At 39.7% G+C, this 61,559-nt stretch overlaps 1 protein-coding gene and 1 long non-coding RNA gene across 6 annotated transcripts; one reads left to right on the top strand and one right to left on the bottom strand.

Moving 5' to 3' along the window:
• The first annotated feature begins 1,327 nt into the window (after positions 1–1,327).
• Positions 1,328–18,621, top strand: LOC108520645 (uncharacterized). The gene is made up of 4 exons (XR_001882957.1): positions 1,328–1,406; positions 2,942–3,437; positions 6,985–7,100; positions 18,391–18,621. It is a non-coding gene; the product is annotated as an uncharacterized LOC108520645 (long non-coding RNA).
• Positions 6,164–46,336, bottom strand: FCRL4 (Fc receptor like 4). 5 transcript variants are annotated; one of them, XM_017860068.1, is made up of 17 exons: positions 46,165–46,336; positions 36,429–36,669; positions 34,608–34,707; positions 33,847–33,998; positions 30,461–30,641; positions 29,135–29,292; positions 27,561–27,581; positions 20,582–20,836; positions 19,229–19,483; positions 18,640–18,924; positions 17,552–17,839; positions 12,863–12,976; positions 11,695–11,722; positions 10,166–10,248; positions 9,870–9,938; positions 7,140–7,171; positions 6,164–7,051 (listed from the first exon to the last, which is right to left on the bottom strand). In XM_017860068.1, the coding sequence occupies exons 6-17, from the start codon at positions 29,163–29,165 to the stop codon at positions 6,941–6,943; spliced, it is 1,572 nt and encodes a 523-aa protein (XP_017715557.1). In that variant the 5' UTR covers positions 29,166–29,292; positions 30,461–30,641; positions 33,847–33,998; positions 34,608–34,707; positions 36,429–36,669; positions 46,165–46,336; the 3' UTR covers positions 6,164–6,940. The 5 variants fall into 5 exon arrangements, 4 of the variants coding, with proteins under 4 accessions (XP_017715557.1, XP_017715556.1, XP_017715558.1 ...); XM_017860067.1 differs by lacking the exon at positions 34,608–34,707; XM_017860069.1 differs by lacking the exons at positions 36,429–36,669; positions 46,165–46,336 and adding an exon at positions 34,818–34,886.
• Positions 46,337–61,559: the final 15,223 nt, after the last annotated feature.

Genomic DNA, 61,559 nt, shown 5'->3' with positions numbered 1-61,559 from the left:
AAAAAAAAAAAAAAAAAAAAAAAAAAAAAAAAAAAAAAAAAAAAAAGGATTTCACACGTAATCCTCACAATAAGTTTATAGGTTCAATTTTATTATATTTTACTGTTATTCCCATTATTTAGAGATTAAAACGGGTTGGTGAGTTTGAGTGATTTAACTAAGCCTACTAATTCTTACCTGAATTTCAACTCAGCTTTTCATGACTTCACATGTTACTGTCTTAATGTCTGTGTGCTATATCCTCCAGTAAAATTTCCCTGAACGTTTCCCTTTGCTGAGTATGGGAGTATGGCAGTTACTTTCCAGGATGATAAGCAGATCTGTATCCTCTGCTTCTTGGGCAATAGCTAGACTATTTTTCCTACCCCTTGAGATAAGCAAGGAGCTGTGATTGAATTCTGGCAGATGAAATGTGGAAAGGATGAATGCATGCCACTTTCAGGAATGACCTCTAGAGTCTTCTGGATGATCTGCCACATACTCCCTACTTTTGCAGAGAATTTGGAAGCCCTGAAGATGGTGGTACCATGAGATGTAAGGAGCCTAGGATCCTGAATGATCATGTGGAGCAGAGCCTTGCCCTTCATCCTGGGAGCAAGTGATGGGGTGTTTTGTTTTAGAGAGTTCCTAAGATTTCTAGGATCATCTGTTAAAACTGCTAGTATTATCTTCCCTAACACATTGACTTAGTGCCTATTAGTTCTAATGTTACGTTCGTATAATATGGAAATTATCTTTTTATGCATCTATCTCTTCCAGTACGTTACTGGGGAAATTTCACAAAGAGAGACTCTTTTCCCCCTAACCTGTATGTTGGTCAAAGGAGACACCTTTTCCTGATCAAAGTTTGTATTTGGTATACTAAGTCTTCAATAAATGTTTGTTGACCTAGAAACATATCTGTAGTAAATACCAATACTAATGATTAACATGTATTGGGTGCTTATACGAGAAAGACACATTATCAGGCACTTACACTCATTGCTTTATATAATCCTCATAATTCACAAATGTTACTTCAGCACTTACCATATATTGGTTTCTATAGGATGCAGTGGGCATGCATTAGTGAACAAAACAGATAAAAGTCTCTGTCTTCATAAAGCATAAACAATAGGTGAAACAATCAGATAAATAAATGAGAATATTTTAGAATATTTGATGGTGAAAAGTGGCATTGGAGAAACATGAGGTAGAGTAGGATGAAAGAAGTTGATAAAGGCTGGGGCATGTTGCTATTCTAAACATGTGGCAACAGAAGATTTCCTTAAAAAGATAGCATTTGAACAGGCACTGAAGGTTGTGAGGTCACAGACAGTGGTTGCCAGGGGAAGAGCATTACAGTCAGAGAGAATAGCAAGTGCAAAAGCTTGGAAGAAGAAATGTGCTCACGGCACCTGTACAAGGTAGGTGTTATCTTCATTTTGCACAGAAGGAAATAAAACCCAGAAAATGTAAGTGACTTGTCTAAGGGCTTATACTAATAAGTGGGACATTATGGACTTGAACTAAAATCTCTTGAATTAAAAAATCTGTATTCTGTTTTGATACACTCCCTCTGTCTGCAACTTTTACTAATTACACTAAAAGAATACACACACACACACACACCATTCTAAAAGAAACATGTTGGTAAATACTGAAGAGTAACTGTTTCAATAGCAATTTAAGCTCCTTCTAGAGTGACTTCTTGTGACTTCTTGTTCAATAGGAAATAGAAGGGTAAAGCCAGGGTCTTTGCATATAGCCTCTTTTCCACTAAACAGACCACCTGTAAGACTCAGAAGTGAGCTTGAGTCTAGTTAAATCATACCTGTGAGGCTATTCTGGAAGCTGAGTGATGCAAGTGGATATTTTGCTTTTTCTGAACTATGGCCTTTGGTCGTCTAATCTTGTAGTACCGAGTGGCAGTTAGGCAGCTTTTTGACTTCAAAACTTTTGCAGTAGCAGCAGAGGCCCCACGGATCTTGAGTCAGCTGTGGTGACAGTGGCTGCCCTCTTGTCAGGCCAGTTTGGCAGTTTGCTTCTGGAAGTTGTTCCTAGAGGCCCAGCCTAGAGCCTTACTCTCTAGTCTTTCCACTAATACCCTAAACAAATTCCTTTCTTCATCAATCAGTTAGCGTGGCCTCTATTGTCTGCCACTGAACCCTGACTGGTAGAGCAACTGGCAGGAAAATGTGGTGACTATGATTCTCTTCGATGATTCTAAGCAGGCTTCTAGTTTACTGTCATTTGTATACATATGGCCTGCTCACCTATTTTGTTCCTATGATCCAAAGTTCTTGTCAGTCATAGTATTGTCATTATCATTTTCTCATTATTGTAGCCATGCCTTCTTTTGTCTCTGCTACTCTGAGACTCCATCATAATCAAGGAGCCTACTTGTGAGACAATGTCTTCACCTTTGCCCTTGACCTATTTCTATTATACTTTTCAAAGGTGCTGGTACTTTTATCACTAATGTATTTTTCAGTGCTCTGTGGAAATACCCTTTTAAGAGATATAGGGCACACGTGAATGGAACATGTGTGATAAATCCACCACAACAATCCCATCTCTATACATCTTTGAATTTTTCCCCTTACATTATACCAAGGACCTGTTATTATCTCACTTTATTTTTCCAAGGCCATTGTTGCCTACAGATTTTGATCCACCAAGAGAGAACTAATTAGAATCACTCCCAGCTGCTGATCTAGTCCATTGCATTGAGAGTCTCTTCCAAGTGTATCTGTATCAATTCATTTAGTCTCAAACAGAATTATATTCCTCTATCCTTGGTTTGCTATTCTCAGCAAAATATACAGATTTCTGTTGTTAAAATTAATAGTTAAAGAAATTCTATTAAATCTAATTCTTCCTTTATGGGGATTTATTGTGTAATTAGGTGTCTGCAACATGTTGGGATAGTAAATTAAATTGTTGCTTCTATTCTTTTAAGGAAGAAGCCCAACATTTGATAGGTCTCTGGATCTTGGAAGCAACAGACGTCACATTTGGTTGCCTATTCTGACTCAATAACTGGATAACTCACAAACCTATCATCTTTGAGTGGGCCCCTGATCAAGCAAGGGGTATTTAGCTTGTCTAGGTTACAGTGCAAGCAGCATGGACCTTGGCTTTTAGGATCCAGCGTATCCAAAGAGCCCAAAACTGTTATGGCTGGTCAGGATGTTGTGTAAGGGCTACAGCGAGGCTCTACAGGAGAATCACAGTTGAGAACCATAAAATTTTGGAGCAAAACTATGTTCTCTTCAAGTAACTTTTCTTTTTCACTGAACACTTGAACGTGGCCCATCAGAGATCTGAGCTGTTCCCCATGAACTGGAAGCTGTCTGATCCACTAAGCAAAAATTCACAATATATTGAGGATTATTCCATCATTAAGTGGAAGTGATTTACAGGAGGTCTCACTCCAGAATGGTCTGAAAGCAATGGTAAGTTGAATAAACAGTGAATAGCTCATATTCTGCTGCTTTTTTACTTCTCTCTCTCAACCAGCAACTATAACCTGGTGGTGAGTTCCCTATGACCACCTGACAGAGGAGGAATAAACAGTCTATCCTAGTTTAAATACACCCTCATGTCAGCTGAGGGTGGCAACTGCAGCACCACAACCACATTTGGGAATCCCTGGAGGATTGTGACAAAGGTGGGTATTCCCAGTGGTCCACTTTACCTGGAAGATGAGATGTCCAGAGGTGAGGCTCTACTCTGATTCATGAGCAGTGGCTAGTGTTTGGAGCTGTACGATCAGGATTTGGAAAGAATAAAACTGCAAGATTAGGGAAGAATCATATTGTTGGACCTCTTCCAATGGATCCAGAGTACGAGAATATTTGTGCCTTATGAGAATACTCATCCAAGGCCTTACTGAGGAAGACCTCAGTAATCAGGAGGCTGTGGTCATGTGCTCTGGCTGAATGTCAGGCAGCCTCTTTCTCCAGTTACTCCAGCGATTGCTCAAAGGGCTCATTCATGAAGCAGCCTTGCTGGAAGGTGCAGAGTTTATGGAATGATTCAGTAACATAAGCTTGTACTCACCCAGGTCTCTCTGACCACTGCTAAGTGCCCAACTGACAGACATAGAGGCCAAATCTGAGCCTCTGATGGAGAGTCAGATCCTCAGGGGCCCGTGTGCTCTGTGGTTGTGGATTATTTGCAATGGATCCTTTCCATCATGGAGAAGGCAATGATTTTCCTCACTGAAATAGATGATTCATTCATTCAAAAATATCGATTAAACACCTACTATGGACCAGGCAGAGTTCTAGGTACTTGGGGTATACCAATGAACAAAGAGAACAAGGTTTGTTGCCCTTAAGAAATCTAGTTTTTAGAGAGATGATATGCAGTAAGTGTAGTAAATCAGCAACGTTTGTTTCAAAGTATGTTTGAAAGTGATAAGTGCTATGCAAAAAAAGCAAATCAGGATAAGGGAGATTGGAGGTGCTGAAGATGGGGGAGAAGTAGTTTCCAAATTTACATGTGACTCAAAGCCTTGAGTCACCAGGGCAGACCTCAAAGCCTTGGTGGATATCAGGGAGGAAGAGCATTCTAAGCAGAGAGCAGCCCATGCAAAGGCCTCCAACAAACATTTACCTGGTGTGTGCAAGAAGCGGTACAGAAGGCAGCACTTCCTCAGTGAAGTGCTAAGGGGAAGAATGGCAGGAGACTGGCAGCAATGGGGACAATCAGGTGTAGCCTTGTGGGTATTTAGGGCCTCTGGCTTTCACTGTAAGCGAGATGGGGAGGCACTGCAGGGTTTTGAGCACAGTGACCACAGTGCTGAGAATGGGCTGTGGGGATGAAAGGGAAAAAGAAGGGAGACACGAAGCTACCACTATAACAGAAGTGAGTGGCACCTCACACAAGAGTAGAATAACGGGGTGGTATAACGAGGCGGTCTTCTGGGTGTAGATATTTTAACTCTTTATTATGGAAAATTAAAACATGCAAAAGTAAAGAGTAGCATAAACCTCCTCTTCTTACCCATCACCCAGCTTCAGAAATGGTGCACATATGACTGATCCTGCTACATCTATACCTACCCACTTCCTACCCACCCTCACTTCATAGGGTTATTTGAAACCAAATCACATAATTTCATCTACTAATTTCATGTACATTGAATCTACATTAATAAGCTTTAATCTAACACTTCAGTATAAGCTATAAAAGTGAATATCCTTTTGCTTTTATAAAAACATCACTACAATAAACTATCATTTATATACAAAAGACACAACAATTTCTTAATAGTAGTGTACACATTTTTCTTAGTATCTCATGGGTAATTTTTTTTTCTTAATTTGAGTCAGGATCCAAACAAGACCCATGCATTCCTTTTGGTTGATATGTCTCAAGTCTCATTTAATTGATATGTCTTCTCTTTCACTTTTCTCTTTTTTGGGGTGATACATGTGACAAATTGATCCATTCATATAATTTGTAAAGATCAAATCAGTGTAATTGGGGTATCTATCACCTTAAATATTTGTCTTTCCTTTATGTTGGAAATATTCTAATTACTTTTCTTCATTTTACTTTTCTTCTCTCTCCCTTTCTTCCTCTCTCTCCTCTTCTTTTTATTTCATTTCTTTCTTTTCTTTTCTTTCTTTTTTTTTTTTTTTTTTTTTTTTTTTTTTGCCATTTATTTGTTAAAGAAGCCAGGTCATTTGCCCAATAGCACTTTTTCTCAGTTTGTGTTTTACTGGTTGCAATCCCATAATATTATTTAAACAAGTTCCTTTTTTCCATGCGTTTTCTATAAAACAAGTATTTAGTTAGAAAGACTTGACTGGATTCAGTTTTAACATTTGGGGCATGGATACTTTGTAGGTGGTATTGTACACTTCCATCAGGAGACCTATAAGATTTGGCTGCTGGTTTTTGTCAATTATTTAACCAGCAGGTATATCATGAAACATCCATACAAAATTGTGGCTTCCTATTTCTTTTATTCCTTCTTCATTTATTGCAAGAGTTATCCTCACATTAACGAAGTAGTAACTCAAAGACACAGTTCCTACAAGAAAAGCAACCTTATTTCCTTTGAGTAGGGAATGGTATTTAGAGAATCTGTAAGGAGTGCTTATTGCTTACGGGTTGGTAATTAATTTCTAGGCCTTTTCAGTGAACAGATGTAGGAAATATTTATCTATTTTTAAAGGCAGATTTTATTATGAGTTTATACTAATATTTTAAATTCAAATTTAGGTTTGGAGAATTGTTACTTAAGTTTTTAATTATATATTTGTGTCTCTTTTCTCTAATGTTGCAAATCTTTGTCCCTAATGACATTAACATAATTATCATTTGCTTTTGGAAGCACAGCCTAGAGCTTGCATCTCCAGCTCTTCTGATGTCCTCTTTTAAATTCCTCTGTCTGTAAACCATTTCAGGTGGGTTCTTTTATCTGCAACGGAATCCTGACAGTGTAAGCTGTGTGGGCAGAAGTGAAGTGTTTGTGCAGTACCCATGCAGCCACTCACAGTTAAACAAACTGATGCAAGTGAGTCTCCAGTGAGAGAATTGTTGTAGATGTATATAGCAGAGATCCAGGTCACCCAGTCTTTTCCATCTCTGTGCAAATCCCAATTCACCAACATTTGTGCTTCTGTTTTTCAAAAACAGTCATTCTTTCTCTTTATCCCCCTTCTCTAATGTAGACCCTAGGGAATGTATTAGGCCAGGCCTACAGCAAATAATCCAGGGTCTTGTCTTAACTGTGGATCCTGGTCATTTTAGTGAAGTCTTTCACGCCATTCCATCCCAACATCAGAGCAGATGAATGAGTATTCCTGGGAGTGAATGCATATGCATGAGGAGAATTGGAAAGCTGGAATGAGTTGATCATTCCAGGAGCCACAAGGACTGCACTGGGCCTGGGACTTTGGATAAGGTACAGATCACATGAGTAGGACATTCTCGTAACTTTTCATTCTCGTAACTTTTCATTCTCGTGACTTTCTTCATCCTTAGAGCTGATCTCTCCAGCTGAGTTATCTGGGTGTTGTGTCTTCACCTCAGAGTAGACAACTGAGACATCCTGGAATGGAAGAAAGAAGTGGAAACCAAGAGGGAGTATGAGGCTGCAGGTAATGGTGGAGATAAAACTGTGGGGAAATGAAACTCACCTTATCCTCTAGAAGTGTCCTGGAGGTATTAGCTGTGGAGAGAAAGATAATCACTGGACTATGGGCATAAGGATGCACTTAGAACACAGTCTGTTAGCTGATTCCCTAGAGTCTGGGAGCCACTGGGCCCTGTCCATTGATTGTCATGTTTTCTCCACCTCTTCCCCTAACATGTCTTACAATACATTTGACTTTCTGTTCTACCATTTCTTAACCCAGCCCTCTGCAAGTTCTTTTCAAGCTCCGTTGATCTGTAAAGTCCTCCATCAATACCACACTAAGAAACCTCACATCCTTCCTCTACCAGATATTGAGAGATTATTTTTTCTTTCTTAGTTTTAGTTCTTGCTTCTCTTAACTTACAATACTGTCATCTCACCACCCCTGATTGTTTGACAAGTTCCCATTACAGTGCTCTATATGTATGCCCTGTGAGAAAAACTCTCTCCTACATTAACAAGTTCTAGTTCTTGATTTTTATTGCCATGGTTTCCTAGAGTTGGAGCCAGAGTGAGAGGTAAGTTTAGCAGATATGATTTGGTGGACCATGCATATTAGGAGTTAAGAGTCTCAGAGTAAAAGGTAGAATTATCAGAGCAGCAGAGCAATTTTATGGAGAGAGAGAGCCTGAAAAAAAGATACACTCTGGGGCACTTGAGGTTTCTCTCTGTTTCTCACTGTATTGTTACCATATTCTTACCCCAAACCTTTAGGGATTGCAGATATTTTTCATAATATGAGGGAAGCTATGTACTCTCCCCAGAATAATGGTCGTATGCACAAAACTTTGCATATGATTTCAGGGGCTTCATGTAAACCTTGAGGAACAGCTAAAGAAACTGTTCTATAAATCATTAATACTTCAAGTGTCTGAAATGTAACTAGTCCATCAACAGAATACTTGGCTTAAATGGTGTTTTCATAAATATGTCAAGGAAAGAGTATGAAGAGAAGCAAAATGATCAAGAGAGCGCTATAAGATAAGATGTACTCAATCCACCCAAGAAAGGTAGTGGCCTTTCTAATGCTCCCACTCAAAGGGGATCCTGATTAATGGAGGTGGCTCAGGGAACAAAGCGAAAGCAAAGCAAGTGATCAGGTGATATCTGTTGGTCAAATATAATAATAGGCTGTGCATGCAGAAAATACAGCAAGACAGAAGACTTAGTCTTAGCTTTGTCCTTTACTGACTTTGTGACCTTGAGAAAGTCCTTCTCTGAGTCTTATGTGTAATACTTCATTTTCATAGAACACCTTCAGCATCAGGTTACAACTGAAATTCCTAGATTCTAACTTCCCAAGTGAGGTGCCATGGGGAGATTTATACAAGAAATAGAGAGAATTGTTTGTTTCCTTGACTATAAGAACCCAGGTTAATCAACCAAAGCAAGGAAGTGTGGGGAGGAAAAAAATAAAAAGATTTGTTGAAGAGATGTCTTTAGAAAGATTGATCAGTTTATGTCCAATGTGTCTCTGCTTTGGTTTTCTGAAGTGGGAGTAGCAGGTGGAGACCGCTATTTTATAGCCCCCAGCCTGGTGAAGGAGATCTTAGAAATTCCTCTTGAACTTCTGAAGTGATTTTGAAGTGATTTCCCTGATGCTGGGATATAGAGCTCCCACCTCAGAAAGCCAAAGTGGACCACAGGTTGCAGTTACCTACAGTGATATTTTTCTGCTAACAGATCTCAATTCATTAGTGGGTCTTAAAATGGGGTCTGAATAGGATTAAAGAAGTGAAGCAGAACTTCAAGAAACAATTCAGCTTATTCTGGCCAAAATGGACTAACAGGGACTGGATTTGTCTTCCCATTTTAAACAATGAGAAAAAAGGACAAAACAGTGCATTTCAGATATTGCACCAGTTTACCACTAAGCTGTGCGTGGACTTGGGAGTTCAGACAGAGCCTGACTTCTGACTTGAAGCCTTGCTGACTTGAAGTGACAGAGACCAACAGTTCTGTTTTACTAAAGCAGCTAGAATTTGTAGGACAGTACCAAAGAGACAGGAGGAAAACAGATCGAAAGCTCCAGAAGTCTGCAGAGGGCTCTCCTCAAGTCTTTGGCTGAATACTGATAGGCATATTTGTAAGATGAAAGTATCTTAGGCCAGGGTAAGAACCACCGGAGAAGAACAGGCAGAATAATCCCAGAAGCTGATGCAGATTTTGTAATTAATGGACCATCTGATGTAGAATGCATTGCTTTACTATCAGGCTAGATTAACCCTACTCTAAAGGTTGCTTGAGACTCACCCTAACAAAGCTTAAAAGCAAGCCTCAAAAGGATCCAACTCATTCCAAATAACTTACCTTTCTCCAATATAAAATTTAAAATCTGACAGTAATTAGAGGAATACAATACTGCAAAAATCACATTTTCTAGCACTCAATTAAAAATGCCATGCATATATATGTGTAGTAGACATTTTACAAACATTTATTCATTCAGACCTAAGGGAGACCTTAGTACATACACTATAATGATCACAATATCTATCAGAAGGCTGCTTAATTTCCATCCTGATCATCAGCAAAAGTATACTGTGTCTATTTCAGTACCTATTTTCCCTCCTTAGAATCTAAGCTCCCCATTGCAGGGATTTTTGTCTGCCTTGTTTACTGGTTGACTTCCCATACTTACAATAGTACCTAGCACATAGGAGGTACTCAGTAAATGTTTGTTGAATGAATGAATATAGTTTGCAGCCAGAATCTCTTCCCAGGGACATACCTTCCCCTTCTTCTGCCAGCCGAATAGTCTGGATCTCAGAGTACATCAAATCTCCCTCTTTGGGGTGTACTGGAAAGAAAAGACATTTTCAAGGCTGTTCTTGTTAGTATTAAAGTGCTACAGATACCTCTTCCTAAGCATCATTTCCACTCTTCTTGGACACACAATGGAACAATTATCTGGGAATATCTGGTTTTGGGACACTTTAGGGAGTTCAGAGGCATTTCCCATGGCTGAAAGCGCATTATCTTTCCATGGCTGAGGCCAGGAACAGCTTCCTAGAGGGGAATCCTCACCATCGACATACAGCGACTGAAGCTCCACCTGGGCAGGGTAGATGGAATGGGAGGAGTCTCCTGGGCCTGGAGTGGGAGGGAGCCTGTGAGACACAGAAACACATAATAATCCCTGTCACATTATAACATGCAGGAGAGTGAGATACTCAGGGAGAGCGGCAGAAGAGAAAGAGGATTTGGAGAAAGTCAGCAGCCAACAGGGAACAGGAAAGCCTGAATGGTTTAATCAGAGTTTCAATACATCTATGTAGAGTGAGATTGTTCTTTTGGTAGAAATTCTGGGGCTGTAGGATGGACAGGCTGCCTGGAAACAAGGTTAGGGAGTCTCTGACATCTCATAGTAACAATCATCGTCTCATAGTTAGAATGATTACTCTTGGTTGGTTAAAAAATACTGGCTTTCCAGCCTGGGCAACATAGTGAGACCTTGTCTCTACACAGAATAAAATAAAGTTGGCCAGGCATGGTGGCATGTGCCTTTAGTCCTAGATACTTGGGAGGCTGAGGTGGGAGGATTGCTTGAGCCTGGCAGGTTGAGATTGCAGTAAACTGAGATAATGCCATTGCACTCCAGCCTGGGTGACAGAGCCAGATCCTGTCTCAAATATATGCGTACTGGCTTCTTCATCATCAGGAAGTAGTGATTAAATATCTTTACTTTACTGTTGGCCTGGTTCAGTGGCTCACACCTGTAATCTCAGAACTTTGGGAGGCTGAGGTGGGTGGATCACTTGAGGCCAGGAGTTTGAGACCAGCCCAGCCAACATGGTGAAACCCAGTCTCTACCAAAAATACAAAACTTAGCTAGATGTGGTGGCTCACGCCTGCAATCCCAGCTACTTGGGAAGCTGAGGCACAAGACTCACTTGAACCTGGGGGGCGGAGGTTGTCATGAGCTAAGATCGTGCCACTGTACTCCAACCTGGGTGAAAATAAATAAATAAATAAAATGTCTTTACATTGTAATGTCTGTACAATTCAAGAAGGAATTAGACATAATCCATACTCCTATTCGTAACCTATGACTGAGACACTGACATAGAAAGAGGAAGATGACAGTATTTTCCAAATGGAAGTTAAGGACATAACATTTAATGAGTATATATGCATGTATGGTGCAAAAAGAAGATTATTAGAAACATAGAGTTCCCTGGAAACCTAGAACATTTGTAGAAAATCTAGACTCTAGTCATTGTATGCATAGTTATAGTAACACATTGTCTAACTTAATTATAGTACAAGAAATATTCTTTGCCAATCCAGAAAATTTATAACCTTTGGTATTATCCATTTAGAGGAGTAGGTTAAGGTCAAATAAGAAATCTATCATTTTGTATGTATTGCAAACTATTAGCTGACAAGCAAAATTCTAGGAAGCTTCATTTTTGACCAATTCAAGGAGTGTGAAAATGGAAGTATCTAGCTACAGGGCCAAAGAGAAATAACTTGACCTAATTTCGTAACCCCACAGTTTTGCATATTGTGTACTTGGGAAACTAAAAAGGAACTGGCAGAAGCTGAGGTCTCACCTGGTTTCGTCTCCCAAGAAACCAACTCCTGCAAAATAAAGCAAAGATGCATTTTTGTCAGCAGAGGGAGCCCTTTCTCAATGACTTCACATAACAGGAACTATCTAAGGGATGTCATCAAGAAAGTCAATTCAAACACCTGCCTGGTCCTGAGTTTTCATGAAAATGAGGTGAAAAAAAGATTGAACAAAGCATATAACTTGTTCAGACCAAGACTGCATACTCCTGAGTTAAATATGCAATTGTTTGAGAATTTATTAAGACTCAAGTCTGTGTTGAAATCCCTCAGGAAACATTACATATAACCAAAGTGTCACTTGGAGAGTAGTGAGCTGTGGGTGAACTTCGAGGAACATCTGTGGCCATGCCCAGAGGAGCACCGGGCTCTGACTCAGGCTCACTAAGGAGAATCGGTCAGAGGTCCAAAGCTCCCTACCTCCAGCTCAATGCAGGACACATAGAAGGTGCTGTCAGGAATCTGGAAAGTTGAATTGAATTAAGAGACAGAGTTGAAGGATGTGGATAATTGTTCTAGAGCTGAAAAAGGTTCTGCTCCTGTCTTCTACACCAGGTTTCTTGGCATCTAAAGCCAGCCTGAGGTGGGCTGAAGCAAGAAGCCTTTGGAAGTATGCAGCAAACAATGCCTGGGACAGACCATGTCCAAGAGGCAGGGGAGGCTGACCTGAGGAGAGAGGGGCTGCTGGAGCACTAGACGGCAGGCTCAAACTCAGACCCAGAAAAGCCCCTGGGGGGACAGAAGGATAAAATTAGCCAGCTCTTATTCTCAGTCATTTCTGCAGAGCACTTTAGTTCATTTTGAATCTCCATTTATGGTGGATTTAGGTTGAAGTATCCAACTGGCCAGTCTGTATGAACCAAAGAAACTGCCTAAGTAAACTGTTCAGATACAGTTTTTGGAACTTTACATTAAAAATTTCACTTTTCCTCCCCTTCCCTGAGACTTAACCAATCAGACTAGATATGAGCAGCTCTCATTCATGGCCTCTATTTGCAAAACTACCCCTTAAGGAAGGGACAGACGTGAGTGTGTGTGAACGCTGGGAGTGGAGACTTGGGAGTGGTGGCCGGGTGGCCACTGAGGCTGGCTGCACGCTGAGTTCAGGGGAAGGGACAGGGCAGGAACTGTGGCAAAGAAAAGAGCACAAACCTGACTTCCTCCGGCGCCAGCAGTGAAACAGCAGGGCCAAGGCCAGGAGAAGAGCACTGAGCAGCCCCCCAGTGGCTCCCGCAGCGACAAGGCCATCTCTGTTGCCTGGGGTCTCTAAGGGGAAAGGACCTGTGTGAATCTCAGTGGAGAGGTTTAGGGCTTGGGATTGCCTTTTCCTCAGCTTAGTTGGGTACTGAGCCCTAGAAGAGAGAAGAATCTAAAGGACTAGGACTCATAAAGACATCTTGGGCCAGGTTTTGGCCAGAAAAGCTCACATTGGGTGGGCCAGGGTCTGCCTGAGTGGAAGAGGAAACAGCTCCCTCTACCTTCAGTGAATCATTTTAGAAACTAACAATTTAGGGGAAATCCTAATGTTGTATTCTGGTAACCTGGCTTCCTGTGAATTGCCTCCAGACACCTGGAGAGATACTGTGGGACCATGGCTCGGCAGCACCTAACTTAGGAACAGCAAACTGCATGAGAGAGAATGAAAATTGCACCAGTGATTAGGGCGCCAATTGAACCAACAGTGACTCTGAGATTGCTCTGCATTGGGACACCATGATGAAATGGCATCAGCCTCCTTCCTCATAGAAGCCTGTGCCTGTGTGTTCTGAAGGGCAGGAGAGAAAAAAACGGATGGTAAAAGTACACACAATCAATACATTGTTAGGGGATTTTGATATTTCCATGGGGTCCATTCTCCTATCCTTTCATCCACAGAAAAGGAGGTTTCATTCAATTTACTCATTTATACAGCAAGTATTTACTGAGGCTACCCTGTGCCGGGCACTGACCTAACCCTTGAAGATACAACAGTGAACAAGGCATTAAAGTCCCTGCTCTTGAATTGATAACCCAGGGAGGGGAGACAAGCAATAAACAAATAAATAAATTTATACCATGCCCTGTGGTGATGAGCTAAAGAGCAAACAGCATGAGAGAGGGAGAGAGAGTGGAGAGTGGGGGGTGGTACTTTCCCATACGTATTCTTGGTCCCCAGGTAAACTAAATTCAGACCTCAGACGCAGGTACCACAGAATTGACAGAGAACATGCAGGTAGTAGAACAACAGCAACACTGACCATGATTTCCATTTGTTTTCATCTATGATTTTGGGCAGAGAGGAGCCATTGGCCAGGAGTGGCTGGTGACATTTCTGATATTATCCTTCCCTCCCTGACAATACCAACATACCTGCACTTTGACCTATGAGTGGTTCCACTGATAGACAGTATTCAGTGGACAGCCAGCCCAGCCTCCCAGCCACAACAGCTGAAAGAGTAGGGTGGACAGCAGGAGAGAAATCTAAGGACAGAGAGGCTTGTCCACTACATCCTGTGTTGAATCTTGCCCTGTCGCCTGCTGGGGCGTCTGCCTGTGCAAAATCAGAATCAGCCATGCCCAGGTCTAGGATTCTAGACTCAATGGGCAGAAAGCAAGTTACTCTACCTTCCTGGTAACTCTATTTCCTAAAAGAAATGGCTAGTTTGGGGAAAGCAATTGAAATTTGTCTCAGTTAGAAAGGCACAGATTCTAAATCCAGGTTGTTGGGTTAGAATCCCAGCTCCTCAACTTACTCACTGTGTGAGCAGGGAAAATTATTTAATCTCCCTTTGCCTCAGTTTTTAACTACTTACTGTTGTAAATGAGTTACATGTAAAGTGTTTTGAACAGTGCCTGACACTTAAGTGTTATGTCTAGGGAAGTACTAGTTCTTATTTTGTGGACCTGACACCATGACCTAGACTCTCAGGAACTTCAGGCTGGTCTCTGATTAGCTTAGAGAACACCTCCATAGGTTAAGCCTGCTCCCATACAGCCCTACCCCAGACAACCTCAGTCCATGCTATGGATTGATTTGTACTCTTCTCCCCCAGATTTATACGCTGAAGCTCTAACCTCAATGTGATGGTATTTGGAGATAGGGCCTTTGAAAGGTAATTGGCTTTAGATGAAATCATGAGGGTGGGGCCCCAAAGATAGGATTAGTGCCCTTCTAAGAAGAAACACCAGAAAGGTTGTCCTGCTTTCTCTCTCTGCCACGTGAAGATACAGCAAACAGGTAGCCTTCTGTAAGCCGGAAAGAGAGCCCTCATAACAATCCACATTATATTAGTGCACTAATCCCAGACTTCCAGCCTCCAGAACTATGAGGAAATAGATTTCTGTTGTTTAAGCCCCCCAGTCCCTGGTATTTGGTTATGGCAGTTCAAGTTGCCTGAGACAGCCCACCTTAGCCCAGTGCATGAGGCTACTGCAGAGTTTCTCTCTTTGTTATATATTCTCCTATTTTTAAGCACAGGGGATTTTGCACAAAGTCCATGATTAAAAAATATTTAGGAGGGAATCCCTGTTCCATCAAATATCACTGGATCCTTGACGTCCATTTAATCTTTGAGATCATCTGTTTCCTTAACAGATGTTGACACTTGCTTTCCAGAGCTGTCATGAGAATAAAGTGAAATGATACATGTGAAGTGGCCAGTTCACTGCCTGGATCAGGATCCTGAAGCTGATCCATTCTAATGATCCTAACCACCAAAAGGAAGAGGAATGATTTATACTTACCAACAAATTCACTGTTATCTCCTCAGAGATTATAATCTTTGAGCTTCCTGAGGCAAACTTTTCAGAATAAGAGCCTTCCTGCAGAAGAAACACCCTCTACCATCAGCGTTACTCTGGATTTCAGGGCATTCAGGAGTCTTTAGAGGGAGCCCTTGGCAGTTTGCAATTTTGCTAATCCCTTCTTTCTCTCCCGTAATCTGATTCTTGAAATGCCATTGAGCCCTGGAATTCAAGACCAGACTGGGCAACATAGTGAGAACCTTTCTCTATGAAAAACAAACTAAAAAATATAGCTGGCCACGGTGGCACATGCCTGTGGTCCCAGCTACTTAAGAGGCTGAGGTGGGCGGATCACTTGAACCCAGAAGGTCAAGGTTGCAGTGAGCCAAGATCACGCCACTGAACTCCACTCCGGAAAATGGAGAGAGACCCCGTCTTAAAAAAAAAAAAAAAAAATTGAAATGACATTAGCTCAGTCTCAGTCCTTCTCTGCTGGGAATTACACCCAGTGTTATTCCTAGACTGAGATGCAGACTGCTGTGGTACTTAGTTCTGGGGAAACACCTCAGTCTCTTAACCTGGTGGGGCCTGCTTGATCACAAGACTTGCCAGCATCTGGGCTATTAGCATAGCAATCCCCTTGCTGGAGCCTCTGACTAAACTGTTCAGGTTTATGGCTCTGACCAGCAGAGCTGATTTTGTATAAACAGTGCAGCTGTTTTGGGAGAGCAGTCTCCAAAATTTAGAAGTTGGAAATATTAAAAGGATCCAGAAAGAAAACTTCAAAAAGTATCTGGTGAATAGATAAAATACTAACAGGTTATGTCCCAGAAATTGAGCAGGAAAATGTTTCAAGAAGGAGGGAGGGATCAACTGTATCAAAAGCTGGAGGTAGGTCAAATCAAATGGGAACAGTTTTCCACTGGCCTTAGAAATATGGAGATCATTAGTAATTTTGGTAGATTGAGGCAAGCCTGGTGGTGATGGGTTTAAGAAAAAATAACGGAAGTAAGGAGAGTGAATTGAGGAGTTTTACTATATAGGAAAAAAGGAAATCTAGCTTTCCAGTAACTTAATAAAAGACTACCTTCTTTCTTTCTTTCTTTCTTTCTTTCTTTCTTTTCTTCTTTTCTTTCTTTCTTTCTTCTTTTCTTTCTTTTTTCTTCCTGTCCTCCTTCGGCTTCCTTCCTTCCTTTCCTCCTTCCTTCCTTTCCTTTCTCTCTCTCTCTCTCTTTCTTTCTTTTCTGTTCTTTCTTGTCTGTCTCCTCTCTCCCCTCTCCTCCCGATCACCTCCTCTCCCTCCTCTCTCCCTCCCTCCCTCCCTCCTCCCTCCCTCCCTCTTTCCTTTCTTCTTTCTATTCTTTCTTTCTTTCTTTTTTTCTTTCTTTCTTTCTTTCTTTCTTTTTCTTTCTTTTTTCTGCCAGGGATGCAACCAAACCTGAGATTGAGGAGGAACTGAAGCCCAGTAAAGACCATTTCCTTAGTGCCAAGGTAGCTGAGTGAGAACATAGCTTGGCCCAGTGTGGCTTCTTAGGGATGGAGGAAGAGACCTATATGAGCTAAACCTGTGAGATCCCAAAGTAAGGCTTCTCTCCTCAATGGACAAAAGGGGGCTCTGTATCTGCTCTCCATGCTTCTTGTGAGTTTCCTGACCCACATACGATTTGGCTGCCGAGAATCCCTCAGGATTCTATTGTAGTAATGAAGGAAAGGAATGCCTCGTGCTTTTGGTTCTGTGAGGCTGCTGGTCTGATGTGTGTGGATGATTTACTGAAAGGAGAGGTGTAGGGTGACAGATCTGTGCCCCACCCAGAAACACTGCTAATGAGGGAAGGCTCCTTTTGGAGATTAACACACAATGGGTCCAAACATAGACAAAAAAAAAAATCACCTCCAAAAAGCAAAATGGCTCCCAGCCAGCATTACCTCACTACAGGACCTTACTCTGACCTGATTGAGTTATTAATATTCTAATGGAAGAAATTGTTTATCACAGTGGAGCATGGCAAAATGGAAACAGAAAAAGCAGAATCACAGGGTAATGTTAATTACCTTACCCACCCTTAATTTGAGGAAGTTTGCTGATAATAAATAAGGTCAATAGAGATGAAAACTCACCTCTCACAGTGATATTCAGCAGCGCGCTCTGGACGGGGCCGTAGCTGTTGTCTGCTGTACAGTAGTATCCCCCTGCATGGCTCTCTCTGATGACAGGGAGCTCCAGCTCCGCTTTGGGGGAACGCTGAGTTTTCCTCCCCAGACTCTCATGCGTGTCCTCTCGGTGCCAGGAGAATGTGGTGTACCCTGTGCCTTCAGCCACGGAGCAGACAAGGACCAGCGTCTCGCCTTCAACCGCCTGGCCCCCTGTGGGCTGGGTCTCCAGGACCACCCCAGATACAGGGATCCCTATGTGAAAATGAGACCACAGGTCAGGGCCAGTTATGAAGGAGGGCAGGGCTGGGTAGCTGGGGTGTTGGGCAGGGTCACTTTTTATGTGACTTCAAGATATACTCTTCAGCAGGCACTAACATTGTGACCAACAGACTACGAATTTAGGGCTGAAAATATCACTAAATGTGATAAGCTTTCCATCCTGATATATGAGGTCCCAGGAAAGAAAAAAGGACTAACCCTGAAGAAGCATTTGGGTTTTGTCTGACATCCTGGCTAGAGGTCTGAGTTGTTTTGAGGGAGAGGTAATAGCAATAGTGGCCATCATGGCAGTAGGTTGGACCACATCTGTTTTTAAAAGTCATAATTTGGTACCTAAGTGATGTTTATTGGGCCTATGTATCTCTCCTTCTCTTCTGCTGTACACATCATAGGCACTCACATTGTTCATTGCTACTGATGGTTGCTTATCTTCTAAATAGTTTTCCTTAAGATCTAGCCGTTCTAGAATCTGCCAACTCCCTAGCAGGGCACCTTATTTTCTTGTTTTGCTTTGTTTTCCATAGCTCTCAAACGTAACTCCATGAGTCAGCTGTGATTCTGAAGTCATAGAATTTCAAAGGAAGACTGAGTTTTTAGGAAAATGGAGGAGAAAAGAAGTCATGTATTTCGCTTATTATAGTACTTCACTTCTTGGCCTAAGCCCAGTTCCTCTGTTGGGATAATAAAACCGGTCTCTGCCACATAGTCCCCATGCCTGCAGAGCCTGAGGGGCCCAGAGAGGCAGGGAAGACGCCTGGTTCTCCAACACTCACGCTGCACATGGATCTGTAGTGAGAGACTGCGCTTGTGGATGTTCCCCATCACTGTTTCAGCACCACACCAATAGGATCCTGAGTTTTCTCTCCAGATGGCTGGGAGCTGGAGTTCCCGGGACCGGCTCCAGTTTGACAGGATGACCCTGTCATCTCTGAAGAAGATGAAATGAAGTGGGGTGTCCGACCGCTCTGGAGGAAGCTGTGTTTCACAGCTCAGGTTTACAGAATTCCCCTCTGTAGGTTGAGAGTCTGTAGCTTTCAGCTCTGGATGTGGAAATAGTTCTAGAGAGAAGAGGTAAATCAAGTTCTGAGCATGAGAGTATTTAGCACTCTGGGAGAGACAGGTTTGGATGCTCAGTCCCAGGAAACTTCAGACACACAGCAAGACAAACTTGTCAAGCCCACTATCAAAATTTTCTACCACAGGTTTATTCAAGTACAATCACCCCACTTTCTCTGCCTCTTAGAGGACTTGTGCCTCTTATCTATCCAGAGTTTCAATAGTAACCCATAAATTCCTTCCTTACATTCTCAGTTTCCCACCCCTGACATTACTAAGCAAATCTATATGAACTAAAAGACTCACCTTGAATTTTAATTATTTTGAAATTTGATCTAAATACATCATTGTTGTCTCCATATCCAAAGCATTGATAATTGCCATTGTTATTTGAACTTGCATGTGGGATAAGAAGATCCCAGCTTTTATTAAAATTGGGAAGAATTTTTCCATTCCAAGTATATTTCACAGCAGTCAATTTCTCGTTCCTCCTTCTGTGGCATCTCAGAACCAACGTGTCACCTTCAAACACAGAATATGGGACCTGCAGGATTAAGGAGTCTGGAAAAGACACAGAGAGGAGATCGTCATTCAAAGCATTCCTGCTACTTCCTTCTTCTCTGTCTCTTGAATTACAAAGGCTTTATTGTTTTCTTCTTTCTTCCACAAGATGTAGTCTCTTGATCCAAGCTCACAAAACTCCTCCTAAATCAGTGTAACATGCTTCGGATACAATTCCTAAATTTCCTAAATAAATCCCAGAGGCAACTATTTTATCATTCAAGGTCAGATTCCAAAGATAAGGAGTCTAATATGGAGAATAAAAGCTGAGAGGAGGGGTGATCAAAATCCCTGACCTAATAGAGTACGTCCGAACTTAAAACCAACCTGCTCACCGAGTCTCAGAGCAGGAGCTATGAAAGAAGGGGCACTTGGAGAACTATGTGAGGAACTCTTCCTGGGCATTGGAGTGTGATTTGTAGCAGGATTCTTGTCAGAGACACAGTCTAGGTTCAAGGGACAGTGGATGTGGTCCTCTATGGAAATTCCATGCTGTTCATATTCTAATGATTCTAATTTGAGGTAAGCTATATCTCTTCTTTCTTAGATGACTGTATTGAATGCCTATGCCTGTAGACCATGCCCTTGCAAGTGACCAAAATCATTATCAATCAGGTAAAACTGGATGGGAGGAGCTGTGGGAGCTTGATGCCAATCAGAGGGAAAACTAGCAATGAGGAAGGGGCACCTAACAACAGGTGGGGATAAAAAGCATCAAGTCGGAGATTTCCCACCTCTGAGCTCCTCTGATGGCACTTCTGTCCTCAGCACAGTTATGTGTGTGTAACTTCTCCCTTATGAGGTTATAAAGCCCTGCAGGGCAGGATCTGAGACAGTTTCATTTTTGTACTCCCTAAAACTAATTCATTTTCTTGACCGTGTAAGTGTGTGGGGATGTCGATTAATATTAACCATTTAAACTCAAGTTTCAATCATAGTTTGAAAAACACTTGTAGACATTGGATGGAAAATGTGAAACTAAAGGAGCTGGGATCGAGGGTTAGAGAGGAGTGAAAGACCCCAGTTCGTGGAACTGCAGGGAGCTAAGATAAACGGAAACCCTTTATAAAGTTTCAACTAATTCACCTTCTTTCTCACCTGAAGAAAAGAGCAAGCGCACAGGGTTACTTCGCGGGGAGCCCTGGGCCTGGCATCTGTACCGTCCAGATTCCCGAACCTTGAGGGTGTTTCCTGGGGTTACGGTCAACTTTTCTCTCCAATAGTGCAGATGATACCATATTGTTTTCTCTGTTGCATAGAACTGAAATCCATTGCAAGTCAGAGTCACTCTCTCTCCTTTGAAGAATGTGGTCCATGGAGGATGGACGGAAATCACAGGTTTGTGTGCAGCTGCTGAGGAGGAAAGAGTAGTAGGCCTGAGGTGGAGGTGCCTGCAGTCCCAGCTGCAGTGGCTTGTGTAGTTTACACTGGAGGACACGGCTTGGGAGTTCCCTAAGAGGCCCCTGGATGACTTCTGTTTCCCCAGGTTGCAGGTGAGCTGTGCTCACCTCCTCCAGGGTGTAGTGGCTGCTCAGCGGTCTATAGCAGCAGATTGGCCTTTCAGAGGGAGGGCAGCCCTGGCAGGATCCACTCAGCAGTGATAGATAATGGGAGGCTCACAAACCCTCTCGCTTGTTTCAGTGAACCAAGTCCTCAGGTAGGTAGTTGGAAATTGCGTTTCTCCTGGACTCTCATCTGAGATCTTGGTGTTACAGGGACCTCTTTAAGATGAGTTCTAGTGTGTGAAGGGTACCAGAAAATGCCATCTCCAGGCTTGTCTCTTTGGCATATGGATTATTTTGAGCCAAAGGCCATTGAGAATCACCAGAAAAGTTCTAAAAGCAAGGCACAAGTTTTCCTTTATAAGCGAAAAGGGAAGTTTTCCCTTATAAAGGAAATTTCCTTTTGTAAATGTGTCTCCCTCTCCCACACTAGGAAGAGGAAGACTCTTAACAACTTTCATCGATAGAGAAGGCGTTGACTTAAATATGCATAAAAACCCTTGTTTACCATGTTTTTCCTAGTCAACCTGCCACAGCCTGCCTCTCCCACCCAGAAGCCCAAAACTCCTTTTCCTTTGTTTAGTCCAAGATGATATACAGGTTGAGTATACCTTATTCAAAACACTTTGGAACAGAAGGGTTTTGGAGTTTGAGTTTTTTTCAGATTTTGGAACATATGCATAAACCAAAAATCTGAAATATGAAATGCTCCAATGAGCATTTCTTTTGATCATCATGTCAGTGCTTAAAAACTTTCAGATTTTGGATTTCAGATATTTGGAAGAGGGATATTCAACCTGTGTAAATCTCAATCATCTGGCTGCCTCCTTCAGCCATTTTTTTCTTTGTAAATTCCCCTGTGTATGTACATAATTAAATTTTTTTTTCATTTGTTAGTCTGTCTTCTTTTTTTTTTTTTCCAAGGAGTCTCGCTCTGTCACCCAGGCTGGAGTACAGTGGCGCGATCTTGGCTCACTGCAACCTCTGCCTCCCAGGTTCAAGCGATTCTCCTGCCTCAGTCTCCTGAATAGCTGGGACTACAGGCGAGTGCCACCATACCCAGTTAATTTTTTGTATTTTTAGTAGAGACGGAGTTTCACTTTCTTAGCCAGGATGGTCTCAATCTCCTGACCTCGTGATCCACCTGCCTCAGCCTCCCAAAGTGCTGGAATTGCAGGCGTGAGCCACCGCGCCTGGCCTAGTCTATCTTTTATCAAGTTAATGTATGGGCCCCAGAAAATAAACCTGTAGGATCAAGAGACTTTTTCTTTGCCCTCTTAAGGTTTGCTGAAAAATCAACTGATGAAAGGCAGATTCATAGGAGAAATGGCCTACAAATTTATTAACATGTGCAGGGCAGAATTACAGAGTGATTCCCCAAATATACCAATAAGGCCCAGACACTTACACAGCCATTTTTGGAGGGGAGTGGGGAGACGGGGAATGTAGGTAACTCTTTTGAAGGGCAATAAATAATGACCATGGTGAATTAATGGATAAATGGTTCTATTTGGAAGATGAATGAGCCTGAAGGATAGATATTTTCTTGTGATGGGGTCTGTTCAGGTGTGGTTACACCCGTCAGTCTTCTTTTCTACAGTAGAGAGGAAGGAAGAACAGCTGTGCTTACTGGTGGGTCGATTGGTCTTTAGGTGGATAGGGAAAAGTTTCTTCTGCTGGTCTTTAAAGGCCTTTAATTCAAAATACTAGTTATACCAAGTGGCCACATTTTGGGGTGAAATATTTTGGTTTTCTTCAAACCTAAGAGAGATGGAAATTTTTTCCCTCCCCTACAGGTAGCATGAGCATGTGGTGGGATAGGGGTTATAGATGGAGTGAATATAGAAATCAGGAGGTCAATTAGACTATTATGGAAAGGGGTTTAATTTATGTTTTTACTGTCAAGAAATATGTATGGGAGAGGTGAGCAGGCTCTGTCTGTCCTAAGAAATATATCTAGACAGCTGCAGAGAGTAAGAGTGCAGGGAGCTAGGTGGTCCTAACTTCCCAGACCTCAAAGCACTCTCTTGTGACAGTAAAATAGTAACCCTACATGAAATTAGGCCCTAAAATCTTTGAAGCATTGGTGGATAGAAACTGAAGAATTTGAGGATAATACAAATTAAAAATAAGAGGCTTAATTCTCCCTGACAAAAGGAAGAGACTTTTCTTCCTCTTTCAGAATTTCTTTCTCTGTCCTTTGCAAATGCATGTAAATGTTTATATTGGTTAAATAACCAAAACAGCATGGTACTGGTACCAAAACAGATATATAGACCAATGGAATGGAACAGAGGCCTCAGAAATAACACCACACATCTACAACCATCTGATCTTTGACAAACCTGACAAAAATATGAAATGGGGAAAGGATTCCCTATTTAATAAGTGGTGCTAGGAAAACTGGCTAGCCATATGTAGAAAGTCGAAACTGGATCCCTTCCTTACACCTTATACAAAAATTAATTCAAGATGGATTAAAGACTTAAATGTTAGACCTAAAAACCATAAAAACCCTAGAAGAAAACCTAGGCAATACCATTCAGGACATAGGCATGGGCAAGGACTTCATGACTAAAACACCAAAAGCAATGGCAGCAAAAGCCAAAATAGACAAATGGGATCTAATTAAACTAAAGAGCTTCTACACAGCAAAAGAAACTATCATCAGAATGAACAGGCAACCTACAGAATGGGAGAAAATTTTGCAATCTACCCATCTGACAAAGGGCTAATATCCAGAATCTACAAAGAACTTAAACAAATTTACAAGAAAAAAAAAACAAACAAACATCAAAAAGTGGGCAAAGGACATGAACAGACGCTTCTCAAAAGAAGACATTTATGCAGCCAACAGACACATGAAAAAATGCTCATCATCACTGTCATTAGAGAAATGCAAATCAAAATCACAGTGAGATACCATCTCATGCCAGTTAGAATGGTGATAATTAAAAAGTCAGGAAACAACAGATGCTGGAGAGGATGTGGAGAAATAGGAGCGCTTTTACACTGTTGGTGGGACTATAAACTAGTTCAACCATTGTGGAAGACAGTGTGGCGATTCCTCAAGGATCTAGAACTAGAAATACCATTTGACCCAGCGATCCCATTACTGGGTATATACCCAAAGGATTATAAACCATGCTACTATAAAGCCACATGCACACATATGTTTATTGTGGCACTGTTCACAATAGCAAAGACTTAGAACCAACCAAAATGTCCATCAATGATAGACTGGATTAAGAAAATGTGGCACATATACACCATGGAATACTCTGCAGCCATAAAAAAGGATGAGTTCATGTCCTTTGCAGGCACATGGATGAAGTTGGAAACCATCATTCTCAGCAAATTATCACAAGGACAAAAAACCAAACACGGCATGTTCTCACTCATAGGTGGGAATTGAACAATGAGAACACATGGACACAGGGCAGGGAACATCACACACTGGGGCCTGTCAGGGGTAAGAGGCCTGGGGGAGGGATAGCATTAGGAGAAATATCTAACGTAAATGACAAGTTGATGGGTGCAGCAAACCAACATGGTGCATGTATACCTGTGTAACCAACCTGCACGTTGTGCACATGTTCCCTAGAACTTAAAGTATAATAATAATAATGATAATATAATAAATAAGCCTACTGCCTGGCTCACAACCCTGGGAAGTCCTGGGAACCACCTTTTTGAATACAAACATCTAGAGAGAGAGTTCCTCTGTCTCTCTCAGTTCCTGTGGGAGAGTAAGGACCTAACTTTGGTGGCCTCAGCTTTCTCCAGTGTGCAAAACAACTTGCTGTTGTAAAGACAGAAGTTTGTTTCCCTTCAGTTACTTAAGATGACGGGGTGGAATCCTTTCTGTCTTTGCAGCTTCTTAGTGGATTGTCTGTGATGTTCATCATATTCTGGCTTATTGCTTATTCGATAATACAAATGTTTCCTTTCTCTACTACCCTTGTGGAGAGGATTTCTGAGTTGGGAGGAGATTTTGTTTTTAATTGTGTGCCTTCTAAGAAGAAACTGTTTCTGAGGCTCTTTTTAATCTGAATGTTTGTGTTCTGAGTTTTGTAGTTCTGACTTTGTGCTGGCTAACAACAAAAGTAACTACAACACAAATTATTCACTATTAGAAATATTCACTCAAACGTCCTTACCAATATAATACTACTCTCTAGCCTTCTCCAAGATCAGTGCTTTGGTAGGCTAATCTTTAGTAGGTGTACAAATGAAAATTGATTGCTATTTTAGATTCTGCTGAAGACGCAGTAATTTATAAACTTGGTAATAGTTATGTGAAACCACTGATCTGATGAGTTATAAAATCACTGAAGAGTATGGCCCAGCAAGACCTATTAATGATTATGAAGGAGAAATCAATAATAGGGAAAACACTTGTTTGGCTCTCAAAAGTCAGTTCCAATGCTCTTCTCTTTAACCTGTTGCCCACTAACGTGTTTGAAAAAATGAAGTACTAACTTTCCCACCTACATGATCCAGGTCTGAATAAAGGGATGTCAGAGAAATAATGCTAGGGATGGACTAGGGAATAAGGATTCTGGGAAAGTGCTGTTCCTTTATTTGAAAGAAGAGATGTACTCTGGGTGCTCTTTGACAGCTTCGCTTTCCTTCTCCACCTGCCTCCCTACTTCTCCCCACTTTCTGCCTTCAACAAAGTCATGAAGCCTGGAGCTGTTGCAGCTACCACATTTTGAAAAGTCAATATTAGATTCATGCTTTGTCCTACACATTGCCTATGGTAATGTCACTTCTGTGAAGTAGAAAATAAAACACATTATTTTCATTTGTATTGATTTTCAAAAATGAAATCTCAATTTTGGGGATTGCTATTTACTATAAAATTTTTAATAGAATAACTTCCAATTATTTTCTTCTTGGAACCTTTTCTACTCAGATGAGGACTGTCTGCCTTTAAGGATTTATAGACAATTGACTTTTTAAAGTTTAAAACTTTAAATATTCTTGCCTTTGTCCAGAAGAACTTCCCAAACAGATCTTTTAATACATCTAAATTAGAAGAAAATGCCCTTTCTCTGTTTGGGGGGAAAAAAGAAAACTGTAAAATAACCCAACTTTATGTTTTACAGGAAGAAGCTAAATGTTCTGTTTGGTAAGGTGAAACATCTGTGTGTCTCTGCAGAATTTATTTTATTTTATTTTTCAGATGGAGTCTTGCTCTTGCCCAGGCTGGACTGCACTGGCCTGATCTCAGCTCATTGCAACCTCCACCTCTTGGGCTCAAGTGATTCTCCTGCCTCAGCTTGTAATCACGTGCCACCACGACAGGCTAATTTTTTGTATTTTTAGTAGAGATGAGGTTTCACCATGTTGCCCAGGCTGGTCTTGAACTCCTGACCTCAAGTGATCCACCTACCTCAGCCTCCCAAAGTGCTGGGATTACAGGCATGAGCCACTGTACCCAGCCTCTGCAGACACTTTTTAAAAAGAAACTTCTGTATTTAAAGGTTTAGACAGAATACCCGATGTCATCAGTGGGAATGGGGCTGTGTTTCTGCTGAAGAGAATAGAAAACCCTACCAGTATGTTCCTGGGAAGCACCTGGATGCGGGGCAATTGACACTTAGGCAATAGGTCTTCTACTGGAGGGAAGGAGAATTTATTTCCTTTGATGTGTGCAACTAGACTCTTCTTTGCTCTGAGGAAGCTGCCCCTGCTATGTGCAGGTGGCCCTATGGCCAAGAAGGGACATAACTTTTCAGGGCCTTCGTGTGTTTGAGACTGATTTGATGGGCTTTGAGATTAACTACATCCTTGGCTGTAGTGAATTCAAGACACTTTTTGTATTTCATTTCCCCATTCAAGAACCATTAGCAAAGTCTGCCAAGTTATAATCTTGTCTCAGGAAGGGTGTGTGGGAAATAGTCTGTGTCCATGGCACCAAGGAGGGGAAGAACAGCAGACTTAGGAGCCGCAAGAGACAGTGCACCTCAAGGGGGCCAAGACCCTTGCTGGCTCCAGCAGCTCCTAGGGTGCTCTAGAGGAATGGCCCAAACACCTGTGAGGCGGCTCCCTATGGAGGATGGGACTTTTTGTTGACCAGTAGGGTAGATGGAGACTCAGGGTCATCATAATTTGAGCTATTCACAGAGAAGCGTGTCTCCATCGGATGTGGAAGTTGGGGATAAATTTGTTACACGTGGTTAGTGGAAAAGCTGCTGGAGCCCCAGCCTCCCCCAGTGAAGTATTGGCTTATTTCTACCCTTTTCCTCTCGGGATGCTATGCATTCCATCAGGCTTGGCTAGAATCCCACATCAGGCAGGGTGGCAGCTCCTCCTCCTGTGGACTCTGTGACACATATCCCAGGCCCTGCCATGTTTATCCAGCACAATGGCAGTTTTGGTTTAAGAGAGTGACCCCCAAATAGCCTGATTCTTAGAGTCAGGGTCACCATACCAGCTGATGTTTCCACATCCCTGCAGCCCTCAGGAAAAGAATGAAATGGACAATGGGGACTCTTGTAAGTATTTGAGATAAGATATAGTTATTAGGAAATCTAGAGACATAAAGGAGAAAGAAAATAAGGACTTACCAGATTGTCCACAGACTGGAGCTGAAAGAGAGTAAAGAGCCAGCCATCAGCATAGGCAAGGAGTCCCAAACTATTCACCCTGAGAGCCCACACACTCGTATGCTACTTCCAACCAAGAGGAAGAGAAGCACGTTCCGTTTCACCCATCCCAGGGAAGTAGGGAAACACAGTGGCCAGACGCTCAGGCTGTGGGTTCAGACGGTCTGGTTTGAATTTTAGCTGTATGACCCAGGGCAAACCACATGAACTTTCAAGTCTCAGTTTTCTCATTTGAAAAATGAGGCTCTCAAAATGGACCTCATAGTAGTACTGTAAGGAGTTAGATCCATAAGGTTTCAATTAATGGCTGCTGTCATTAATTTTTTAGTATGGGACTGCTGCTGCTCCCTCTTCTCTTGACTCAGAACACTTATTATCATAGCTAATTTGGAACTCAAAATGAGACAGACAGTAGAGGGTAGTAGTTAAAAGCCTAGTTTCCAAAGTTAGATTATGGGTTTGAATCCTGTACTAGCTGCATAAACCTTAGGGACAAGACCAACATCTTTGTGCCTTCATTTCCTCATTTGTAAATGGGAGTTATAAAAGTTCCACCTGATCAAATATTAGAGAATTGGATAAATTTATACGTGGTGTAACCTTAGAAACGTGGGATGTGGTCAGGGCTCAGCAAAAATTAATTGACATCCTCACACATTATCGTATAACTATTTGCGTAATATTTTTCTCCTATTGTCGAGTCAGATGTTCTTGCATATGTACATTGAGGTTCTATTGAGAATGTCACCTCTTGAGGGCAGAATCTCTGTCCTTCAGGTCTCCATATCCTCTGTGGTGCCCAGCAGTGTGGTATGCCAAGTATACCCATCCATTCACTCCTTAGTTCTCATCATATGTCAATCACACTAACAGGTCTTCCCTTAGTTGGGGTCTGGGGATCAGGTGGGAACTAGACAAATATGCTTAATAAATATTTAATGTACAACAGACTGACTATTCTTTAATTCCCTAGCTTGAGCTACTAGAAATCAGTGCCTCATTTGTACAAACACTGACAAGCGGTACAAAAGCAGGAAGAAAAAAATCAAAGGGAAACCATCTTATCTCTCCTCTTCTCATGCTCTTTGCAAACATCAGAGTAGGTTTGATCTTAGAATACAGAGAAGGAAATAACTATTCCCAGCAGATGATCCTTTCTACCTGAGTTCACAATCAGGACTTGGTCCTTCACAAAGAACTCAGTCCATCTTCTCTTCTGGGTCCTCATGCTCTGTGACTTAGGGACTGAACCTAGCCATAGGTTTCTTTTACATAAACAAAATAAGTCCATTTGGGGTAAAATGATTTTCCGTAGGCAATTAATAGCAAAAGTAGATGAGAAATACATCTTTGGAAATCAATCATTATCATTTTTCCCCTTCTACCAGTAAATCATTATCTTTCCGTTTTGTTCATTTTCTGCTGTTCTAAAATGGGAGTAAAAATCCATGATTGCAGCAGCCCAGAAAAGAGGGCTTTTGCTCATGGTGAGGCTCAGCTTTGCAGCAAGCAGAGGCCTCCTCTCAATCACTTACCAAAGAGCAGCAAGGACGCCCACAGCAGCATGGAATCCTGCTCCAGGGTTAGAGAAGGAGTTCTTAGTAGACAAGCCAGGTCAGCCCAGATTGCCAAAGTAGCACTCGCCTACACCAGCACCAGCAGTGAGCTCAGTAAGCTTCGTCTCTGCATAAAGCTGATTGAGATAATGAAGTGAAAGGAGGAAGCAGTGGAATCTTTCTGAAAACACCAAACAGCAATGTGGCCCAGTGTGAGAGAATCCAAACCACAAAAATCAAAATTTAATAGAACTAAGTACTGCTGTGACATCCTGGTATAAATCACTTCTGAAGGCTAAAGCTACTCTATTTTCAGGACTCTCTAGCCTCTGTCTTTCAAGGAAATCACAACCTATTCTCTCTGCTACCAGAGACGAGGTAAGATTGCAGGCATATTGAAATCCACATAATCTAAGGATGTCTCTGAATCTCGCCAGAGATGAAGAATTTCTCATTCAACACGGAAGAGGCCTCCTCTGACCCCTGATGCCTTTACTGGAATACCTCCAGCAGGCCGTCTGTATATCTGATGAAACATCTCAATCACAAGGCAACTCTCACCTTGTCTGATATATATGAAAATATCCTGACTCATCAGTCTGGGAGAAGCCACAGCTTTTGATCTGAGTAGAAGGCAAGCTGAGGAGTAAATTATAGCCCCATCATGCTCTTCCTAGATAATAGACCATAACATTTTTACTTAATGTCCTAGAATCCGAAATTTGCTACAGGAATGTCTTGGCAAATATATATTGATTGAAATACATATGCCTGGTATCTGGTGGCAGAAAGAATAAGTTGTGATATCCTTGAAAGACAAGAGGCTACAGAATTCTGAAAATATGATGGCTTTAGCCTTGACATCAGGATGTCAGAGTGAGTACTTAAATAATTCTATTAAATTTTGATTTTTGTCATCTGGATTCTTTCACACTGGGCAACACGCTGTTAGGTGTTTTAAGAAACACCTAATGCTCTCCCTATCCATAACAAACCTGAACACTCTGCTCATGTATCCCAGAACTTAAAAAAGAAATTAAGAAAAAAAAACAGGGAAAAATCCATAATGACTTTTTTGGTACATATAACCTTTTGGTATGTATAACTCTTCAAAACTTTTTTATGCTGTTATCTTGTGTATATAGATACAAAAAAATGTTAATGGCAAAAAAAAAAAAAAAAAAAAAAAAGAAACACCATGGTGCTTCAGGTATAGTGCTAGGTGCTGGAAATACAGTGTTAATCAAGACTTGGAAAGCTTTCATTCTAGTGGGGAAGACAACAAGTCAACAGGAAATTACATACGAGTGAAAAGTGTTCTGAGAGTCCACTAGGAGAGAAATCTGACCCAGTTCTGGGGATGTACGAGAGGCTTCCCTGAGGAAGTAACATCCAAGCTGAAAGAATATCATTCCAGCACTGAGAGATTAGCATGGACTAAGATGGAAGGCAGTTATCGTGACCATCATCATCACCCTCAAGATATCTGTGAATAGATGATAGACATAGGATGGATTAAGAGTGGTCTGTATTTTTCTAATATAATGTTTTTCTATATATTTGTAATATTTTATTTTCTTACTAGAGTTTGTATCAAACATCAACTGTATTTTAGACAACGTCCATGGCCTTAGAAGAATAAAAACGTGAATAAAGTGAATCTCTCTTAAAGACTTAAAAAAAATCAATGTGCTAAGGACCAGAGTAGACATAGGCACAAGGAACCATAGAGACATAGAGCTGTCAAGGCGGCAAACGGGTCCTTTGTCTCCTTGCCTTGTGACCTTGCTGTCATCTTTCAGCTGCCTTCACTCGTCCCAGGAGGAGCAAGGGTGTAAAATGGCAGTCAAGAACCTGATCTGTAGAATCCCACACATCTGGATCAAACCTTGACTTCACCTCTTGCTATTTGGGTGACTCTGGTCAAGAACTTAGCCTCTTTCACACTGGTAAAAAGGAGATAAAAATAATGTCCAGCTGAAGTGGATGTCGATATTGATGTTTGTATGAATACATTAATGACGTGGAACTCTTGAGTCAGTCCCTGTGCTGAGAACTATTCTGTAATACTCGAAGTAACAAGTATAATGAACTGGAAAGCACTTTATAATTGACATAATATTCTACCATCATTTTTGTATTCCTTATAACACTGGAAAATAGTGTTTTGCATGAGTTTAGAACTCCAATATTTATTGATTGACTAAGGATTGAGGGGAAGTTGAAATCATATTGCCTGTTTTCTTGTTTCTACTGTATAAGTTTTGTTGAATGAATAAATTTCAATTAGCAAAATAACATTTCACGTTTATGACATTATACAAGATGTCCAAACACAAAAATCGTATTTATTTACAACTACTGTGTAAATGTTTAAGTTTACATCAGTCAAGTACTATTTTTGTTGTTGTGTTTAAGTCACGGACAGAAATGTTTTAGTTATTGGTTCCAGAAGTATGGTTTTACTTTGAAACGTCAGCCAGGGAGGCCGGGCGCGGTGGCTCAAGCCTGTAATCCCAGCACTTTGGGAGGCCGAGACGGGCGGATCACGAGGTCAGGAGATCGAGACCATCCTGGCTAACACGGTGAAACCCCGTCTCTACTAAAAATACAAAAAGCTAGCCGGGCGAGGTAGCGGGCGCCTGTAGTCCCAGCTACTCGGGAGGCTGAGGCAGGAGAATGGCGTAAACCCAGGAGGCGGAGCTTGCAGTGAGCTGAGATCCAGCCACTGTACTCCAGCCTGGGCGACAGAGCGAGACTCCGTCTCAAAAAAAAAAAAAAAAAAAAAAAAAAAAACATCAGCCAGGGAATACATATACCATGATTTATTAAGCAATTGCTTGACTAACCCGGAACTTTTAGATTTTATGTTAACAAAGGACAAAAATAATTGTTTTCAGTGAGAATGTAAGAAACCGAAAATTTGAAACTTTTCTAATTGTTTTGAAAACATTTAAACCATTACAGTTTAAAAAATAAATTTTCATTTTGGGGTAATTCTAGATTTATATACAATGGTAAGGATAATACAAAGAGTTCCCATATAGGAAGCCCTCACCTGTTTCAATTTCCCCTACAGTTATCATTTCACATCATGGTGGTACATTTGTCAAAACTAAGAAACAAAGATTGCTGCATTGCTATTAATTACAGGCTTATCCAGCTTTTTTCAGTTTTTCCATTGATACCTTTTTCCTCTTCTAGTATCCCCTCTAAGATACTACATTACATTTGGTTATCTTTGCTCCGTCTCTTCTGGTCTGTGAGTTTCTCAGTGTTTCCTTGTTTTTCATGATCTTGACAGTTTTGAGGAGTACTGGTTAGGTAGTTTGTAGTGTCTTTCATTCTGGGTTTGTCTGATGTTTTGCTCATGATTAAATTGGGGTTATGGGTTTTCACAAAGAATACCACAGTGGTAGAGTATCCTTCTCATCACATTGGGAGTATGGAATTTCAACATGACTTATCACTGGTAATGTAAATTGTGATCACTTGGTTAAGGTAGTGTTTGCCAGGTTTCTTCAATGTAAAATTACTGTTTGTCTTTTTCTATATTCTTCTGTTTGGGAGCAAGTCCAGCCCACAGTCAGGGCGAGAGGTGAGGTGGGGGGATTTGTCTCCTTGTTCTTATTTACTTATTGATGTAGCCATCCATTCAATCATTTATTTATATCACTATGGATTTGTACGTTTACTTTAAACTTTGGTAACAATATAAAGCTTTATTTATTTTGTTGCTCAAATTGGTCCAGCTTTGGTGAGTGGGAGCTCTTTCAGGTCAGCTTCTTTGTGCCTTTGACAAACCCTCATCCTTTTCCTTGTTGGAACATTTTTGTACTCTCTGGCACTATGAGATGCTCCTGGCTCATCTTACATTTTCCTGCCCCAACTCTGGAATCAGCCACTTCTTCAAGGAGCCCCAATTCCTTTCAATGGAGATTGATATTTAGAAACCAAGATCTGAGTGTGAGTATGGTCTTTACTACTACGGGAGAATCACACATTTTTAACTGTGTGATAGGGAGTCTGTGGTCTTGTCAGTGCTTTATGGGTGGGAAAAATACTGGTGGGATAAACTTGTTCTTGTTATTAAAAGACTCTTCTCCCAAATCAGTGGCTATATACATAATGATTTCTATAGCCATTTGTTAGTGATGGAGGAACAGCTGCTTGGAGTAATCAACTTTGAACTTCAAAGAAAAGGCAGTGAATAAGCTCAGTTACATTTATTTGTAGGCTAGTGCCATGTAGAAACTTCATTTTATTTTCCATGATGGCAGATAAGAATATTTCTAGCCTTCAATGGTAAAATATAATCTCCTTTTGTTTTAGAGACTTTTCAGAGATGATTTCTTGTTCTAAGTTGAGACTCTTCTATCTTCATGAACATACAGATCTTTTTGCTCAAAAACTTGTCCAAAGTGAGAACAGAATCACAGGTTGTTAGTGCCCTCTATTCTAGATTCATAGATCCACAGTTATGTAGTAGAGGGTGTAAAATGGACACCAGATTTGAACTCTAAGGCCTGGCTATGGTTTTGCTTCATCACTTAGAAGCTATGTAGCTCAAGGCAGATCCATTTTGTTACTTGGAGACTTTAACACCAAAACTTTGATTTCCCCAATATTTTTATTTCAAAAAATTTTAAACCTTTCAAAAAATGGCAAGAATAGTAACAATAAATACTTACCCGCTCCACTGAGAGTTATCAGTTATTAACATTTAGCCATATTTGTTCAGCTTTTTCCTGAGGGTTGGCCAAGGCAGTGCTGTTTGAGGGATGTATCAGAAGGTTGCATGTGCAGGCTGGTTCATTCCAGTGTATTGTATTATGGGATGGAGCTGGGAGCAGGAAGAGAAGTAGGAAGCTGTAAGCTTGGAACCGGAGACCAGAGCCTGCTTTCCTTATCACGCCTTGTTCTGACATAAAATTCCCATGATCTTAAAATGTTATATTTGAACCCAGACTTCCAGGTCCTTATGAAGGTATATTTGTCAAAGTAGGAGAATAAAACACATCTTATTAGGTTATTAGATTGATTTATACTTTTTTTTTTTTTTTTTTTTTTTGAGACGGAGTCTCTGTCTGTCGCCCAGGCTGGAGTGCAGTGGTGCGATCTCGGCTCACTGCAAGCTCCGCCTCCCAGGTTCCCGCCATTCTCCTGCCTCAGTCTCCCGAGTAGCTGGGACTACAGGCGCCTGCCACCACGCCCGGCCAATTTTTTACATTTTTAGTAGAGACGGGGTTTCACCTTTGTTAGCCAGGACGATCTCGATCTCCTGACCTTGCGATCCACCCGCCTCGGCCTCCCAAAGTGCTGGGATTACAGGCGTGAGCCACTGCGCCCGGCCAATTTATAACTTTTAAATCCCCGGATTTGTATTAGGAAGACCTCAACTTGCACTGTTGCCAGGGCCTCTACAAAAGTTAGGGAGGCACAGAACACTTACCTAGAAGGGGAAGGGAGATGCTGCTTTTCCATCAATTCACTTTATGTGGAAACTGATTTTCTACTACATTCATTTCTATTAGCCAAAACTGAGTTAATTTCTTGAAAAAGAATCACCAAAATAAAAGTTTTAAAATCGTAACTTTTAGATTTCAAGATTTCTTAAATGAGGCAATTTATTAGACTGTGTATTGAAGAATTAAAAAATTACCTAATTTTACTTTAGGTGCTAACGTAAAATCACGCATCCACTGGTAAACAACATTAAGCTAAGCATTTTATGGCTTCCAAATTTTATCCACAAGTACTCATTTTTAGCTGGAACTGCACATCACAAAAACATTCAACAGAGAAACACTTTAGAGAGGTGTATTTACAAAATTAAACTGGATAATGAGCTTCACTTCATGGGAGTGGAGGAAGTTTACATTTTACTGATTAATCCTGGTTTGATTACGTTTTGTAGATTGGTACCCCTGGCATCAGTTTTAATCTGGCTCAGCCTATTTCAGGGGGTGTAAATTCAAAACCTATGGGAGCCAGATAGGCAATGTAGAATGAAGAAAGTAATGTGTAAGAAAAACTAACTGCCAAAATTTAATAAAATTTGATTATTTTTGCTGAACTATTGGATATGTGTGTAACACAATACAAACACTTGTTGGAGGTTATATTTTAAATTCACATTTGAAAAATACAAATTGGAATGAAGACACAATTAATTTTTAATTTTTCCTTTATTATTTATCATTTCTGAACTGGGGACTAAAAAGTTGACATCTCTTCTTTTGCACCAAGAAATCAGTGGCAAAACTTACATTTCACAGTGTATGTGCAACACAGGATTCAGCTTTGTATCCTTTAAATGGTTGCGATATTTAGTTTATTGTTTTATAAAGGCAAATTGCTGTTTGCAAATGTAGGCACTCTGCCCATGGATAGAAACTTTGCACAATGGTTTTATATTTAGGATAGCTTCTTCTGAGATATTTGTAGATTTCTGGCATTCCTACATTGCCATATTGTTTTTCAGTATTGTCTTCCCTACTTCTATAATTATTGCTATTTGTAACTCTTCAGTCCTGCTATCAATATTAATTGAAAAAAGTCAATTCAACCATGCCGGTTTATTTTTAGATTTTTACTTTCTGAATTCACTTTTCAATTCAGCAATTTAGGATATGTAATTCAATCCTTTTATTTCTGGAAACTGATTTCAGTGAATAGGATTATAATTTTCGGTAATTATTCATAAATGTTTATTTGAGAAAGATTCAAAGTGTTTAAATGGGTTGTATTGTTCAGTAAAAAGGCCAAGTATTTGATCTAATGTTTGGTAAGGAGCCAACACCAAGTTTGTTCATTGGGTGAAATGAAGGAGTTATTTTTTTTTTCAATTCACCATGCCACAAGCAAGCCACCTAAAATTCATGTATAGTTGATCGGCATACTTTGCATCTAATTCATCAAGTAAAGTGCTAATGCTTCTGTGCTTCTAACCTCAGGAATATATCTAACTCATGGTTTTAATTACTGAGTTTGAGATATGTTCTGTTTTTAACTCTTTAGTACAGAGTGAGTCTGGTGAATAATATAATGAGATTTAAGTTATCTGTCACTACAAAACATTACCATCTTGAATTTAAATTTCATAACAAGTTCAATGTTAGCACCATTCACAATAGGGTCACCTCTCTATTATGTTAACTAATTTGTCCAGACTACATTCAACTCTTCAGGACCCATGGTAGATTATAAAATGGCCACAAATTTTCCCTTCCCTGAATCCATATATTTGCAAAGTGACTTTGTAGCTGTTTACCTAGAGAGGTGGAATTTGTTTCTCTAGCTCTTGAATATGTTTTGGCCTGTGTCTTTGTGACATGATAAGCAATATGTCTTTGGTCTCTGTCAATGGTAATCAACTTTGATGAGTAAAATCAATATCACTTGTCATCATTCTTGTCTTGAGAACATCAGCAGGGCTGAAGTGGTGAGGAGAATCCTCCAATCCTCGACTCCTGGTCCCTTACCCACATGTCTTCTCCCCTTTGAGTCTAGTCCTGAAACATCAACCCAAAGAAAATAATTATCATTGCAGTACACTGGCTACAGCTGGGCAACTAGGCACTATCTAGGGCTGAGTGGACCCTTATGACAGCAAGAAAAATAAAACATGATATTTTGACTGAGACATAAATGAGAATGGGAGATAAACTGGGAAGAAACAGGTTTGAGAGAGAGGATCTCAGAAAATCAGTAGTCAAGAAAAAGAAAGGTCCTTTATGAATAATGGGGTAATGTAATTTATGTAGGGCTTTTCAACATGGACATTTAGGTGGAGGAGAAACAGGAAGAGGGCAGAGGGTGGTGGAGGGAATACCTTAGCTGGAGGAGCAGTCTGCCAACTGGACACTCACAACCACAATTCTCCACCTTGCTTGGCTTTAAAATTAATGGTATCAGTAGGTTAAAAGTAAGAGGAGAAAAAAAAGAAAGATGTACTATGCAAACACTTGTTCAAAGAAAGCTGAAACTGATCAAAGTGATGTCACCAAGATGGCAGAATAGAAGATATTCTGCTCATAGATAGGAGTTTGTAAAAGCCCAGTGGAGCTAAAGATCTAAGAAGGAAATTTTGAGAGTGCAGACAGATATCCAGGTGGCTGATCTGCCTTGCAGTATTTCTTCTGGATTCAAGCCCAAAAATAATCCAGTGCCTCAGGGGGTTGATTACTTCTCTGTTTGGTCTTCAGTTTGCAAGCAAAACTACCTGTCAAGGGCCTGAGAAAAAATTGTTCACACCAGTGCCTTGGCAGAAAGGTTCATCTATTTGCTGACACCAGTCTTGGCAGTGAACCTGAAAGTTGCCTGGTTGCCCTGCTACAGCCTTCTTCAGCTGAGGTCCGGCATCAGAACAGTTTATATAAGGACCCAGAGGAAGATTCACCTATACCTCATAGCCTGGGAGTTTAACCCTTACCGATGGGCTCCTTAGCCTCTGTCCTATACCAGATCCCAAGGGGGGGCCAGTCTCAGCTCTGGTTCCTCTTGCTACAGATGGGGAACTATCTCATATGTTCTCAGACCTGCTAAAATATGCATATCTGACTGGATGAATGACACAGGCTCTCCAGTCTCTGTACTACAGAGGATCCTGAGGGGTCTCAGTCTCAGCTCTGGCACTTCCTATTGCAATCGGGGAGCTATCTCAGCTGTGCAGGAACTTGCTGGGAGAGGGATTGTCAATCAAGGCCACCAGGGCAGACTTTTGGCCCAAAGTCCCTGACCAGTGTTTTCATGAAGTCCAGTACCTTCCTTGAGTTTTCTCCAGATCCACCTGGGCTGGAAAGCTGTATCAGAGTCCTCATGAGACTCACAGAAAGCCTGAGATTAGAAAATCTTCTTAGTGCTGAGAAAACTGCAGTGGTCACAGGGTCAGGGAACACAACAGTCAGAAAACTTAGAATGCCTAGAAGGACCTCTGAAGAAGGACAGGCACACAAAAAGCCAGACTGTGAATAATAAAACAAATACTTAATATCTTAATCTGCACACATTGTTGCACTTCCACAAGTATCAAGAAACTTCAGAGAAATATGACCTCACCAATGAGACAAAATAAGACACCAGAAACTGACCCTAAAGTAATGGAGATGTGTGATTTCTAAGACAAAGAATCCAAAATAGCTGTTTTAAGGAAACTCAAAAAACTTCGGGAAAACACAGAGAACCAATTTATAAATTTATCAGAGAAATTTAATAGAGAGATTGAAACAATAAAAAACAATAATCCCTGGAGCTGAAAATGCAATAAATGAAACAAAAAATGCAGTGGAGATTGTCACAGAATTGATCAAACAGAAAGATCGGTGAGTTTGAAGACAGTTTATTTGAAAGTACACAGTCAGAGGAGAAAAAAAAAAGAAATAATTAAAAGGAATAAACAAAGATTATGGTATCTATAAGGCAACATCAAAAGCAAATACTCAGGTTATTCAAGTTAAAAAGGGAACTAGAGAAAGGCAAAGTGGCATTATTATTGTGTTATTATAGTGTTATTATTTAAAGAAATAATAGTGGAAGGGTTTTCAAACCTTGAAAAGCTAGATATAGATAAGTAATACATGATGATGGTAATTAGATATATAGATCCAGATATTGATCTATTTATATAATCAGTTATAGGAAGGTCAAAGATTCCGATCAGATTCAACCCAAATTATAATGCCACAAGACAAATTGTAACTGAAAAAGAAGATCCTGAAAGCAGTGAGAGAAGAAAGCAAATAACATATGAGGGAAATCCAGTACACCTGGCAGCAGACTTCTTAGCAGAAAGTTTACAAGCCAAAAGAGAATGGGATGATATATTCAGCATACTAAAGGAAAAAAAAAAAAAAGAACCAAGAATACTGTGCCACGCACAGTTATCCTTCAGGAATAAAGGAGACAAAGACTTTCCCAGAACCCCTTCTGGCCCCCAAAAGTAAAGAAATTTATCAGACCTATTCCATAAGAAATGCTAAAATGTGATTGTTATAGTAATAATTTGTTAAGAGACAGATAATAGAGAAATAAAAATAGACTGCAACATAATAATAGTAGAGTGCTCCAACATCCCATTTAAGGCCATAAGCAGATCTTCCAGGCAGAAAATCAACAAAGAAATATCAGAGTCACACTATATTCTAGGCCAATTGGACCTAACATGCATTTACAGAACATTTCATCCAACTGCTGCCAAATACAGATTTTTCTCACCAGCACGTGAAACATTCTACAGGATAGACCATATTTTAGATCACAAAACATGTCTTAACAAATTTGAAAAAGTAGAAATCATATCAAGTATCTTTTCTGACCTCAATGGAAGAAAGCTAGAAATAACAAGAGAAACTTTGAAAACTGCACAAAAACCTGGAAATTAGACAACATATTTCTGATAGAACAATGGTTCAATGAATCAATTAAGAAATTTAAATACTTATTGAAAAAAATGAAAATAGAAGCACAACATATTAGAATCTGTGTTATATAGCAAAAGGGGTACCAAGATTGAACCGTAAAGAAACAGAAAACCAGAGTAGATCAGTAAGAAGTAATGAGATGGAAGCAGTAATAAAAATTCTCCCATCAAAGAAAATCAAAGGACCTGATGGATTTATTGCTGAATTCCACAAAACATTTGAAGAAGAACTAATACCAATTCTACTCAAACTATTTCAGTAATCAAAGAGAAGGGATACAACCAAACTCATTTCAGAAGGCCAGAAATACTCTGATATACAAACCAGAAAAAGAAACAACAGAAAAAGAAAATTATAGGCCAACATCTCTGATGAACATAAATGCAAAATCCACAACAAAATACTAGCAAACAGAATTCAGCAACACATTAGAAAGATCATTCACCATAGTCAAGTAGGATACACCCCAGGGATGCAAAGATAGTTCACTATATGCAAATCAATAAACATGATAACATTATATCAACAGAATGAAGGAAAAAAAGTAGGATGATTATAATAGATGTCGAAAATCATTTGATAAAATTCAACACTTCTTCATGATAAAAACCCTCAACAAATTGGGTATAGAAGGAACATATTACAATGCAATAAAAGCCATATAACAAGCCTATAGCTAATATTAAACTGAACAGAAAAAATTGAAAGCCTTTCTACTAATATCTGGAGGCAGACAATGAAGCCTATATTCACCACTTCTAGTCAATATAGGACTGAAAGTTCTAACCAGAACAATTAAGCAAGTGAATGAAAGAACAGGCATCCAAACTGAAAGAAGTTGAATCTCTCTTGTTTGCAGATAACATGATCTTATATTAAGAAAAAAATAAAGACTCCACGAGAAAACTCTTAGAATTGATAAACAAGTTTAGTAAAGTTGCAGAATACAAAATCAACATATAAAAATCAGTAGAATTTCTACCTGCTAATTGCACTCAATCTAAAAAAATATATTTAAAAAATCTCACTTAACAATAGATACAAAGAATATAAAATACCTAGAAATCAATTAAACCAAAGAAGTGAAAGATCTTTACAAGGAAAAATATAAAACGCTGATGAAAATCACTGGAGAGGACACGCAAAATGGAAAGATATTACATGCTCATGAATTGAAAGAATTAATCTTGTTAAAATGTCTGTAGTGCCTGTAATGATCTACAAATTCAATGCAATTTTAATGAAAATACCAATGACATTCTTCACAGAAATATATAAAAACAATCCTCATCCTAGCATTCACAGAAGAGAAAGAAATAACAGGCATCCAAGTTGGAAAAGAGAAAGTCAAACTATTGCTGTTCACCATATGATTGCATAACAAGAAAACCCTAAAGACTCATCCAAAAAGCTCTAGATCTGATAAACAAATTTAGCAAAGACTTGGGTTACAAAATCAATGTACAGAGATCAGTAGCAGTGCTATACATCCACAATGACCAACCTCAGAATCAAATCAAGAACTTGGTCCCTTTTATAACAAATACAAGAAATAAATAAAACACCTAGAAATATACTTAACCAAGGAAATGAAAGATCTCTACAAGGAAAACTATAAAACACTACTGAAAGAAATAATAGGTGACACGAACAAATGGAGACATATCCCATGCTTATACATGGGAAGAATCAATACTATGAAATGACCATACTGTCCAAAGCAATCTACAGATTAAATGCAATTCCCATCAAAATACTATCAACATTTTTCATAGAACTAGAAAAAAAATCCTAAAATTCACATGGAATAAAAAAAGAGCCTGTATAGCCAGAGCAATACTAAGCAAAAAGAACAAATCCGGATGCATCACCTTACCAGACATCAAATTATACAAGACTATAGCTACCAAAACAGCATGGTACTTGTATAAAAATGGGCACATAGACCAATGGAACAGCATAGAGAACCCAGAAATAAAGCCAAATACAGTCCACTGATCTTCAACAAAGCATACAAAAACATAAACTGGGGAAAGGACGCCCTTCAATATTGTATGACCTTCAACAAAGCACACAAAAATATAAATTGGGGAAAGGACGACCATTCAATAAATGGTGCTGAGAAAATGGGCAAGCCACATGCAGAAGAATGAAACTGGATCTTCATCTCTCACCTAATACAAAAACCAACTCAAGATGGATCAAAGACTGAAATCTAAAACCTAAAACCATAAAAAATTCTAGAAGATAACATCAGAAAATCTCTTCTAGACATTAGCTTAGGCAGATAATTCATGACTAAGAATCCAAAAGTAAATGCAACAAAACCAAAAAATAAATAAATAGGACTTAATTAAACTAAAAACTTCTGCACAACAACAGAAATAATCAGCAAACAGACTACCCACAGAGTGGGAGAAAACATTCGCAAACTATGCATCCAACAAAGGACTAGTATCCAGAATCAAAGAGGAGCTCAAACAAATCAGCAAGAAAAAAAAACAAATAATCACATCAAAAAGTAGGGAAAGAATATGAATATACATTTCTCAAAAAAAGATATACGAATAGCCAACAGACATATGAAAAAATATTCAACATCACTAATCATCAGATAAATTCAAATTAAAACCACAGTGAGATACCACCTTACCCTTGCAAGAATGGCCATAATTAAAAGGTGAAAAAATGATAGATGTTAGAATGAATGTAGTGAAAGGGAACACTTTTAAACTGCTGGTGGCAATGTAAATTAGTGCAACCACTATGGAAAACAACATAAAGATTCCTTAAAGAACTAAAAGCAGATCTACCATTTGATCCAGCAATCCCACTACTGGGTATCTACCCAGAGGAAAAACAGTCACTATATGAAAAAGATGCTTGCACACACATGTTTGTAGCAGCACAATTTGCAATTGCAAAGATATGGAACCAAACTAAGTGCCCATCAACCAACCAATGAGTAGATAAAGAAAATGTTTTACATATATACACACACATATATATACACATATATATATACACACACATACACATTTATATATACATATATACATGATGTGTGTGTATATATATATGTATGTATGTGTATATATATATATAGATAAAACATGGAGTACTACTCAGCCATAAAATGGAACAATAATGTCTTTTGCAACTTCTTGGATGGAGCTGTAGGCCATTATTCTAAGTGAATTAACTGAGGAATGGAAAACCAAATATCGTATGTTTTCACTTATAAGTGGGAACTAAGCTATGAGGATGAAAGGCTCAAGAATGATCTAATAGACTTTGGGGACTCAGGGAAGATGGTTTGGAGGTGGGTGGGGGATAAACAATTATTTATTGGATACAGTGTACACTGCTCGGGTGATGGGTGCACTAAAATTTCAGAATTCACTTCTAAAGAACTTATCCATGTAGCCCAAAACTACCTGTATTCAAAAACTACTGAGCAATAAGAAGAAAAAAATCCTCAAATTTGCATAGAACCACAAGAGACCTTGAATAGCTATAGCAATCTGGAGCAAAAAGAACAAAGCTGAAGACTTCACACTATCTGACTTCAAAATTTACTACAAAGCTATAGTAACCAAAACCGGGTAGTACTCACCTAAAGAGATATACATTGACAAATAGAATAGAACAGATAATCCAGAAGTAAATCTACACATTTACAGCCAACTCATTTTCAAAAAAGCACCAAGAACATATATTTGGGAAATGATGACCTTAATAAATGGTGCTGGAAGAATTGAATATTCATATACAGAAGAATAAAACTAGATTCCCATCATTCGCCATATACAAAAATCAACTCCGAATGTATTAAAGATTTAAGTGTAAGAACTGAAACTATGAAATTACTGAACCATTAGGGAAACACTCCAGGACATTGCTCTGGGCGTAGATTTTTTGGTAAGGCCTCTAAAACAAAAATAGACAAATGGGATTTTATGAAGATAAAAAGCTTCTTCACAGCAAAGAAAACAAAGTGAAGAGGCAACCTACAGAAGGAGAGAAAACATTTGCGAACTATCCACCTGACAGGAGATTAATACCAGAATATATAAGGAATACAAATGACTCAATTGTAAAACAAATACATAATCTGATTAAAAATAAATCATAACCTGAATAGATATTTCTCAGAAGAAGACATACAAATCGCCAACAAGTATATGAAAAAACACTCAACATCACTAGTCATCAGGGAAATACAAATCAAAAACACAGTGAGATATTATTTTACCCCAGTTAGAATGGCTATTATCAAAAAGACAAAAAGTAATAAATGACGTCAAGGATGTGGAGAAAGGAAAACACTTGTGCACTGTTGATAGGAATGTAAGTTAGCATAGCCACTATGGAGAACAGTATGGAGGTTTTTCAAAAAGCTTAAAAGAGATCTACCATGAGATCCAACAATCCCACTGCCTGGTATATATTCAAAAGAAGGGAAATCAATATACCAAAGAGGCATCTGCACTCTCAAGTTTATTGCAGCACTATTCACAATAGATAATATATGGAATTGTCAACGGAGTGTCAACAGATGAATGGATAATGTGGTATATATCCACAGTAGGATATTATTCATCCATAAGAAAGAATGAAACCCTGTCATTTTCAGTAACATGGATAGAACTGGGGTCATCATATCAAGTAAAATAAATCAGGTACAGAAAGATAATTATTGCATGTTCTAACTCATATGTGGGAGGTTATAAAGTGGATTTCACTGAGGTAGAGAGTAGAATGATAGTTACCAGAAGCTGGGAAAGGAAGGCGAATGAGGGAATAAAGAGAAATTGGTTAATGGCCACTAAAATGCAGTCAGATAGAAGGAATAATTTCTAATATTTGATAGTGCAATATAGAAATTATGGCTAACAATAGTTTCATGTATATTTCAAAATAGCTAGAAGAGAAAATTTTCAATGTTTCCAGCAGAAAGAAAAGACAAATGTTTGAGGTGATGGATATCCCAGTTAACATGATTTGGTCATTACATATTGTATACATGCGTCAAAAATCACATGTACCCCAAAGTATATACAACTATGTTGTATTAATAAAAATACAAAATTTCCCTTAAAAAGCTGAAATGGCTAATTAGTATCAGAGAAAGTAAACTTTATAGCACAATGAGGGAAAAAGAAGGATGTCACCTAATTATGAACAAGTTAACTCACCAACGAGAGACAACAATCTTAAATGTGCATGCACTGAAAACAGAGGTTCAAAAAATGAAGCAAAATCTGACAAAACTTAAAACAGAAACCCATCATTATAGTAAGAGATTTTAACACTTCTTTGAACTGTTAGAGGGAAAATCAGCAGGAATATAGAACTGAATACTACCATCAACCACCTAGACACAATTAATATTAATAAAACACTCCACCTAATAACAGCAAAAAACACATTCTTTTCAACGGCACATGAGAAGTTCACTAAGATACGTCCTATCCTGGGTCACAAAACAAATGTGACAAATTTCAAAGATTTGAAATAATGTAAGCCATATTCTCTGATTATAATGGAATTAGACTACAGCTTTATAACAGAAAGATAACAGAAACATCTCCAAACACTTAGAAATTATATAAGGTATCTCTAAGCATTCAGTGGTTCAAAGAGGGAGTCTGAAAGGAAGTTACAACATATCTGAGCTAAATGAAAATGAAAATATAATGTATAAAACTAGTGGGATGAAGCTGAATCTGCGCTTAAAGGGAAATTGGTAGGATTAAAGCTTACATTAGATAAGAAATGTCTCATTAGAAATTTAAATTTGCAGATTCTGAATAGAGAAAAAAAGTAAAAACCCAGATCAAGTAGAAGAAAGGAAATAGTAGAGATAAGAGCAGAAATAAATGAAACAATAAAAATACCCCATCTCACCACTTCTATTTAACATTGTACTTCAAGTTTTATCAAGTGCAGTAAGGCAAGAAAAAGAGACAAATTTATACAGATTTGGAAAGTGGAGAAAATCCATTGTTATCTCTAGATAACACGTTTCTCTACATAGAAAACCTTCTAGAACCAACAAATGAGCTTAGTAAGATGTACTAGGCCATTCTTGTGTTGATATGAAGGAATACCTAAGACTGGATAAGTTATAAAGAAAAGAGTTTTGATTGGCTCATGGTTTTGCAAACTTTATAGGAAGAGTGGTGCTGGCATCTGCTTCTGCTGTGGCCTTAGGAAGCTTACAATCATGGCAGAAGGTGACAGAGAGCCGGCATGTCACATAACTAGAGCAGGAGCAAGAGAGAGAGAAGCGGGAGGTCCCAAACTAGTTGAGTGAGAAGTCACTCATCACCAAAGGGATGGTACTAAACCATTCATGAGGCATCTGCCACCATGATCTGATCACTTTTCACCAGGCCTCACTTCTAACATAGAGAAAACATTGGATTCTCACATTTAGGAGTCCATTTGAGGTCCTTGAAGGAGTGTGCAAAGAGGAGGATAATCTCTCCAGGCCTCTAAAATGGACTAGAGGGGAGGACAGGGCTGTGGTGGCATGTAGCCCTGTTAAACTTTGTAGCAATGATCATGGACTTGTGTACTCACCTCCAATCTCATCTGTCTCCCTTACCATTCAGTATAAATTGAAAATAGGAAGCATTTTTCCATTCAAGTTGGGGCACTTCCTCCATGGATTATTTGGAAAATATTACTGTCTATTATAGTGCATCTCAGTATCCCTTGGAAAGAAAAATACCTGCTTCTTGCCCACCAGCAAGGCTGAACTTCTCGAACCCTGAAGGGGAAAGAGCCACATTCAGAACATGTACTCGAGCAATTTAGGGAGAAAATGCTGCTCCCTAACTCATCTAGTAGGTGATTATGTCCTCGGGTACTTAGAATCCTTGTTTAACATGTGTACTCACCTCCAATCTCATCTGTCTCCCTTACCATTCAGTATAAATTGAAAATAGGAAGCATTTTTCCATTCAAGTTGGGGCACTTCCTCCATGGATTATTTGGAAAATATTACTGTAATCTTCATAGTTTGGGATGATCTCAGTTATAATTCACACACAGTGGCATGACTGGAAGCTGGTGTGTGTGGGTTGTGTGTTTGTGTGTATTTACACATTCATGTGTTTGTAGTGCATGTATGTGTGTCCTTTGAAGAGGCTGGGGATGAGGGATAATAAATTTGTCTGGTTCCCCTCTGATCTCTGGGAATCTGACTACTGCAGGTGGAACTGCAGGCTAAGCTGGGGAGATTGAAGGGAAGAGACAAACCAGACAATTTTTTTTTTTGTTTGCATTAAAAATTGAGCAAAAAGCAGGTTACCTTGTTTGCATGAGGAATAGAGGTGGTGATGGGGACAGGTGAGAGAAGAGGATAGTTTTAATATCTTTTGTAGGACCAGTTAAATCACCTGAAACTATTCTAACTTTTCCCATGAGATGAATACCACTTTATTGCCAGATAATACACACAATGATAGCTTCTGCTTTCATTTCCTGTAACAAATAATGCATTTTTTTCCTCCAAGTTCCATATGATAAAACAAAGAACCTGCTATGTTGCAAAATAGTGTAACGAGGGACAAGTGAAGAACATCAAAAGGGCCCATGAGCTGGTCTGGACCTAGGAACAGAGGTGAGGAGGAAGATGCCACAAAATGTGGGGAAGCTGAGATGGTGTGTGATGGCTTAGGGAGCTCTGCTACAATGTTCTCACCAATAGGTGCTAGAAACAGCTGAAGTTTAATTATTTCTTTCCTCTCTGTTAAGATTATGAAAATAAAATGAAACCGTTGCATGTGAGGTGCTTGGCAATGGATCTGACACATTCTAGGTCCTTGATCAACTGCCCCAGGGGGTCAGGAGAGGAAGGAGCCAAGGATAATACCCAGGTTCCTGGATGGGGTCATTTGCTGAGAATGAGAACACAGAAATAGGCTAGAAGGTAAAGATAAACACAGCAGTGAACACACTGAGTGTGAGGTGCCAGTGGAGACATCTAGAAGAGAGCTGAATGTAGGGTCTGATGCTAGGCAGAGGGTGGGGAATACAGACATTGGCATTAGCGCATGGGAATGATCATTGAGGAGGGATATGTCCTAGTGAGAACGTAAATATAGATAAATGGGCTCATGAAAATCCAGGCTTGATGGGGAGGGGAGGTGCAGAAAGAGAGGCGTCAGCAAGGCCCTGAGAAGGTGGAGGGCAGGATTCAGGAGAGAGTGATATCAGGAAACCAAGAGACAGTTCTCAGAAAGAACAGAGAAAGAAGTCAACAGTGCAAATCTGGCGTTTTGGTCACCGTGTGGAGTTCTTCAGGGTAGTTGCTGTAAGGAAGTCCGAGGAGGAGGGTCTTGGCACGTGTAGATGCAGCTTGCATGAGAGAAGAAAACATGAGATATTGAGGAAGTTAAGGGAGCTGAGAGGAGGTCCTGAGATGTTAAGGCTGCAGCAAGGGGAGCGGGTCATGGAACATACCGAGAAAGGGGAACTGCATTGAGATCGGTGTTGAACAGTGGGAGGAAGGATTGAACTACGGAAAGGCACCACTTTAGACAACGGGCAACTGCTTTGGTGGGACAGGAGAGATAGACAGATTAAATATAAAGCAGGTCAGTAGAGTGTTGCTGGTAAGAACTTGAAGATTACTTTCTACTCTCCATTTTTCTCTGAAATGGGTTCTGTCTTTGCATGAGGATAGGAGGTGGTATTTTTTTTTTTTTTTTTTTTTTTTTTAAGTTCTGCCCTCCCAGGTGGCCATGAAAACACAGACGTTGGACATCAATAGGGACCCAGATGGTTGGGTTCGGTGAGTCTCCTTTTTCCTGGGCTGCAGATGGCTGCTTCCAACATGTGCTCACAGGGCTAGAGAGTGATGGGGGTGGCGGGGAGAGAGAAAGAGGAGAGAAGAGAGAGAAGAGAGAGAAGAGAGGAGAGAGAGAGAGAGAGAGAGGTTGATATATTCGTCTTATTGTAGAACACTAATCCCATCATAAAGATTCCACCCTTGTGATCTCATCTAACCTAGTTACTTCCCAAAGTTCTGATCTCCAAACACCATCACATTGGGCTTTAGGGATCCAACATAAGAATTTTGGGAGGGGAGGGTAACACAATTCAGTCCATAGCAGATGGAAGATTAAGAGAATGTGAGAGGCAGTCAGCAGAATGATGAAAGTGTGGGCTCTGGATTCAAACTACCTGGATTTAAATCCTGGTTCTGATACTTCCCAGCTGTGAGGACTTGAGAAATCACTTAGTCTTTCCATGTCTCTTCCTTTATAATCTGTAAACGGGGATAGTGACATCTATCTCACAGAGTGCTTATGAGGATTAGATGAGTTAAAACCTGCAGAATGCTTTGGAGAGTCTTGGCGCATAGGGAGCACTCAATATGTGCTAGTGATTATTAGTTTATATTATCTTTAGCTGTCATGCACTTAACTGATTGTTCAATGGTGTTAACATTTTGCTGTGGTTAGGTATTGTGAATTTGTGATAGGTCATCCAGAAGACTGGTGATTCTGTTAGGCAGTGTGAGTGTTGTGCAGAGGTTGGATCAATACAAGGTTCATGATTTGCTAACTAGGTAAGACCTGGTGGAGTGAAACAGTTATTTAGGAGCCTGGTTGGAATGTTCGGTGTGCTTATCCATGGGATTTTAGCAGGGTAGTAAAAGAGGTATGGTAGATATGGTGAGCAGGTACTCAATGGAGTTCCTCTACCCTGGAGGCAGTAAAGCAAATCCCACATTTACCAGATTCTGTGGCAGCTGGGGCTCTGAATGTGATTTAAGCTTCATTGTCAGAGGTGGGATTGGAGGTTGGAAGTGAGGCAGAAGTCACCCTTTTGCTTTTTCTGGCCTTCTGTGTTAAGGACAGTGGTGTCACTGGATTTTCTGCCATAGCAGAGGCCCACATGTGTCTGTCTATATCTGTGAGTATTGGGAGAAAAGGTGTTGGTCTTTGATTTTTCTTGAATCAATGTGCATTTAGAAGGTATAGCATGGCTCTGCAGCCAGCAGTGCTGGTGGTGACTTCCTGACCCTGAATCAGAGCTGGTTATTTGCAGCCAAGTATCCTAGTTGATGCACACATGGGTGCTGATGCCATGCAGGGTGAGTACAGGAATTTGGCTAGAGAAAATGTCTGAGTTTGATTTTGGTGAGAAATGACCAGGAGGTTGGTAGATAGATGACTGCAATAAGGAGGTATAGAGTGTGATATAGTCAGATATATCCTCAAAGGAGTGAGTATCAAACATTTTGTGGAGAAACTGTGATCTGGATACAACAGAGAAGAGTAAAGAAGGCTTGACTACCTTTCTATCCTAAAATATGTAAGTGTGAAAAAATGGTTGACAATCTTTTGAGAAGTTCAAGGGAGAGAGGGAGAAACAATCTCCAGTTAAGGATAACCCTTTCTACATTTATTTTAAAAAATAATTTTGTGCATTGTATCTTTTCTTCTTCAGTTATGTTTTACATTTGGTTGTAATATATTATGTATTTTAATATGTTGACCTTAAATTCAGGACAGTTAAATTAGTTCTGTTATTTAAATATTATATATTGTTGTAGGGAGACCCCCTGAAACTATTGCTATAGAATAAAAGATGAAATGCTCCTGATTGTTGTAAATACAAAATTGCATGCAGAATTGTGTAAAGACAATGCCAAGTTGGACTGCCAGAATGAGCCAACAGCACGAGATGTGCTTCCCCCTGCAGAGAGCCCATGAATGGATGTGCAGTCAGGGAGGTTTCACATCACCAGGATTCCTATCCCAGAAAAGCAGATGTTCATAGCTCTGGTAATGGAATGCGACCCTCGTGGAGAGCCTATAAATAGATGCATGGGGGGCGCCTGTCCATATGGATAAGATAGGGCTATAAACGCCCTCATCTTGCCGTGACTCCTCTAGGCCTCTTTAGAGTTAAGGCATACTCCCTTCTGAGAAATTCTGGTCTAACCGGCTGTCTAACTTCACGTTCTGTTTCTATGAATTGTTTGCAACCAGCTTTTGCTGCAACTGTTACTGCCGATTAGTATCTTGCTAATCATAGGTTATGGAAAGACTGTGTTCCTGTTTTAAGGCTCTGTTAGAAATTACTGATGCACACACTATATTGTAAATTCTTACCTCTGTATACTGTACTTTTCATACAGATGTTATGTTAAAGAATTACTTCATCCCCACGTGACCATCTCACCTCATAATCAAATGACCCTAAATCCCTCACTAACCTACCCCCACTCTCACTAAACTTAATAATAAATGCTGGTGTATCCAGTGCATTGTTGGCACCGCGACACCAGAAGGCGGTGACTCCCCTGGACCCAGCTTTCATTATCTTGTGTGTGTCTATTATTTCTCAATCTGCCGATCCACCTGGGAACAAAAAGAGCCCCGTTGCATTGCGGGCTGCTGGCCAGATCCTGCAATATATTATATTATTAATGTTTATATTAAGCTGATATTAATACAATCCAGGTATGTATAAATTAATATGTCAATTGTAATTCCTAGGAAAACCACTTAGAAAATAACTGCAAAATATAGAGTATAAGAAGGGACCTAAAATGACACCATACAAAATAATTGTTTGATATGAAAAAGGTGACAATGTAGGAATAAAGAATTATAATAATTATAAACATACATACATGCAACTAACAAAAGAACCTTAAAAGATGAAGCAAAAACTGACAGAATTGAAAGTATGAATAGATAATTCAACAATAGCAATTAAAGACTTTAATAAAACAATTTCAATAATGGCTAGAAAATCTATTCGGAAAATAGAAGACAATAGAATACCCTAAACCACGTAGACCTAACAAGTTTTTTGAACAGTTCATCTTCCTTCTTTTGAACTTCTTGTTCGCTATTGAGCTAATCACACATTCTTTTCAACTGTACCTGGAATGTTCTTTCAAAAAGACAATATATTAGGTCATAAAGCTTTATTTTATAAACTTCTATAAACTTAAAAAGGTGAAATCATACGAAGTATGTTCTCCAAAGCCAGTGGAATGAACTTAGAAATCAGTAACAATAAGACATTTGGAAAATCACACATCTATGAAAATTTAAAATGCACTCTTCAACAACTAAATTGTCAAAGAGGAAATAACAGTGAAATTAGAAAATACTTTGAGATGAAAAAGTCTGAAAACACAGCATACCAAAACTTACAGGATATATTGAAAGCAGTATGCAGAGGGCAGCTTATAGCTATTAATGCCTATGTTAAACAAAAAGAAAGATCTTAGATTGATAACTTAACCTTCCAGCTTAAGAATCTAGAAAAAGAATAGCAAACCAAACCCAAAGCAAGCAGAAGGAAGAAAATAATAAAGATTAAATATTGCAATGTATGCATATACTACATTTTGTTCAGTCATTCATTAGATGATGAACATTTCAGTTATTTTCACCTTGTTTATTATGAATAATGTCATGTTTTTATATAAATATGTTTTCAATTTTGTTAGAAGCTTACCTGGGAGTGGAATTGCTAGGTCATGTGTAAGCTATGTGATTAACATTTTGAGAAACTGCCAAATTGCTTTCCAATGTGGCTGCACCATTTCACATTCCCTCCAGCAATAAGTGAGGGTTCTGATTTTTCCACATGCTTGTCAGCATTTGGTATTGTGTGACTTTTAAATTATAATATCATGGTAGATATAAAGAAGTATCTCATTGTGACTTTGATTTTTATTTATTTAATAACTAATGATGTGAAATATTTTTCCACATCATTTGAGATATGTCTATTCAAATTATTTGCTCATTAAAAATACTGAGTTATTTGTGTTCTTATCATTTAGGTATAAGAGCTCTGTATATTTTCTGGATAGTAGACTCTTATAAGGTATATGATTTGCAAATATTTTGTTCCATTTCCTGGGTCATCATTCACTTTCTTGATAATATTCTTTGCTGCATAAAAGTTTTTAATTTTGTTGAAGTCCAATTTATGTGTTTTTTTCTTTGGTTGTTTGTGTTTTAGATATCATATCTAAGAAACTACTGCCTAATAAGCAAATAATTTCATTCATGAATGTTTTCAGCTATATTTTTCTTAGAGTATTTTAGTTTTAGCTCTTACAATCTAGTCTTTGATACATTTTGAACTAATTTTTTTTTATGGTATGAGGTATGTTGTATTTTCAAGGTTTTTTTTTAAATCTTAAAGTATTTTCTAATTCCACTGTGATTTCTTCTTTGACACTTTGGTTGTTGAAGAGTACCTTTTTAAGTTTTCACAGATTTGTGATTTTCCCAAACTTATTATCGTTATTGATTTCTAATTTCATCCCATTGAATTGTTCTGGCACCCTTGTTGAAAATCAATTGTATATTGAGGGGTGGATTTATTTCTGAGCTTTAAATTTTACTCCCATGATCAATCCTTGTATCAGTACTACATCATCTTGATTATTTTAGCTTTCCGTTAAGATTTGAAATTGTGAAGTGTGTCTTCTGTCTCTATTCATATGTTTATGTGGGCATAAAGGAAGTCTAAAAGTTGAAACAGTTAACAGTGGTTATTTTCTGAGGTCTGTTTTTTTTTTATTTTTATTTTGTGTCATCAGATTCTCTGTAATACTTATCAGAAAAAGAGATTATCTATTATAGTTTTGTAGTATGCAAGTGGCATGCTCAGTGCTGTGCTCCAAATAGATAAAGCTGCATTATGTCAACAAGAGGCTTGTCATCTTGGTAACCAGTTATAGTTTTTATGTCCATGCTCCTCTTTTTGCATTCTATTTGTGTTGAAACAACCCCTTCAGGATCTTTACTGAAACCACTCATAATCATCTCTGGATCTGTGTAGACAGTACAGGCAAAGTGAAATTTTGGTCTAACTGATCCAAATGAACAATCCTTTGAATTGCTCAACCCTGGCTGTTCATTAGACCACACGCAGAGCTTTTAAAAACACAAATGTCTGGACCCTATCCCCAAACTGCAGATGATCTGTGTTTCTTAAAAAGTCAATATGTAATTCTCATGCATAATTGCACTTGAGAACTCAAACATGTGGTTTTTGTGGAATCTTCATAAAATTCAAATGGGAATGTATATGGCAAGCAGAGGCTGACAGCTTGTCTTCCAAGACAATCCTCAGCATGTCCTCAGTGTACAGCACAATAATTAATGGCTGAGGAAGGAATGAATGAATGATGAGATCCCACAGTTTGGCCTTATCCTGGTGTGTTCACCAAGGTTCTGAGTCTGACCCTCAGCCTGAGACTGAGACTAGTGGCTTCATGCTTCATCAAAAACTGTCCAAAGCTGACCTGTCTTGGGGATGCAAAATCTTGCTAACAGATGTGATAAACTATGAATAGATGAGTCCAGAATGCATATTTATTAATTGACAGTAAGAAGTATACTTGTCAACTGGACTGGATATTTCTGTTACCCTAACCAGTGCATCCTCTTTCCAAAGACAGACCACATGGGAAACCAAGACATCCATAAGTTGCTTGGGGAGCTGGGAGTCAGAGCCAGTGAGCAGATGCTGCTAGTGTGGATTCTGCCAACAATCTGGAGTCTGAGCTTTTCTTGTACGTTGTAGGACTTACTAGATCAGGGCAATAGGACTTACTGGATCAGTGCAAAATAATCTCCTCCAGCTTAACAGGGCACTTTATTTGTCTCTGTCACGTACGTTTCTTTGAGCTTCATTTCTTATTACCTGTCTTTCTGATTGATATATTGTTTCTTAGGTCATGTGAGATTAAGTCTTACCCTTAAGAAGTCTTACCCTTAAGAGATTAAGTCTTACCCTTATAGAATTTCTATACCTCTCCTGTGATCTAGGTACACAGAATTACATTTAACTGCTAAAACACAAACAAACAAAACCACCCAGCCTTATTTCCCTTACTTCCAAATTCTTAGTAAAGGGAGTAGAAGAAGAGGACATCACTCAATATACCACATACCACATAGTAACTGCTGAATCACCAAACTGCGTTGGTAAACCGACCCAATGAGGAAAACTGTGAACTGGTGAATGGGATTCTGTAGCTCTCAAGGTTAGAATCTTCACCAAATTTATCACTTAGCCTTTGACCAAGCTGCTCTCACATATGAAATAGCCAAACAACAACAAGAAAAAACTCTAAGAGGTATAATATATAATTAACATCTATTTAATGTAAAATATTCACTAAATGCACAATTTCTGGAAAAACATAAATTACTTAAATTGATTTACATGTGTGTATAAAACTCGAAAAACAAACACAGGAAATACTGTAAAACTTATATTAGTCTTTTCTGTTTCAAGGGCTTAAGGACCAAATCCTACTGACAGTGGATTCACTCAAACTTATAATGAACAGACCATTTTTGTAATAACAAACACAATGTACACCTTGGCAGAAGATGGAAAGCTTTCATTTATGGTTCAGAAAACTTGGTGAACAAGGAATAAAGTCCCACCCAATTGTCAAGGCTGCTTGGGTAGTTCTTACTTCCCTTCTGCTGAAAATTTTTTCCTGGTGAGTTCCACTCCCAGCTTCCCAAGGAGCCTGAGGAGCACAAGGTTTTTTGCAAGTATCATCCATGGTAATGGGAATAAGAGTGAAGTTCCAGTCCTTACTGGGTCAGACACAGAGCAGGGAGAGAGAGGTGACTGGGTGACTGGGTCCTGGGGCTGCCATGCTTCCTGCAGGGGAGTAGCTCAGTGCCAGGCACTCTGCTCCACCTGGTGGTTTGTGGCTGGGAATAAGCTACGTGATTTTTGTCAAAGAGAGGTATCTAGAATCTAAGAATGTGCTGTTGGAAGGAAACTTACCATAAAGTCCTGCCCCTCTCATGCACTTATAACACCTTACCATAAAGTCCTGCCCCTGTTTGCACTTATAATACCCCTATCAAGTGGCTATGGCTGTGCTTATGCCCCACCAGTGACAGGGGCCTCAGTGTGTCCTAAGGCTTCCATTCCATTTTTGTATGACTCTGACCATAGAAAGGTCTTCTCTAATATTATGAGTTAAAACTTGCCTTTCTCTAACTTCTTCATGTTTCCCAGTTGAAATCACTGGCTACAAATGTGACTCCTCACACACTCAGTGACTATTCAAGTAGGATTCAGAGCAAAGCAGAGGTAAGTGCCTAGCATAGCTGTTCTTTTCCTAAAACCCCTGATTCTGTCCCTTCCCCGGATAGTTTCCTGGGGCATATGCAAATTTTTACTATTGGTGGGTCTTCCCAGCTGGCATTTATTGTCCAGAGGTGGCAAGGTTGGCATGGGATGGTCAGCACAACTCCCCTTCCCCCAGTCTCCAGGAAAAGAAGTGTCTTCTGAGCTGAGCATGCTCACCTTGCTTGGCACTTTTTTGAGCTCAACATAGTTCCCCAAGTTTCTTGGTGGCAGTTTTCTGGTCCACATAATTGCTGACCACACAAGTGAGGCTGGCATTGCACTGGCTTGGGGGCAGTCTCACTGCCAGAGTCCATGGGTTGGGGGGCTGGTCCTAGTGTCCCTCTCTGCTCCAGCTCCCTGGGGAGGCCCTGGCTCTCTCAGGTCACATTCAGGTCCTCTGTGGTCCCTGGAACCCTACATTCCATGGTGACATAGCACCAGCCTTGTATAATGGATGATGACTGAGCCAGGATCTGGAGGAGGGGCACAGACTCTGGGGAAGGAGGGAATAAAATAATAATTATTTTTATTCTAAGGCATGTTCTTCATTGATTATCTAATTTAGTTTCAGAGCACCTTGCTGAGCAGGCAAGATATTTCACAACCAAAGAAACCAGGATTCGAAGAAGTAAAATAGTTTGCCCAAAGTCATATCCTGAGAAAGTGGTACAGAACCCCAGATTTAGAGAAGGTGTATCAGCCAAAGTCTCGTAGCTTCCTCCACCACTTGTGTGTCCCCTGCCTGTACTAGATGCAGCTGAATCCACATTCATTGTCCTTCAAATGCCTCATCAGATCCTTTACAGTCCCCAGAGAACTTGGAGGGTACAATAAAACCTCTTGGGAAAATGCCTTCCATTGAAGAATTTGCAAAGCTAGTTCTGAAAACTGGGTTTGAGACTCTTAAGCTCTCATTTATATTGAAGGCATAAAAACTTCGGATTTGGAGATCATGGGAAGAAAAGTTCTTTGGAAAGAGCTATGCTGTGAGTTCCCTCCACACCCCATGAGTACCTACCCTTCACCTCAATCCTGGTGAGAGGGGCAGCAATGAGACCATTCAGAGAGCTCAATTTGTGTCCCCTGCAGGGGGATGCACTGCACAGGTGCCTGACTCACATCTGAGAAACTCAAGTGGGAGATGCTGCTGAAACAGCCTATGGCCACAGAGTCAGGACCACCAGTGGGGAAACTACATCCCCATTGAGGAGTCAAGTGAACCTGCCTTTCATCTGCTGGACATGGGACCTTAAAAGAATTGTTCAAGAGGGTCACTTGAAGGAGCAATAGAACCCTAGTAGGAAGAGTCTGTATGGAAATGGACCAGCCAGGAAACAGGGGCCAAAGAGGGAGTCATCAATGGTCACCCTGAGAGTGCGTTGTGAATGACAAAGTAGGATACAGATTCCCAGCATGGGTGAAAAAGGCTATCTATCCAGAGAAGCTGTGAAAATGCCCTGGGGGAGAAATAATTCACCTGGACACTATCAAGCCCAGAGAACCAACTGATGACCACATAGAACTACTCAGGAAGGCCTTTCCCATCTCTTTCATCTCCATCCTCTTTACTGCTTCTCCCTGCCTGTCCTCATGGAGTTGGGGGAAGGAAGTCCATTTTTTGGCTCTTCTGTCACCTTTGTAGGTGTTTACAGGGAATTTTGTCCTCGTCTTTGGGTATCACTCTCCACATCTGCTGCTGATGGGACTGGTCCTGCTTGGCAGGGACTGGGGTGGGCAGGTGCTGCTGACACCTGTGGTTCCTGCCACGGCCTCTGTAATGAGGTCCATGAACTCTGACCTTCCTTATTTTAGCTTAGGCATCTTCTGGCCCACGACCCCTCTCAGTAATTCATTTCTCTATAGAGGCCCAAGAGAACTTCAGAATCTCCCAGCATTATGCACAGGCTGAGGAGAAATTGTTGCACTTCTAGAGGCCCTTGTTCTTCTGAAACATACCATGCCCCAATTTCTGCTCAACAGGGCCCCCTGGGAGGAGGCCCTGCCCTCCCTTGTCAAAGGTAAGTGGGACCTAATCCCCTTGCCTTTGTTTTTCCTGTCAACCTATCTGGAGATCCTATCACCTGGCCTGCTCTGTTCCCTTCTGCCCCACAGCCCCCTCTGTTGAGCCCTAGGAAATGGTGGTATCAAGCCCCTTCTAAATCATAATCAGAGTCTCAACTTTAGCATTTCTTCAATGCTTACTTAGATACAGAATGTTATACATAGATGGTGCAAAATTACTCACATATCTTACCTGGCATTTTTTTAGTTTGTGACTTGGAAGAACTCTATCCTCTGAATCTACAATCTTTAGTTTGGAACACACAAATCTATTTTTTTTCTATCAATAAAATTTAGTTCTTGCCCATTTTGGCAGTCAAAAGGTGAACACTGAGTTCTGCATTCTCAGTAGGGTCTAACCTCTGCCTGAATTAATGGCTGCCTACATCCCAAATGTTGGACATTTGTGGGCAACAAGAATTACAGAAATGGAAAAGATACTTTGGAAACTTCCAGAGAAGAAGGCACTTGAACTGACTCAGTAAGCCCCTCCTAACACTCTGACCACACAATAGTGCTTGATAAAAACATAACAAAAATATTTTAATTATGTAACTTAGGTTCAGGAAAACTCCAGGTACAGAAACAAGAGGAAACTCAATGCTAAGGGGGTGAGTGGGATTTGAAGTTCTGGAGACCCAAGAAGTTATCAGAACCTGAAGCAGACCTTAGAGGCCCATGTTTTATATCCCTACATGAGAATGAAGTCTAGGCTGTGTTTGTGCTTGTAGTGAAGCTGTGCAAAGCCAGATGAGAGGTTGGGGTGGGAGAATGAGTCTGTCTTCTCATTTGGGAAACCAGGTTGGGGAATGCCACCTGTCCTGTCTTAAAGATGGAATCTGTGAGAAATTGGAATCCATTCCTGCACAGTGAATGAGTGTGGACATCAATTTTCACTTTGTGCTAGAACTTTGAGCCCAGAAGCTACCTTAAAAATATATGAAACCTATAGGACCCCAGCAGGGTAAACAATAAAACCATGAAAAGACTTCCTCAGCTCAGGGCACGGTGTAGGCTCTTGTAAAGAACAATCACTGCTGAAGATATAACAGTAAAAAGTTACCAACATATTAGGAAATGCACAGCTTCTGATAGAGAGTTAGCAAAGGCCACTAACCAGAAGTCTGTCTGGGAACCACAGTTAACAGAGAAATTTGCAACAGAGCTTCAGAAAACTATGCTTAAACTCTAGAAAGAGCTAAAGGGAGAAGTCAAGCCTGTAATACAAAACAAAATATTTTGAAGAAAAAACAGGCAAGAGGGAATGAGAAGGAAGAATCTTAAGCAAAGAAACAGGTAAAAGACATTTGCAAATATTAAAAAGTATTGATGGCAAATATATATGTATATAGTCAGATAATATTTCAGACTTACTTAGTAGGGAAGTATATCCAGGGACTCACAACTTGGGAGCCTCTGCGTGTCAGAAGTGGACCTCCATTGACTGAGAATATCTACTAAGGGTCACAGTGGAATCAGGTGCTTTCAGGAACCACTGGGGCAGGAGATGTTCTATCCCCAGTGATGGAAGCAGAAGGCTTGGTTAGCCCCAGACACCTTCTCTAGACCTGAGCTCCTCAGTTTTCCCAGGGGTCTTTAGTCATTTCTTATACACCTTGTTTTCTTGGAAACATTTATTGTATTATAAATATTATATTATTAATTTTCTGTTTTTTGAATTTATTGATTGGTCTAATTCAGATCTTCATTTGGCACTGGTTTTGCCTAAGACTGGGTCAGCTATCAACCTGAATAAACATATTACACACTATAGACAAAGATAAAATTGTACAATAAACAGAGGTAGAATGAAAGGAAAACTATAACACAGCAGGATTATATAATGTACAATGTCATCAAACATTATACATTCAATTCACTTAATCTTTGAATTATCTATTCAATGGAACTATTACTCAACAAGGATAAAATAAAGAGATTTCCAGGCAAATTAAAACTGGGAATGCACACCACCATTAGACAAGCACTAAAGAACTTCATGATGAAGAAAAATGATCCTAGAAGGAAAGTTTGAAAAGGGACAAGAAATACTGTGCAGAGAAATTGGCGAACAGGGAATAAATCTGAACACTGATTTCATAAAAAATAGTAATTTATAATTGTGGTAGTGGAAATATAGAAAAATAATACTGAATGAGACAAGAGGAAGATGAGAAGTTTGAAAGTGCTCCAAAGTCTTTTTATTTTTAGGAAGTGGATCTAAAGAGATATTTATATAGGCTTTGTGTTACAGATACATATAAAAATTTCAGGTCAATTCTCTACATGAATGGAAATACGGTGTATAAATTCCAAAAACGTAGAGAAAAAATAGAATAAAGATTTAAACTTAATTACATGAAGGAAAGTAGAAAAGAAAATAGGTAAAACACAACAAATAGAAGGAAATAATAGGTGATAGAAATAATTCCATATACATCAGCAGTCACAATACCTTAAATGGGAAAAACCTCACCAATTAGACACCAGAAATGAAGAGATTTGAGAGAAAGGTAAATTCAGCTAGTGTATATAAGAGACATGATAGAGTGAAAGGAGATTGTCTGAGTTCATTTGGGCTGCAATAATAAAATACCATAGACTGGGTGGCTTATAAACAACAGAAATTTATTTTTCACAGTTGGAGGCTGGGAAGTCTGAGATCAAAGCACCCACAGATTCAGTGTCTGGTGAGGACTTGCTTTCTGTTTCATAGACGGTACTTTCTCACTATGTCCTTATATGGTGAAGAGGGTAACTAGCTCTTTAGTGTCTCTTTTATAAGGGCACTAACCCCATTCATGAGATCTCTGCATGACCTAATCACCTCCCAAAGATCCTACCTCCTATTACCATCATCTTAGGAGTTGAGTTTCAATGTATGAATTCGGAGAGGACACATATATTTAGACCATAGCATGGGTCATACAATAATTCTTCATCTACTAGCAATGTGTAACAACACTTTCAATAACATAGCCTTATAATATATAACACAAAATTGACAGAACTGCAAGAACTGAAGAACAAATCTATTTTCATAGTAAGAGATCTTAACAGGAATCTCAGTAATTGGAAAATGCAGATAAAAATATATAAGGAGACAAATTCTAATTTGATTTAATAGGTAAATACCAAACCTAACACTCAATAATTAAAGGAAGGATTTTATTTTCAGGTACAAATGGAACATTTATAAACGTTGACTATCACTACTAGTAGCGCACAAAGCAAATTTTAATGAATATTATAGAGTACTCTCTTTCTTTTCCAACTATAATGCAAGTTGTTTCCTGCCTGTAGGGATAAATTTTCATATATCATCTGTGTCCTCCACAGCCTCTATAGCACAATTGTGGACACCCAATAAATATCTGATAATTTTGCAATATGAAAGGGCAAATTTAGAGAGATTTAGCAAAGATCCAGAAGTCTTGATATTTTTTGGAGTCTGTTGATAATCATTCCACTCTTAATGCACTAGCAGAAAGAAGAACTCAAGATAGCACTAGAATCTGTCTGGAATAGACCCCTGCTGCCCACTTAGAGGAAAAAAGGAACTAAGGTGTAACCAATGTCCCTACTCTACCCTCCTCTTTCTGTCTCCAATATCCCCTTTACAAACATTTACTCTGCACACATGTTTGGGATCTCAGGTTCAGTTTTCCAACCGTGTGAGCCATAGTATCTATCTCGCACCAGAAGGACCCTGAAACTTCACTCCACATGGCGCTGATCTGGAACTTCGGGGAGCT

This window comes from Rhinopithecus bieti, unplaced genomic scaffold (assembly GCF_001698545.2).
Source record: "Rhinopithecus bieti isolate Rb0 unplaced genomic scaffold, ASM169854v2 scaffold_53775, whole genome shotgun sequence".
NCBI lineage: Eukaryota > Metazoa > Chordata > Mammalia > Primates > Cercopithecidae > Rhinopithecus > Rhinopithecus bieti.
The sequence above is the reverse complement of the archived record's forward strand: the minus strand, read 5'-3'. Positions and strand labels throughout refer to the sequence as shown.

What these genes read in the sequence shown, in the direction of transcription:
- FCRL4 (XM_017860068.1), bottom strand. Translation starts at nt 29,165, where the DNA reads ATGCTGCTGTGGGCGTCCTTGCTGCTCTTTG. An exon ending in CAAAATAATTAAAATTCAAG is followed by an intron (nt 18,925 to 19,228) that starts GTGAGTCTTTTA and finishes TCTTCTCTCTAG; the next exon opens with AACTATTTCCACATCCAGAG. An exon ending in GCTGAATATCACTGTGAGAG is followed by an intron (nt 12,977 to 17,551) that starts GTGAGTTTTCAT and finishes CTTTCCCCTTAG; the next exon opens with AGACCCCAGGCAACAGAGAT.